We start from the raw sequence: 63,804 nt of genomic DNA, 5'->3' as shown, positions 1-63,804 counted from the left end.
CGGTTGTCGAAGTTCTTCAATTGGGAAGACGGTTCCATGCGCAAAAAGGGAGCGATATTCTTATCTTTTGTTTTTGTAATCCAAGTTGTAATTTGCATAGTTTGCGTAATTGACTTCTTGGGAGTGTTAGAATATATCGAAGATTAGAATATGTCAAGATATAATATGTCCAATATGGAAAGTCCCATGTTTTATAAGTGTGGACATCCATATCTAGTAGTTTATTATTATGTTTTAGGTTAGTATAAGTATGTAACTGCGGGTAGAGAACAATCTCTAACCGGACTCTCTCAACCTCTTTAACCCTAATAAATCTCTAGTCTTCTTTAGTCTTTTTCTTGGTGTCTTTAATATATCAATATCACAACTCTCCTAGCATCACCACTAACACAGAATTTAACAAGATTTGAATTTTAACGTGTAATACGGAAATATATTCCTATAACTCGTCCAAACAAATACACACTAGCAATCCCAAAACAGAGAAGAACGTTGTTATAGTTGGCTAAAAAGTCCGTTATGGCATTATGGCTGAGCAAAAAAATTCGGATGGCTGAGCCTATACGGCTATACCAAAGTTCAAATCAAATTATACGCATAAACTTGATAAAAGGGTTAAGCCAGATTCTCTACTTGGATAAGATTGTTTGCATTGACATGTCTCGACTCTCGATGTGAGTGAACAATTATGAATTAGTAGGTCAGTTAAGTAGGTCCGATTAGTAGGTCCATATATAATTATTACTCTACGCATAATGAAAGTTGTTTTGACATTACTTACAGACTTCCAAATCGCCAAAGCAGAATTGCTGATAGACGACAAATCAAGGAGCAAACCACTGATATTTGTCGCCCAAACTTTTAACCTATTAATAGGACATTGAACTTTCGTGCCCACAATTTAGCCCTTACAGACAAATGACAATTCGACAAACATTCCCTCGATAGTCGATACACTTTATCTTTGGGATGCACTCACTCTGTCTCGGCAAAGTCCATAGTTGATTTACCAAGGCCTTTTCTAGGAGGCCCAGTAGATTTTCCTACGCTAAATTTCACGAAATTTCTTCTATGATGTCATCTTGAAAATCTGCAGTCGTAAAAATTTCGAATGAGAAGATGTTTAGGACTTCAATCAATCAGTTCAATGTACTGGTGGGATCGTGGGAAGGCTATATGCTTATAGGCTAGTGGGAAAGTGGAATAATAGGGTAGTAGCCACATGTTTTGATTCATCGAAAACAAAAGATAAGGAACGTGTCCTGGTCTAAGTACAGTTTTCTCAAGAAAAGGGGCATGTAAAGACTCAACGCGTGGCCAAGTTTCGATGGCCAGAAGGAGACAACCAGCACGTGTCGTGGTCTTTGTAAAGCATCCACCATGCTCAGTCCTTATTACTGTTATTAGACTCTGTCTTGCCTACCTGCCTCACTCACAAGGTCAAAACCAAATTGTGTCATTCGCCTTTTTTTAACTAGTACGATTGTACGGAAAACTTGATATTCACACTCAATCAATTTTTTCCAATTTTTCTATGCTATCAGCATTGGGCCAAGGAACCACTCATGAGGCTCTCTATCTTTCATTGACCTTGGGCCAGCAAGAAATGTGGTATTTCCCGATCACATCAGACCTCCATTACTCCATTATTACTCATGTATAGTGTCTGATTGATAACTTATTCTGGAATCTGGATCTGTTTAAATTGAAGGCCAATTCTTCTCCTCCCATGCCAGGCCTCATATATTTTCACCGCGCACTCGAAATGAAAATTTTAGAAGAACAGTTTCCTGGTAATTGTGAAGTGCGAAGGTACTTCGATAGATATAGGGTGTTGGATTTAAAGTAAAAACCACAGGCGAGCGATTTTGCATTCTGACGTTTTTCCACTGCAGCTTGCAAAAATATGTGATAGCAAATTAGCAACACGAGTGTTGATTTTCTTTGATAATGTGAAAAACTGAAAAAGGATCATCGAGAGAGTCTTCGCTCAGTTGATCCATCTACATAAATCCAAGCTCACGTTAGGGTCTACATAAATCCAAGCTCATATTAGGGCTTGTAGAATCTAGCCGAGGAGACATCGGTTGCATTAGAGCAAGGCCCAAAACTAATCAAGGCTTCCATATTCACACTTAATAATAAAGTCCAATTGCTTCAAAGTTCGAATTTCAAACACACTCTCACACCCGCAAAAGCTAGGTGTGGGCCGTGTGGCTAACAAACATCCATATGCTTCGCTGCAGACTGAACTCCCCCTCTTCTTAGTGTATCCTTCATGATTCATGCAACAGGTTTCTTCGCTTTTACCAAAAATTGCCTATAAAAACATTTGTTTCATTTCTTTATAAATGCTTTTGCTAGAATCAACCACAATTGATCGATAAAAAACAAGTGAGATACCATACTTGTGTCAGTCACCAATCCCATAAAATGAGAAATAAATAGAACACGAGGATGAAAATTGGAGATTGCAGTGGCAGCAATCATTCACAATAGAGAATTCTTAGACTTAGTATCAGCTCTACCATTACCAGTTCTGAGAGGAAAAAAAAAATGTTGACTCATCTTCCTCTAGTAGCAGTAGGCCAGTAGAAAAAATTTCATTAGATATGCTATCCACAATTCCACACCAAGTTGTGTATTCACTGTACTATATATGACAACACATTGCATTCAGCTCCAGAGGATGCACTTCATGGGTTCACTGACTAGTGTTTAAAAACGACCACAAGTCCACACCGTGCAGTCACTTATTTTGAATTATAGGGCGACCAATCTAGCATGAGCTATGTGAAACTATGGTCTATTGGTGCTTTGCCTCTTTTTGAAGGACTTAGTACGTAAAATTTAAGCCAACACCCGACCACTTTGATCTTCTATGCCTTGGGGAAGCAGTGTGGCACAGAACAACCATAAAATGAACACATAAATCTCAAGTAGTGGGCTGGCTTTGAGTAGCTCAGAGTAACATTTTGGAAGGAGCTCTCCTTAGCAATATTCTGCCATGCACTTTGAGCGAAAGCATTTCCCTTTTTCCTCCAAGTAGCCTAATTCGCACACTTGAAAACAGGGTTGGAGCCAGGAATCGGAGTTTGAGGGGGCGACTGGTGAGAGTTTGTTAGGGGCAAGTACTACATTCTTTTGAATTTTTTTTAGGGGACGTAGTGTTGTAGTTTCACAAAATTTTGTACTGATTGTCAATTTGTCATAAACCTTGGGGGACGACCACAGAACCCCACCCCCGCCCCCGCCCCCAAACATCTAAAGCAGACTGCTTACACACCCCTACCCCCACCCCAAAACATCTAAAGCAGACTGCTGACATGCATGCTGACATGTATTGAATTGTCAAGGAAAGCAACAGTGTGCAACATGTGTTTATTTTCCCATTATCTTACGCGATTTTTCAAAGCCAACATCTAAGCTAAAAGGTGAACTTCCTTCCACGTCGCATATTCTGAATGGTCCCAGAAAATTTTGTTAATATCCAATACAATAATATAGTTGGATAATTTGAGGTGTTCATGGAGTTCCGGCCTTCCAGACTTCCGTCTTCCACTAATATTTTGGGGCATATAAAACTCCAGCGAGGATCTTTTGTGAGAACCTCTCCACAGTCCATAACTTCATATCCGATGTTTTTATATCCACTCTGTGGGGCAACCCATCCAAACCAGTTTGGTTCTGCTGCTCAAATGTCATATCAATTATCAAGCCCAACTCAAGTTCATGCCATTGAAAAAGGTATACATTTCCTTTGATACACCATCAAGGGAGCAACTGTCAGATAAAAGTCTAAACAGATAACGAATTATGCTTAATTTAAATCCTATTGTTCGAGAGAAATTTTTATGGACCTGATCAGTCATTGAGCAAGTGGCAGAAAATACACTAACATAATCTTGTATTAAGAAATAATAATTAGACATGAGCACGAGTGCACGACTAGAGGCCATGGAGGGAATGCACACAAACAATCTATTCGAGTATATTTCGACACGTATGCGAAACAATATTCTTAGGATCAGGGAAAAAAGTATCTTATTTTAAAAGTTAACCTCCACTAAAGTCAGAATCACCTTAATAAAATGAGAAAACATGTTATACATTAATTTTCCAACAGACAGTAGCACATACTATCTTTATATTATATCAGTCATGGTAGGCAATGACAACTTGCAAGAACATGATCCCTACAAGAAAATTATAATCAAACAACTGGATGAGAATAGATTACTCAATGCTTGATCTGATGATTCCCCTGGGGAGGAAATAAGATATTTTGTGTCTACTGTCTACAGGGTGTCCCATCTCTGATTAATGGCCATCGTCATAATGGTGGTCTTGCCAGCCCAACTGCCTAAATCATGTATGATTCCCCACGCATTATGTGGCTGTGACTCCATGGCAATCACCCACTCGGTCACTCAGTAGTTAGTTGCATTACACGGGTGACAGGTCGGGTGAAGATAGGAGCATCAACCTGAAGCTTGTGTTGATCCCTACGCTCCAATTTTATCAATATTAAGTGGCTATAGTTTTGTTTACTACGTCCCCTAACATAGTTGTAACTTGGTTTTTCTGTAGGATAAATGTGGAGAAATGTGTTGACACTTGACAGAACAAGTGGCTGCTTCTCACGCTGCAAAAAGATTGCCAGAGTAGAATTCTGTCTAGAAACCTAGGATAATCAAGGTTTTAAGAGATCCTTTTGTTTATATTGCAGAAGAACTCAATAAAACCCATCTGCCAACATCGGTCAAAATTTAACTTTACAGATGAATGTAAAGGAAAATGTAGCATGCGACGTCTTAATTCTTAATCAAGAAAGACAAATGTGCATTCGGATACAGTAGAAAGTCAACTGTACTTCTAGTACTTGTGAGTCTAAACATAAACATATGGCTGTTACAAGGAAAATTCCATTCAATTAAATAAATACAACAGATGGATCTTAGAATAGTCTCAATTGGACGTGTTAAAAAACGAATCAAGAAGATGCACTTCATCTTCCACTTCCAATTAAATAATAAATCAAGAAAACACCTGCCAATTTTAACTTTGATGACAATTATAATAAAGTTTTTTTACTATCACAGAGATATGATTATGTTGGCTTTTGGTATTGAAATCAGGTTGAGGTAGATGAAGAATGTAGCTCAGTAATGAATACCAGAAAAGAGGAAATAAACTTTCAATGCCTTTACTACCACAACCCCTTTCCATTAACATTTGCATGATAGATATATTTGAAGAGGAAAATCTCTTCATATATGAAATTCAAGACATACAGAGTAACGAAGCAAAAGCCAATATCTTCCATGAGAAAATATACAGCACAATAGCGATGAGATATTGACAATTTCCATCTGGTGACTAATAAATCATATCTAGATTGTACAAACTCTTCCAGGACATTCAAAGCACAACAGAAACCAATAAACGCATGTGGTCCTAAACGAAGAACAGAACAGTAGATATTAACACAGAGTCACCGTTATGATTCTATACAACACTTAAAATTTACCTCTGCTTCCACAGCACTCAGAATGAGTTCATCTCGAGACAATAAGTTCGTCTTTTAATTAACAGCTTCACCGCAGTACCATACGGCTCCTCAAACGCACTCGATATCCAAGACCCATCAGAAACCTCCTTCTTACCCAATGTCTGCTCACAAGGTCGTATGGCAACCAATGTAGCACCAATCAAAACAACCCCATTAGGTAGTTCTAAATGTGGGGCATACCAAAGTCTCATATTGAGTGCAGGAACAAGGGTTCTCTTGGACGCAGTGGAAGCAGACAAGGGTTTCACCCTCAACTCCTCTAATTGTGCTCTATTCATACATAAAACTCCTTGCCCATCCGCATCGGTTAATATCAAATTATCCAATGTATGATGTTCAGCTATAATTGGTTGTAGCAAATAATGCCTAGCTGAAGCAGCAATCAAAGAACTAATAGTCCACACTACCCTCAACTTCAAACCTCCACTAGTATAAAACGAATCCGGTATACTTCCATTATCATCTCCATTACTAGCATTACAAAACCCCCCATCCCCACCACCATTATCTCCAACCGAGGGCGCCACTGCCACTTTCCCCGGTTGAATAACCGAGGATGCACCAAGAATCACACAATTATCAAGTGTAGATCCAAAATCAGCTCTCCATTTCAACAAAACCCCATCCTCAATCCCCAACTCTCCACTAGGTAACTCGATTCGAAGACTTTTAATCTCATTAAAATGTTTCAATACTTGCGTAGGCGAATGATGTGTCACACCATTAGCCTTTTCATCATCCTCATTTCCCAACAACGCAAATGAAGAAACAGACTTCTTCGGGCCAAGAAATTGAGTTATAACTTGAATGGGTTTCACAATGCCACTAAAAACAAAACGAATAAGATTAGCAAAAACCCCGGCGGCACGTGATTTATCTGTCACGACGGCAGTCGACGTGTCGTCGTCTGAAATTACACAATCGACCCTAACGACTACGTTGTCGACTTGTGGGACTAGTCCGTGGAAGCGACGTGAAACTACACAGCAGCGACCTAAAGCTTTGATGTCGTCTATTTTGTTGAATACTATTAGTAATATTGAGTCAGGTAACCGGTCGAAATGGTCTATTATTGAGTATTGGTATGATGAGTCTAGATCGTATGGATAGATTTTGCTTGACAGATCTGGGAGTAGAGAAGTAGACATGGTTCAGATCTATTGGATAGAAATCCTAATGAGCTAGCTAGAAGAAGAGGAAGGTCTGAGTTTGAGAAATGAGAGAGATAGAGAGAAGATAAAAAGGGAAGGTGGTCTGGTGGTATAGAGACCAAAAATAATTTTTTATAATAAATATATTGAGCATAGAATAAGGATCAAGATGAAATGGGGACCAATGGCAAATTGAGACTATTCCTTTTTGGAAAGGGTAGCTGCCTGCATTAGCTGAAAAGTTGAAATGATTGTGTTCTTTCTTCCTGAGAAGGATGGTCCCCAAATAGTGTAAATATCACCAATTATATTGGCAATAATAAATATAACAGGTGTGATAATTATGAGACGTTTCTTAGATCACCTAATTTTTAAGGATAGTAAGTCTTTTTCGAAGAATTGAGCTACTAAAATCCTTAATAAGATGTTGAAAGCAAAAACAGTAACACACCCTTGAGTCCTTGACTGCCATTTTTTTTTTTTGCTTCTGTTGAATTCTTTCGTTTCTACTGTTTTTGGTAGCTGTCTTGGATTCATTACAAGGCCAGTCTCACATCAAGTTCTTACAATTGTGTTTATTTGCTTCATTTCTCTGCCATTATACATCACAACATTTGTTTTTGCAGGTTAGAACAATAAACGCTGGCAAAAGAGGTTACTTAAAAAGAAAATGTTAAAGCCTGTCCACGTTCTCTTAGTTAACTTGACATAATCTTATGTGATTATGAACCTGTAAGTCATTGAAGGCCTGGAAAAGTGGAAAACAGCACCATCTGCGGGGATCTAGGGGATAGCTTAGGGAAATTACACTATCACTTTCTTACTCCCGAATTCCCAATGGGTTTGTTTGAGACTAGAGACATTTTGGAAGCTACTAAGAAAATCAATAAAGAAAGTACTGAAACAAATACACTCGTTCTAGGTCGTACTCTAGATGTGAAATGTGACATAGAAATACATAACTCATAGTTCAAGTAATTCACAGTGACAACATATCCACCTCTGACGAATATCAGTCCCCCCCTAAAAACATCTTGCTTATGCTGTAGGCACTTGCTGCAGCAACCCATTTATTTGCCTATGGATACGGAGCATATGGAAAGCACAACCAAACCGCCTATGTTCCTGAAGCTTGCTACAAAGAACCAGATAATACAGGGAAGTGGGAGCAAAGAACACTTCAACAATACGTTCCTCAAGTAAAAGAACAGTGTTCCCATGTTTCCAAGGAAATGTGACCCTTATACTTGATCACTCCACAGTCGAGAACTTGAGAAACTCCAACCTAAAGTGTTCTCAGATCTTGAGCTAGTAGAGCACTATAAGTTCGTGAATGCATTGAGTTTTAATATTTATAAACATAGAGATAATTGCTGGTTCTTCTGCCGTTTGAGTTGCCAATAAAATTTTCAGTAGGAAACAGGTATCTTCTCCCAGAGGTCACCTTCTATTAACTTTGACTTATAAGGGTTACAAATATCATAGTTATACTTTAGGCAACAATTGTAGTTGAGAACATTGAACCCCTTTTACATTATCATCCATGGGAATATCCACTATAAGCCTTGGTCTTAATCTTACAAAAGAGATAACAGATACAACAATCTAGATTAGAATCAATACCTGTTACTAAAAGGTGTCCCAGATACAATCAGGTAAGGAACTGTCCTCACAACCGTGTCGACTGGAATAGCGAAGTTGACACCAGAAGAAAGTCCTGACCCTGTGCAATGAGCAAATGTAACCATTTTAGACATTTTAAAATTTACATTATAATTCTTCCTGAGCTAGGTGACATCTTTAAGTGCTCTCTTAGCTTGTTCATATATGCTCTAAGTTGTAACAATCCCAAGTCAACCGCATGCTACAACCACAAATTTGAAGAGTAACTTCAGAACAGCATGGCGTCTCAGAGTACAATCTTTAGAATGGTTTTAGTAGCTATTAAAACTTATGTACAAAGTAGGAAATGGGTAGGGAAGCTTTAGAAGTTGAGAGTTGAAGTAAAAGATGAGAAAATAAAAGAATTGAAAATGAAATCATTTAATCGTCTGACCCATCATAATCATAACACATTGAAAACACGAGTGGCCATTCCACAACAGCAGACATTTTGAATAAGATTTACTGATTTATTTCTGCCGTGCTTCTAAGCTTTACAGAGAAAAAAAAGTAGAGAGAACATCTTTCACTTTTCGGAGTAAAGTGTCTGCTAATGCCAGTAGCATAGCTGTATTAATCAGTCAAGGGCCCGCATAACCATAACACTTTGACTATGGAGGAAGTGACATTTCAGAAATAACAGACATTTGTGGTCAGATTTAACGATGTATTTTCCAATGTAGCTAAGTTCCTAAGCCATACAGAAAAACAAAATAGTGGAGAGAATATTCTTCACCTTTCCGAGTAAATGTGGCTGTGCTCACTCCGATAACATGCCCATATGAATCAATCAATGGCCCACCTGAATTTCCTGTTACAAATGACGATTTATCAAGATGAGTTGTAAATAACTTACCCCGTATACAAATAGTGAATAAATGTATTATGAAGGTTGAGTATGAACGAAGGACCAAAAAGAAATGTATCAAGCCATTCTAGGTTCTTTAGCTCTCTTTAATATCTTCTTCTATAATAAGTCATAAAATGGAGTTCAGCAGATATCTACATGCTGGCTTTAACAGCAATAAAGGAGTTATTTTGTTGTCAGATATCTTTCTTCACATTTGCTAGATTAGCTGAAGGTTGGTGATGCATGGAGTAAGTAAAAGGTGAAGAGAAACGTAAATTTACCAGCATTAATAGCAGCGTCTGTTTGTATAGCTCCTCGGATGGCGCTCCCGTTTGGAGAGGGTATCTCCCTGCCTAATCCACTAACAACCTGCGGTTTTCATGAAATTTTATAGGGAGAAGCAAGTAAGAAAAAGTCATTTTTGCGTGCATACATGTTAGAAATGTTCCAATTATAATTATTTTGGCAGATATCTTAACTTAACTAGCATATTACTGGTCGTGGTTTGACAAGGAAACTCTTGATGAGGCCTGTCGTTAGAGTTTTTTTTTTCTTCTCTTGATCGACCATTTCACTTTCCTGGTTATCACACCCTCATGTTTTAGGCTTTACCCTGTTTCCCTGTAGGCCTCGCTTACTTCATACGTCATGTTCTGATGAACAACATATAAGAGTTCGCCAATTCCACGAAAAAATAAAAAAAGAGTATATGAGTTTCCACTTCACCTAACATCTAAAAAAGGATGGATGTTCAACCAGTAAAAGGTTGAAGTGCCTGAATGGTAGGTAGTTGATCGCATATTAACTAAGTTCCATATTAAGAAGAGTCTTAGTTACAATTTTTGTCTCTAGAGCTATAAAACAATTGCCATAGACATATACCAGAATACACACCAAGGATTTTAAAAAAGAAAAAAATTACCCCTGTTGTTAAAGTGTTCTCGTATCCGTAAGGATTTCCAATGGCAAAGCAACTCTGGCCCACATGCAAATCACGAGATGTACCGAGCATGACTGGCTTTAGTTCACTCCCTTCAACATCAACCTGCATCGTAAAGCCAAAGTATGTGTACTGATAATAGATTCCTGTTGGAAAATCTCTTACATACTTCCATAACAATATACACAAAGTTAGCATATAGGTATAACTGTATAAGTATGAACATTACAAGTTATCTGATACCAAATTATAATTTTTTTTTAAAGTCAGTTGTTACGATGAAAAATTAGATATATTTTTCCCTTTTGCATCTTCAGTAGGCCTTGCTGCTTTCTTTCTTCAAATCATTTATCTTTTCATTCTTTCAGAAATTAACGTCCTAAGGGATCAGCAATTCAGATAATCAGATTTCTAACAAAACAAAAATTTGAAGATCCTAGCTTCAAGAAAAAAAGATAATGGATGATGACAGATATCTTATGTTCGAAAAGATGGATGTTTATATTGTAATATTAGTCCTATTGGGCCTATACTTGGGCCCAACCTATGTACACTGTAACTCTGTTATTATAAATAGAAGATGGGTCTTACTTTGAGACCTAACTTTTACTGTCTCTCTAACTTTTACTCTATGGAGCCTGATGTCTATGAGATGTTTACCTTTTATGAGACTGTTGATGGTTTGTGGGCTGCTCTCTCCGAAATGTATGCTACTACAAAAATTAGGTTCGAATTTATGAGCTCTACCGTGAGTTGGGTCGGGAAACACACGGGGGCTCTTTCGGGTCTTTAGCTTACTTTGGGTACTTGAAGAATGCCACTGGGAGGAGCTTTCTACTTACACTTCCCTATCGGTATTATCGGTATGACACCTACTATTATGGCCGCTCTTGAGCGTGAGGAGAAACAGAGTTCATCGGTTCCTTATTGGTCTTCACTCGATTTTGAAGCCATTCGAAACTCAGTTTCAATAATCGCACCTCTTCCATCTCTTGGTGAAGGCGATGCCATTATTGAGAAACATGAAGCGTCGTGTTCGGATTACTTCTTCTCCGGTGGTTTCGATGCACCGTCACCGATCGACGGATGGCGTTTGTTGCTACTACTTTTCGACCCCGTGGGTCTTCGTTGGCTTTCGTTCTCTTCGTTCCATCCGGGAACACTCGTGGGACGCTTTTGCGATCATTGCAAGGCAGTGGCCACCTTATTGATAGTTGCTATCGGTTGCATCCGAGCTTCGTCCCCAAGAGGGGTCGAGGGGCTTAGGAGGCAAGACAAACCTCGTATTGGCAGGCTATTGCCGATATTTACGGTAGTCATCATTCGTGGGGAGTTTCGAGGATTCCGGGACTTTTACCCAAAGCAGATTGATCGCCTTTATGCATGCTATGTCTCTACGTGGGGGACATCTAGTACTTACGCCATGATCACGCCCGCAGGTACATTAGCTGCGTTCCATATTCGTTCCCCGCCTCCATCCGGTTGGGTCCTTGATTAGGGGCAAATGATCATACGACCGTGAGTCTAGATTATTATTGTCACGATAGCACACCCTTTTCACATCATGTCTTTTTTCATGGATGGCTCATACACCACTATTACCCGTAGCGGTACTTGTTCGATTATCCCCGCTATCTCTTTAGAGTCGGTCTTACATGTTCCTCACTTAGCACTTAAACTTTATCCATTAGTCGTCTTGCTAAAGATTATCAACGCTTGTTGTTTTCTTACCCCATTCTTGTTATCTTGAAACCCGAAAGTATGAAGCAGATTTTTGGGGCTATGAGCATGCGGGACTATACTACTTTGGAGATCCCCTTGTAAGCACTGCTCCACGAAGATCGAGTTTGCATGCTAGTGTGTTGCCGCGTGTCGGGCCGTTATTTGTTTTTCAAGTCTTTGAAAAGTTGGCATGCTTTCGGTTGGGCCATGTCAACTTCAAGTATCTATGTACTTTATTTCTGAATTAATAAAAGCATGCAAAAATACTCTTTTTCATTGTGATACTTGTTCTTTGTCTAAACATAATGCGTGAAATTTTATATTCCTCGCCTTTCTAGATCTCCTTGTATGTTTGATGTGATTCATAACGGATGTTTGGGGCCCTTCTCCTCGTGACTACCCTCTCTCGGCCATAGTACTACGTGACCTTTATAGATGACCATACTCGGTGTACTTGGATCTATTTAGCGCAAGAAATCTGAAGTTCTCCCTATTTTCAGTTTCTCTCCAACTCATTAAAACAGGGTTCAATATCGTGGTTCAAGCGGACAATACGGTCCGATAATCGAAGGAGTATGTTTCCAACGAATTTGTCGCCCGCTCTTAACCAATCGGGGTATCCTTCAAAGAATCGACTCGATCTTATACACCCGAAAGCAAAATGGTGTGCATTGAACGAAAAAATCGAGTCTTATGGATGTAGTTCGGTGTTTGTTGCAAGGTATGCATGTTCCTAAAATCCCCATCGGCATTATCGGTTCTTCTTAGAGGTTGTCTACCTTCAAAACCGCGACACTTATAAGGGTTAGAAGTTCTTAATGGTAAGGCCCCCCGCAGTTCATAGAACATTGTTCGTTTTCCCATTATTCCGGGTGTTTATCCACGTGGTTTGCTATGTTCATGATAAAAGGCCTACGATGAACCAAATTGGATGATAAATCCATTCGGTGTGTCTTTCTAGGGTATTCCCTATGTCCAAGGGGTATCGTTGTTATCATCCACCTAGTCGTCGCCTCTATCATACCTTGGATGTCACATTTGTCGAAAGCATAGTGCATATTTTCGTCCTTATACATCCATTTTAGAATCTTTGTCTTCCCATAGGAGGCGCTCTCCTGAGTTTGTTTATCCTATTCTGTCTTTAATACTCTTTGGTGGTCCTCCTACTAAACCTTTACAGTGTATACTCGCCGCGACTTTCCTCATGCTCAGAACATGCTCATATAATCTCCTCGTAACATTCCTTCACCTTCTAGTGATCTTTAATTGCGGATTGCTCCTACCGTTGACTCCCTATGATTGCTCCTGTTGATTCTTCGTTGTTGAGCCCCTCGATTTCCTTCCAGATGTGCATCCCCGGACAAATATATTTTTTTCCCACTAACCATCCTATATAGCAGCTTTGTCTCTTTATCGGGGTGTATCCGCTTTCCTATCGACATATCGACTTCGGTTTCCTCTATTCGGATATCCGACATTTTGATTTTTCGAGGCTCTGTCGGATCCATTTGGGTAGCCGCTTATCGCAGCGGTGAGATGACCCTCGAAAGCAGTAATCGGACTTGGGAAATGGTTGCTTTACCTCCCAAGACTTTGACTGTTGGATGCAAATGGGTTTTAGAATGAAGTACTTGGCGGATGGTCATTGAACGATATAAGGCCCAATTTGGTTGCTAAAGGATTCTCACTGGACGTGACTTTGGTGCGACCTTTGCTCCTTTAGAGCCAAGTTAAAATCTGTTCGACTTCTTATTTCCCTATGGGTCAGCCTCTTATGATTGGCCTCTTCATCAGTTGGATGTGAAGAATGCCTTCCTTCACGGAGATCCGGCCGGAGACGAAATGGAACCAGCTTTCGCGGGGTGAGGGGAGTATGCTAGGAAAGTTTGTATCGTAAGTCCTTATATGGGCTTAAGCAAATACCAAAGATTCATAAAATGGAGGTCAGCAGAGGCTACAAGATGGATTTACCAGTGCCATCTTTCGGACCATACATTGTTTGTTCTAGCGGAACTCGGGGGCCGACTTATCCGCTTGTATATGTGGACGACATTATTATTACAGAGACGATGATCGCATTGTACAAATTAAGGAATCCCCTCGGGAAGTCTTTTGAGGTTAAAACTTGGGTCCCAGACGTTACTTTCTTGGCATTGAGATTGCACGTAGTCCAAGCGGAATCTCTTTATCTCAACGAAAGTATGTTCTAGATCTTCCGACCGATAAGGGATCTTTGGGTTGTCGACCCGTTTCTACTCCTATGGTGCCTAACGGTACCCGGTTAGGTGCGCAGACGATGGACCATTATTGTCGATCCATCGCCTTTATCACTTTGTTGGACGCCTTATTTATCTAGTTAATACTAGACCGGACATTGCCTATGCCGCGAAAGCAGAGAGTTAGTCAGTTCATGCATGCTCCACGTCAATCTCATATGGATGCAAAGATGGAGCATATTCTCAAGTACATCCAAAGTCTTGCCTTCGGCTTAGGTCTCTTCTATGCACCGGTGTTCACGGTGGTCCCCTAGAATGCTAACTAACCGATTCGATTATGGAGGTTCTATCGTTACCGTTCCACTCTTTCTATGTGCTTTTTCGTGGGAATCACCTTATCTCATGGAAAAGCCAAAAGCAATCTGTTGTCTCTAGATCATCTGAAGGTCGGTAGTATCGCGCCCCGGCTTTGGGCACTTGTGAGATTATGTGGTTGCGATCTATTTTGGGAGAGCTTGGTTTCCAAAGGATCATCCGTGATTTCAACGCTGGACAATCAAAGCCGCCATCCATTTAACTTCAGATTCATCCCTACATGAACCTGGACTAAAGCACATGTAGATTGATGTGCATTTTCTGCGGAGAAAGTTCGGGATTGTCTCCCCGCCCTTTGTTAGGATAAGGCACTGATAATTATCGATACTCTTACCAAACCAAATTTTTTTGGGACTCGCCGATCTTCGCTCTTCCATTGGATAAGGGGGTCGATATTGGATATCTTCTGCGCACCGAACTTGGGGAGTATTGTAATATTAGTCCTATTGGGCCTATCCTTGGGCCCAACCTATGTACACCGTAACTCAAGTTATTATAAATAGAAGATGGGTCTTACTTTGAGACCTAACTTTTATCATCTCTGTTTTCTATGTTTAGAACCCAATTAGAATTTCAAATATTTCTTTCTTAAACTTAATGAAGAGTCTACTGAATATGTAGTTTATCAATAGCAGCAAGTAAACACGGTATACTAGTAACTTAGTAAAAGTAGAGTACGCACGCACACTTGTTTGGGGAACTTCCTACAAGGTATACAGACTCATGAGGTGGAAACCTTGAAACTATCACCAACTGTAAGTCTGTAACAAGCTAGCCTCAATACAGTTCTGCATAGTAGTACACAATAGATGCTAGTCTTTTAAAAACTATGTTACATGGACACACCATATTTCAAAAATAATCTGTGTCGGATACGTATCCACGTGTCCGTATCGGACACACACGGACACATATTGTGTGTGCTATACCTTAGTTTTTTATATTTCGCCGTGTTAGACACTCCGTATCCGTGTCGGATATGGGCACACATGTCCATGTCAATGTAACTTAGTTTAAAAACAATGAATACCTTCAGTACAGCAAGATCGTATGCTGGATCAAAACCAACAAGCTTGCCTTCCTTGGAAAAGCGGTTGCCACTAGTATCTACAAAATATACCTGCAAAAGGAACAAGGAATTCCGCTTGTTGTATATCAGTACATTAATAAGAAGGCCAGTGCATTAAATCAATCTAAAACATCGCTGTTTAGTAATCAATCACATTCAAAAACGAGAGAAAAGAAAGACCACTACAAGAATTAAAAAGGAAACCTTACAACGCTGAAGTCCACTTGCATTTGTAGCCAATTTTTCTATGACATGATAATTAGTGACCTGTGAGGCAAATGCAAAATGTCAATGACAAAAAGCTGCCAAAGAATAAAAAATACTTCATATATTGCCAGATAAACCCATACTGCCAATGCCAGATTATTGTTTTTGTTTAATTGCTCGGAAATAAAGCTATACAGAATGGTGATAATGCCCCACTTTAGCTTAATTGATACGTCTTGTTCCAGTAAGGTCTGGTGATGATCTACTGATGTATGAACAATTATCTTATTCTTTATTTTTCAGTACTATATGGACCATTTCTGGCCGAGCTTAAGACTTAAGAACATGGCTTCTTTAAAAACATTTTAACCTCTAAACACTTTCACTCTCTAAAAGAGAGCAAGGCCATCAATTTGTGTCAGTCCATGGTGACAACGGTACTGAGAGATTCTTTTAAATTCAGACAGCCATACTGTTCATGAGTGCTAATTTTAGTTAACTACCTGACTGTTTAATTTCCACTGTAATATGAATAGTTCATATTAGCAAAAGAAAATTTCAAAACAGCCACCATCAACATATGAAAGATAAAATGCAAGGCTATTACCTACTAGATGTGGGCAATGCTACTAAACCATGTAAATCATGAAAAACCAATGGTGTTTGGGCGAGGTTAAGTTTATTCTAACCCAGATGCGTGGTATAACACCATGAAAATAATTGCCATGAGTCTCAGGGCAGACATTGGCATCAATATACTTTGTGGAAATAAAAGTAGTATCCAAGTAATAATATACACTACAATGAAAATTAGATGGGAAATACGTACGATGTGGCCAGTCTTATCCCAAATGAAGCCAGAACCTGTACCTTCAACTTTGGCATTTTCATCATCCAGTAGCATGACTTCATTACTGTTATTAGAATTCTTCTCTAGTTCTATGTCCTTAATAAGAACCACTGAAGGCGAAGTTTCCTACAATAATAAAAAATAAGATTGCACTGCTACAAAATCTAGTGCAGAGGGGAGAGAGAGAGGAACCTGAAACAAGTGAACCATTCGTTCTTCTTGCTGCTGAAACTCATCATCAGTATCATAATCATCAAGTGCTCTTGCTAATGGAAGTGAGTGTGTGAGTGAGAAATCCAGAAATGTAGCTAATATAGAAGAAGCAAGTAATATAGAGTTTCTTCTTGTTGTAGATAAACAACAACAACTACTCTTGTTAGTTGAAGAAGAAGAAGAAGTGTGGGAAGTTGGAGGAGGTGCTAATGAAGCCTGGAGAGAACCCAATGGCAAGGCCACCATACTGCTTGTAGTTGTACCCAAAAATATTCTTGTCCTTTTTGTTTATTTGTTAAAATTCATCAGTTTCGATATCCTGATAACCCACCCGAACCAAACCGATAAAAAAATAGTTTGGGTTTTGCCATTTTAGTAATTTTGTTTGCCCCACCAACCCGAAACCAAACTAAACCGATAAGATACTGGTTTGGTTTCGATTTGTTCTCTACCCAACCGATAAGATGACATTTTAATATTAGATAATTGCAAGGCAGTGGAGGGTGGAAAGAGAGAGGGAGAGATGGGTTTGTAGTGGGGAGAGAGAGAGTTGGATTTGGTTGAGAATAAAAGATGGAAAGGGAAAAGGAGAGAGAACGAGGGAAATTGAGAGTGCGTGGAGAGGGAGAGTGAGAGGGACGAAGATAATAGAAGATATGAGGACAGACATATAGAAACCAACCAAATACTTTTTTTGTCGGTGTACCCCCTTTTTGCCAAGAAGGTTCGCTCCGCTCACTTGACTAGATAACTGCAAGCAGTGGGGCGTGAGCTGAGAGTGGAGAAGAGAGATGGATTTGTGGCGGGGTGGGGGAGAGAGAGAGTTGGGTTTGGTTCAGTAAGGGGTCGTTTGTTTTTCTGAGCCTATGAATCTTTGAATCTTTGAATCTTTGAATGGCTCATTCTCCGAATGCTAAATCTTGATTCTTTGAATTCTAAAAACATGTTTGTTTTTCGTTAGAATAACTCGGCTCTGATATTTGAATATAAATCATTAGGACAATTTTACTCATGCTATCTATTTTAAACACTAACTTGATTTCTTGTTAAACAAAATATATATTATATTTGAGGAGAAGAGATGGATTATCGAAAAAAATAAATGATAAATAAATTTATTTAAAATATGTTTTCACAAATATATTTTAACCGTTTATTTTCATATTTTGTTTATTTTCAGAATATATATATGTAATTCTATTTTTAACAAAGTGGATATCATTCACCCAAAAAAATGAAAAAACCCGTGACGCCAACATCAAATTTTGAAGAACTTATTTTGAAGCCATAAAAGTCAAGGTAGGAAAGTAGATGGGTTCTTAAGATTGGGTTCTTAAGAAAGGGCAAGAAGGGACTTTCTTGTTTCAAGTATTAGAATTCAAAGATTGAGGAAAAATTTTGGTCTTTGAATCTTTGAATGCTAAAAAGAGTGGTGAATGCTTAAACTACTTAAAAAAAACAAACAAGTTTTGAGCCTCTGAATGCTTAAAACTTAAGTTTAAGAGGCTTTGAATGCTGAATTCAAAAAAAACAAACAACCCCTAAGTGAAGAAGAATAGAGTGGTGAGGGTTGTTGCCAGTTTAATTGGAAACTTAAACCAAGAATTCACTCCCGATCACTAAATGAGGGAGAGCGAGAGTGGGAGTGAGCATAAAGTGAAAAGAGAGAGAGAAAGAGAGTGAAGGTACCCCACCTCTCCCAAAAATGTTCACTTTGTTCACTTGAATATTTATGATTAACTTTGTATATATTTATCAATCGTGTGATTGAAATTAATTGATTTAATTTAGAATTTATCAATCTGTTCCCTTTTGCTGCGATATGAGGGTGTCGACGTAGGGAAATTTTAAGTACCCTATTTACTCACGAGAAATCAGGAGGAGAGAGGGATTACGGAGAAAAAAACTGCGATAGATGTCTCCTACTTAGAACGAAACCCGCCTAAAAAATCCACGACTGCTCCCAAAATCAAAAACTCGCGATTGCTCCCAAAAAAAAAAAAAAAAAAAAAAATCCACGACAAAAATTATTATAAAATTTGACACTTTGGATCTCAGACAAAAAACCAAGCTACTCGATAAATATGAGTCCCATCATCATTATTTGAGATGTTCATGATGCATCTGCTGGCTACTCGAGGTTGCATGGAGCAAAAAAAATTGAAATTGAGAACAATACATTTCACGCTTAATTCACTTTCTTAGAGCGTAATGAAATTTAAAAAACTCCAGTACTTCACAGAGAATAGATAACATACACTGCAAATAAAGGATTCCCTTGGCAAATAAGCATCGTTCCAGTTGAGTACAAGGTCTTAATGATGCTCGAATTGACTACCAATATCAAATTGTTTATGGATTTTCGAAAATCCAATTCACCGAATAGGGTATTAGTCTCTAAACTCTAAAGCTCGGAACTATAACTCCCTCTGATATTTTGTGTACTATTTATATTTATTTCTTGCCTCTTGAAAAAGTTTGTTTGCTATTTAGTATTTAGTATTAATTACTTTCAAAATCTACCTTTAATTATTTATTAAGTTTATGGAATTATTTCATGCATTCATGTTGTTTTATACCATATATTTTCTGTGCTAGCTTTTGTTGTAGTGCTTAGCAAAGGCTGCCTATTTGTGGAAATGGCCGAAGAATTTAAGCCGCTTTGGAGCATAGGTAGCATTATACCCTCTCTTATGTTTAGATTTTGTATTCGTTTAGTTGCTTATGTAATGACTATGGATGAATTGCATTGAGAAATTCCGCATCAATGATGTAGCTATAAGAACTGATAAGTAAACAAAGTTTTTCATTAAGTTGGGAGCCATTTCCCAAATCTCACTCTCACCCTTCCATCGTCATAATGACCAGCAAAGACCCGAATCTCGATGCCATCTTTGACAAAAAAAACGAAACCTTTCATGATCCGCAGGTGATTAAGCTACAAGTAGATTTAAAAAATTGAAGGAGCATAGACTGGCCTAGGCAACAACCAATATCACTAATGTGTCCGTTGTCATCCCTCAATCTGTAAAATTTTCATCAAATTGAGGTGTTTCCTTCTTCACTTATTTGCTTAGAAGGTTTAGAAAGAGTGAAGTAAAGGAGTGAAGAATTGCTTAATGGCCATGAATCGTTATGCATCTATGCTAATTTGGAACTAAGGTTAGTTAATTGTTTGATTTATTGAATATATTTTCCCACCATCAGCTACTAAAGAGAACAGACAAACTTTATTTCAATATAACTTCATTTTGGATTCCTATGTTTGTGCAGTGGACAATCTTCACCGCCTCTAGAGATAGGTCGAGTAAGAACCAAACTTATGTGGATTTGAGTAGTTTTAAGCAACCAATTTATGTGTAAGCAGATTTATGGTATACATAAGTGATGTCAATTGCAGTTTGTAGAATGATTAATTAACTTTTCTTATTATGTGGTTATTAACTACGAAGTGTTTTGCTAGATGCATTCTTCGCGGGTGTATAATGAGGGTTTTGGGTATCTCATTGACTGTGTGTGTGGGCACTCAAGAACTTTAACTGAGTATTCATTGTGTGGTTATGATTATTGATAACTTCGATATCTCATCTGAGTGTAAGAGTCTGATATATAGACAGGTTTATAGCAAGGCTTTGGCTATTGGATTTACCCATTTTATTGTGATTTTAGCGGTTATATATGAGGTACAAAATCATGTTGTTATAATGCCTTGAAGTCACTGGCGTGACTCTGTACAAACCCAGTAAGAAAAATCTATCATCTTGGTCACATTTGTATTGATAAGGCAATTTGTCGTCTTATGCAACTGATATGGTTCATTGATCATAAAGTTTATCAGCTTAATAGCTTTAATTTATTAATTTTTTTCTTAAGTGAAGTGCCAAATATGATACTTTTTAAGCAATCATTTTCTAATATTTTGGTGTTTTTAACAATTAGAAAAGCATAAAGAAGAACTTGAAGTACTGCTTATCATACAGTTCCAGGCTTGAGACAAGTTAAATGGTTTATATATCATTCTCAACGAATATTATAGTTGTGATATTTTCTCTTTTGACTCCTCGATATATAATTAGGTGAATTAGCTAATTAGGCATTTGTGAATGTGTCTGCATGTAAAATTCATGCAATTTATTTTAGGTTGAGCAATTGGTGAGAAGATTTTCTTGATCGTGCACGATAGTTACATGCACAACCATTGATTTTGCCAACAGTTTGGCCACTGTGGTGTAATTAAACACATGATAAGAACACCATACAATTGCTATTTTAATGAAGCTTGGATAAGAACTTCAAGGGTTTAAATGTTAGTCAAGGAATCCTTCACACATTATACTTATGCTTCACTTATACCTGTACACTTTTGTTTTCATCATAGGTTGATGAGCGTTCTGTTCTGAAGCATTTCGATTGGCATCATGCAATGAGAGAGGCATCTTTTGAATACCAGGATCTGATGAAATTAGGGAAGAGAGTCATTTCTTTTGTTGATGATCAAAAACTCCCCTGTGAAGTCGCTATGAAGAAAATGTACTCATTACAAGAAATGTATGGTTCTTTCGCTAGGGATCATATCAACTTCATTTAAGTCTTATTTTGTAACCTACCAAAGACTATTGTTCACTATACATTGGCTCATTGTTTTAGGGTGGAACAAAGTGTGTGGGCATTCCTACGAACACGAGACATGCCCATGTCACGATATAGAGAGTTTGGAATTCCAATTGATTGGTTGCAAGACTCGGGTGTAGTTGGCAAGGTACCATTATCACTTTAAATTGTATGTGTTATATGGGTTTTTGGACCATGCATGTGTGAGAGCCATTCATCATTAATGTTTGGAACTGATAGCAATTGCTTTCAAATGCAGATCAAGCTCTCATCAGTACAGTTGGAGAGGAAATACATGATACATGAGATACGGTATGTTTGATGTTTCATAGTTCTTAATACGTAACTTCAAGTGTATTCATCCTTGCTTACTTTCAATGACTGGTAAAATATGAACAGACATTTACTAAATTTTTTATGAGTTCTAGGAAGCTACCATCCAGATAATAGTCAACTTTAAATAACCTAAAGAAAGATAAGAATTCAAATCCGAAGATTAATAGCTATTAAGAGTCAAGATTAGGTATTAATTATGAATTGTAAGAAGTTTTAGTCTCATAATGCATGATGTCAACATTGCCTCAATAGATGTAATGTATTTTCCCATCTATTTGCTCCCCTTTTATGCCTCATTCCAGATATACATGCATTGAAGAGAATGTTGAAGAAAATGTTTGTCCAATACAGGTATTGGAAGCAGGGAAAATCCAATGTGAACTACATGGTGGCAAATTTCAATAAATGTGGATATCCTAATTTGTGCTTATTGATACCATACCAAGACATTGTCTATCACGGCTGTTAGTGACATAGTCTGCGAATGCAAAGGTAACACATTCTTACTGTTTGAATTTTATATGAATATCATTAGTTTTCCATGTCCACTGTTATGCTACTCTCTAACTTAGTATTCAATCTAGCTCCAGTGATTCATCTTAATCATTTATTTTCTTTTTTCAATTTTATTTTTCTCTTACTATTTGCTAATACTTAGCAAAATATTTGGACAACCAGTAGCCTACATACTCCAGGTATCCATGTACTATAGTATATGGATTGTATTGTGCTTATCACATGTGAAGGATAGAAATGATAGTTCATTGCCTGACAATGGAGATAAGCTCATTTTGATAGTCGGCAGTCACACTAAGAATGGTGATCAATTTGTAGTACAATATCGACACTAACTTGATATCCATTTGATCAGCTAGGTAATGTCGCCATGTCTGCCACTAGAAATATATCTCACCAGTCTAGACACACCTTTAGAAATACAATGTCCAGCCTACAAGATTGTCTACTTTAGATCCCAACTACACATACAATGCATAACCCTTAAGTCCGGCCACTAAAAACAAAAAGCAAGCCTGGCATATGTAGGACCCTTGGTTAACACAGAGACAATTGGAAAAGTAAGGAGAAGATGAAGTGAAAATGGAAGAACCTATAACTATCCCATTAGTTCCTGCTAAATTGTTACAACAATATCACAAGAGAGTAAAAGATGAATATCGTTAAATATATTTGTCCACATAATGAGGGAATCGTTTCAATTTCTTTTGATAATTTCCATAATCGTACTTAACTCAGATATGGCTTTGCGACTACGAGTGAGTATCATACCTATAATTACAAGTTTTTCTTTTTTTCCCCATTCTTCGGAAACGCGTGATATGATTGATAATAACTGCTATATATATAGAGCTTTATATTATTCCCAGAGTTTGGTAAACATTTTCTCATATTATGAGACGGCAACCTGAGAATGGAAGCAGGTAATGTATTTGGTTGTGGTGACTTAAGACTAAATGATAAACAAAGACAATATGATGTACATATGTTGGCATCATGGTTTCTCATATGTTCTTCACAAACAATGTTTTAGACTAATCGATAGTGAAGAACATATGAGAAGCCATCTATAGGGAGCGAATGGGTAGATTTGTTTAGACTGTACGTAATTAGGTTGTAGTAGCAATAGCACTGGCAAGTGCGGGATCACCTGTCTTTGTACCCTATAAGGAAAGGCCAGAACCCACACAAGTATGATCCTTCTCCTCCCATGTATTCCTGTCCCCTCCCCTTTTATCCTGTCCCCTCCCATTCATCCCATGTTGTTGTGTGGATGAATATGGTAGATACTGTTTTGCATGGGGATTTGCGGACTTGAACATGCTAACTGCTATGTTGATCACAATAACTGCTATACACACGAGTATTTTGTCTGCAAACTTGAAGCTAAGAGTTATGAGATGTATCTAATGTCACATTGTTATTGTTTTCAAACTTTCAAAGGCAGTTTTCCCATTTCCTTTTCATGTGTCATAATGCCTTCTTTAGCTTGCTAACATTTTCCCTTTTTTTCCCTCATTATTGCTTCAGACAAAGCAAGGACAATCGTTTGGAGTAAAAGCATCGAGGAGCGCACTCCTGTTGTACCAGACTAAGTATATAGTGACGATGAAGTCAATGGGATAAGCAGTTTTTGATGAAAAGGTGTGTTCTGCCAGTCAATCCATTATTGTTTTTGTACTTATTTTGTATATATAATTGCTTGCATTATTGATTAATTTTAGAAATATTGATTTATTAAAAAAAAATGTTTTGTTCATAACACCGACATTGTTTGATTATGTGATTCAATTCTACTTCGATCAAAGTCGTAGGCTACTTTGTGACAACAATGAAACAAGTGGAGTTCACACACTTTAACGGCTGGAAAGTGAATTATTGTCAGCTGTGATGAGATATGAGAAATACACTTTCATAGGCCTTTTAACTTTGGAGAAAACTTGACGAATTGAAGAAGAAAGCGTATAAACCCCTAGGGCTGTGAGTTCTACTTGGTAGGAATATAGGAGCGCCTACTATTATATATTAAATCTTTATTGCGATCTTGGTTAATTATTGGTGTTCATTTGATACATCTAGAACAAGTTAGAATATATATATATTCCCACACAAAGAGTGGGACAAAGGAGACAATCCATGGAGAGTAAAGACAAGAACACGTAATCGTCAGTCCGGGGAACGGGTGTTCCTGAGAATGAGGCCTCAGGATGTTTCTGAGTTTGAGAATGAAGGTTCACAAGGCTGGGAACCACGGAGAAAAGGTGGTCGGGAGAGTAAAAAACAAGTGGGGCATAGTTGTCATACGGAACATCAACTATATCACTTCAAAGAAAAGAATAATTCATGGAGTGAGTCAGAATCAGCATCTGACCGTGAAACTGATGATGAGTTTCAAGATGAGATGAAGCTTAGGAACTCTAAAACTTCTGAAATTGGAGGAAAAGATACAAGCTCTACCAATATATATAGCCCTTTTGGGAAGGACGTCGGAGTTTATGGAGAAGAAGCTGATGGTGAATCCTGGCAAGCATTTCAGAAATTCTTACTGAGAAATGATGACAAAGATGTGCATAATAGTGATCAAAATATGCTTTCTATGGAAAATGAGGCTCAAGTGAAACAACCGAAAAATAAAACAGGACCAGATCCTATAATTCCCCATAGACTAGAATTGAGGGAACTTCATGATGGGAGAATGATCGATCTAGATATAAACAGTCACAAGGCTACCCGAATGTTCGCTACATCAAGTGAGAAATTGGTGGCCTCTGGAAGAGACTTCAGTGGAGAATTTAGTAACAACCGAGCAAATGTACATGAAAAAGAGTTGGAAGGTGGAAGGGGAGGACATAAGAGGCTAACTAAAGATGATTTTATGGTCCATAGGCGAGAAAACCAATTTGGTCTTATGAATTCACAATCAGACCCATTGGATGGAAATGAGCTTGGTCATTCTTCTGATAATTGGGATAGGAGGCCACCACATGCTGTGATTGATGAATCATTTGTAGTTCATTTTAGATTAGGCTTACAAGATCAAACTAGAACTGACAACCGAACCCCTATTAATATGGATGCTGAGTTTCCATCAGGGCAGCTGGACACAGAAGACCCATCCAGTAGAGTCCAAAGTCATATCAGCTATGAACCAGAAGATATGAGCTTGATTCGAGCGTGTGGAACAGAGTGGGAGTCAATTGGTTATGACCTTGCAATAGACTATGATATGCAGGTACAAGCTGATGATGTTGGTAGTGTACACAGAACATAACCCAATATGATACAGTGAGGGATGTTAAGGAAGGGCAAAAGGAGTTATTCAAGGATAAGAAGTCAAAAGGTCAAGATAGTCTGGAGAAGAGGAAGATAGAGACCGCGACTAGGAAAGGGAAGCCCTCTAAGTTGGGTCCTTCAATAGAAGCACAAGCACGAGCAATCAATCTAAGGGCCTTCAAAGCTGATCTTCAGAAAATGAAAAAAGAAAATGTATAGCTCCTTTTTTTTTTTTTTAGCCAATATATATTGCCTATATTGGAAAAAGAAAACATTTGAGAAATGAACGATTTTGAGCTTGGCTAGAATATATTATTCTTTAGCATTTAAGTGTGTTGTGTTCATATTGTCTTGACTTATATAAACTTAACTATTTAATTTCAAGAAGAAGAAGAGTTGAAATGGCTGGAAGCAGAACACAACTTGCGTGAACCCAAAGCTGAGTTTAATCCTGGCAACCCCAGCCCAACCCAGCCTAGACATTGTGTTGGTCGGGTTACAAGAGTTTAGTAGGGTTAAGAGGCATGAATATGTTTCTGCGCCACTTAAAAATATTTGGACACTCTCGATATAAATTTGCAAAGGGATTTCAATTTACAATCTTGAGGAAATGGGGTTGGTGTTGAAGCTTGGTTTACTGTGTTCACATCCCATGCCCATAGCTAGGCGAACATCACGGCCGAGGTAGTGCAGTATTTGGATGAGAGATACTCATATGTCAATGTGCCTCTACCGACTTATCTTCTCTTCTCTTGCAAATGTTGGCGATCCTACACATGCATGGTAATCTTGAAGGTTTTGATGAATTTGTCAATTCATACTAATCTTTTCTAGAGAGATCTTTGTCGATTCAGAGAGTTGGTACTCTCACCGGTCGATTAATTGATCACTATACAACTTCAAAAAAGGATAGTATTGATCACTATACAACTTAGTCTAATGTTAGTTGTGCCCCAATGTGAATATTTTTCTGTTGTTAACTACTTAACTCTCAATAAAAAATTGTTGTACTAAATAGGGAAACACTTAGTGAGTTCTCTACTTTTTTTTTTTTGTTTTTAATTGATTGTTTATTTTTGTATGTGGTTGAACGTAACTCCTTGATACCTCTATCCACCAATTAATGAAGTTACTCCAAGTTTTTAATTCCGTAGATCCTTTTCTAACCGAAAATAGAAGATAGAATAACCACCATTCCACCATTCGCCGATCAATATTATAACTGTGAGCTATATTGTTGGAGGGAGATAGGAACCAAAGACAGTTTCAAAATGTGTCCTAGCTTTAAAGAGAGAGGCAAAAAAGAATTGCAGGAAGAGGCTCGGATCACAACATCCCTCTCAGATGAAACCAAGGTTGCCAACAAAGCTTTCTCCAAACTCACATAAAGCATCAAAGTTCAGTGACTCAGATCCTGAATCATTGTCGCCTATACAAAAGTTACCCATCAGAACTGCTTATGTGGATCTAACGAATCCGAGAAAGTCAGTAAGCCCAGCAGACTTAGACTTAGTAACAGTGGTCACTTAGTTGTAAACAAATTAAGCCGCTCAGTGTCATCACTACTTGAGCTAAAGAAAGAAAAAGATGTGACTACACCTGAACCAAAGGTACCAACCGCACAAACTAGAAGACTGTCAGAACCCTAAGGCTGTGAGTTCTACTTGGTCGGAATATAGGAGTGCCTACTATTATATATTAAATCTTTATTGTGATCTTGGTTATTGGTGTTCATTGGACACATATAGAACAAGTTAGAATATATATATATATATATATACAATGACTTTCATACAACAGTTCATACAACAGATCTTGACCGCACATCATACAAAATCTAATGGTTTTTAGATAGAGTGAGTTGGCATTAATTTTGGCGATAAAGTTGTGCTAAAAAACGGCTCAAGCCAAGCCAAAAAAAAACCCCACGTATTCCACTCTATTTTTTTCACCTTCTCGTATCTTTTAGATCAAACAACAAGAAAAAAAATCTTAACAAACTAGATTTTTCTCCCCTCCACGACCGATACGACGTTCAATGACAAAAAGGTTTGCTTTTCTCGAAACACTTCCTCTAATTGAAAGAGAGTAACTTGGTTAAAATTTTGTTTTGATTGGTTTTTTGGGTATCTACGTACTCATTTTGTTTTTAATTATTTATGTAAATCTTGTCAAAAGTTGGTCACTTTCTTCTTAGTCATGAATTCAATTTAATAATGCACTTATATCATTGTTTTAGGTGCTGTGAAAAATGGAAGAGTCACATGTGGATGAGTTTGAGGTTACCGGGCACTATGTTGGAGTCGAAGAAAATGGGAAATCCAATGATGTCATAGAGACACCCTATGTTGGGATGACTTTTGGTTCAAGTGATGAAGCTAAACAGTATTAAGAGAGGTATGCTATAAGCAAAGGTTTTTCTACCATTACAAGATCCTCTAACAAAGGTTGGAGACATTGTGACAGAGTGACAAATGTCTCTTTTGCCTGCTTACATTTTGGGTCTCACAAGAAAAAAATAAATGAAGATGTGGACAGACCGCGTTTGAATACGTCAACCCAGAGAGGGGAATGCAAAGCTCAAATGTATGTTAAACTTAGTCGAACTACAATGAAGTGGGAGGTTGGCCAATTTTGTGATGAACACAATCACACTTTTGTCTCGCCCTCAAAAAGAATGTTCCTCAAATCAAACCGAAACATGCCTGATGCAGTGAAGGGAATGGTGGAACGTTTTCGTGATGCAAACCTACAAATAAACAAAATCAAAGATATTTTTGGAGGTGATGTGACTGGTTTTAATGACCGTAGGTGTTGGAACCATCTTCGTGACATAAGGCAAAAACTTGATGTTGGGGATGCTCAGTGGGTCTTTAACCATTTTCAAAGAAGACAAGTTGAGAATCCTCAGTTTTATTCTGCGATACAATGTGATACAAAAGGGAGAGCAGTAAATTTTTTTTGGGTTGATGCTAGGTCGCGTATGTCATATGAACAGTTTGGAGATGTAGTCTCGTTTGATACCACTTACAAGACTAACAAGTATAATATGCAGTTTGCACCATTCACTGGTGTGAATCACCACTTTCAAACAATCCAATTTGGATGTGGATTGTTAGAGGATGAGACGGAAGAAAGTTTTATATGGCTATTTCAGACTTGGAAAAATGCAATGGGGGGAAAAGATCCAGTTTCGTTTATTACTGACTTAGATCTAGCTATGAGAGCTGCAGTTCCTAAAGTTTTCCCTACTACACGCCATAGGCTATGCTATTGGCATATAAAAAAGAAGTTTGGTGAAAAGTTAGGCCACTTATACTATAAAAAGTTAAGTTTCAAAAGAGCGGTCAAAGAATGTCTATGCTTTACTATCAGAATTGGGGATTTCAAGAGAAGGTGGGACACATTGATAGAAAAGTACAAGTTAAGTGAAAATTCTTGGCTCACCGGGCTATATGAAGATCGTGAGGCATGGGTACCTGTGTACAATCGAACTACATTCTTTCTTTGGTTTGAACACTATTGGGTCATAGTGAAGGAGTTAATGGTTTCTTTAAAGATCATATCAATCGTCGACCAATTTAATGGATTTTGTTCGAAAGTATGAACAAGCCTTGGAGACTATGGAAGTAAATGAGAGAAATGAGGATTTTGAGTCTGAACATAAGAATCGCATTATCACTGGGAGAAGCTTCATTTTAAAACATGGTGCAAATATATATACAAGAAAAATGTTTGAAAAGTTTAGGACTCGGTTCTTTAATCTTTGAGTTATACAAAGTCGACATGGTATCGGTGAGTTAATGACATATGATGTGAAATTCATCCGTAGCAAGACCAATGAAGAAGGTGAGCATTGGATTGTGAAGTGGAATCAACAGATGTGTGAAGGAGTTTGTGAGTGCCATCTTTATGAGTTTGTTGGAATACCCTGTGCCCATATACTTACGGTGTTATCCAAACTTGATGTCTATGAAATTCCAAAATATTTCATTAATGAAAGATGGTTGAAAGGGGCTAACCGATTTAAGAGGGGTGACAAGGAAGGGTCTCTTTGCCAAGAACAAGTTGATGCTATGAACCTTAGTTACTTGTGCCAAGAAGCCACTAAATGGGCGTGTGTTTCCTCCCAAACTCCGGGAAGCTACAAAGTGTTCTTGGATGGTTTGAGAGAACTTGGTAAAAAAAATTCAGAAATCATTCCTGATGAAGTTGTTGAGGAAGATGTTTCGAGCGAATCAACTGCTCCATGTGATTCAGGGGATGACTGTTCTTCACTTCAACCGATTTTAGATCCTAATGCATCACAAACTAAAGGTAGAAATAAAGACGATGGTGCAAGAGGAAAACATGGTAGATATGTGCATCCTATGGAAGCAACAGGAAGTAAGAAGAAAAGAAAGTGTCGCTCTTGTAACTTGTACGCTGACCATGATAGCCGCAATTGTTCTCAAAATCCCAATTCAAAAAAGGCAAAGTCGTTGGCGACGAATGAGACAAGTTGAAAGAGCACAAAGGTTGCTGTTTTTGTGAGTTTAACAAAGAAAATCATGTGTTTTTATTGTTTTTGTCTTAGAATTTACTTGCAGAAATGAAGGTTAGTTTCACTGAGGATTTATTGTAGTTTTGGATGGTGATTGCCAATGCCTTGATTGTAACCTCAAGATGCAGTTTTTTTTTTTTTTTTTTTTTTTTTGTTGAAATGAAGTAGCATATTGTTTGGAACAATTTGGTTTGAACTTATTTTTTGTTTCGTTAATTATATGGTTTGAAAGTGGGTGCCACAAGCAAAGAGCTTTATGCAAATTAATGGGGTTTGTACTTACATATTGTATTAAAGCAGGATGAGATGTAGAAGATACAACAAAGAGATGGTGATGTATACAAACAATAGAGATGTATTACAAATCTGTTGAGCTAAAGAAGAAACCATGTGGTAAGCATTTGAAACCTCAAACTGTCAGTCAGGGCGTGAAGAGCAGCTTTGGAAGCTAAGCATTGTAAACACCCGCCCAGGGACCAGGTGCCAAAGCTCCAACACTTCCAATATTTACGACCTTTCCCTTTTTCCTAGCGGCCATGTGAGGCACCGCAGCCTGAGTTAACCTCATTGGACCTATAAAACAAAATGGGTAAATAAAAATGAAGGACTGCACAACATCTGCAACAAGTTATACATTACAAACAACATTAAGGTTCAGTGACAGCTTTGTTTTGCATCATACAGTCTAAGCAACTTTGAGATTGACCACATCCATATGGTTTCTCGAACTATATCTTCTCTTGATGTGATTCATATCTCTACTAGCTACAAAATTCCATTTAATCTCTTAACATGCTCTGAATGCCCTTTTAGAAACCTCTTGCACCAACCCACTCCTTTTGATGTTGCAATTACACATTAGTTTACATGTGTCTATTATTTTGATCGAATTTGTTTGTAACCTACAGAGGTTCCTAGTTACTCAAGGAACATTAATTAAAAAAAGAAACCATTTACAATTTAAGAGGGTCAGCACAAGGGTATAAGTGGCTTGGTCAGATTGCCCCTTTTGACATGGAATATCACTTCCTAGAGAAGATTCCAAGAATGGAATCAGAGTGTGTGAGGTCCCTTATTAGATGGCAAGTCTACAGACCAATTTTTAATTTCAACCCTCTAAGTGTAGTATCAAATTGCCCGCCAACAACAATGTGGTATCACATTGCCAAAGTGCCAAACAAACAAACGAACACACCCATTATATAATGGTATTGCATCATTTACAAATCTGTAAAAAAACATTTCATTGACATTTTGTCTAATATGTTCAGCACAAACACATATCTCCACAATCTCACCCCAAAATACAAAATTTTATAAAAAAGTATTTCAGATTTACAATCTTTACAACCCATTAACATAAATAAATAGCCGCAAGATTTCAGCTAATCAACCCTTAAACCAAAATTTACAAGTTTTAATTCTTGAGAATTGAAGCAAAGGCCTTATTTCTTTTTGCGTAATAGAGGTAACGAACGAGAGTACATGCTGAATTCCTTTTTCTCCCTTGAAATGCCAAACACCTAGCAGTCACAATTCCTGGTAGAGAGAAGAGATAGAACTGGAACGATGATTTGTTTCTTGTTTTTTGTTACTTTATGTATAAAGAGAAAGAGAAGGGGAGCAATTTCAAAAGAGAGAAGAAAAGGATGAGCACGTGGCTTTATCCCATTCTTGTCATTGAACGTCGTATCGGTCGTGGAGGGGAGAAAAATCTAGTTGGTTAAGATTTTTTTTTCTTGCTGTTCGATCTAAAAGAGACGAGAAGGTGAGAAAAATAGAATGGAATACGTGGGGGTTTTTTTTTTTTGACTTGGCTTGAGCCGTTTTTTTGCACAACTTTATCGCCAAAATTAATGCCAACTCACTCTATCTAAAAACCATTAGATTTTGTATGATGTGCGGTCAAGATTTGTTGTATGAACTGTTGTATGAAAGTCATTGTATACGGAACCCACCCCATATATATATATATATATATTGTTTAATGAAACATGAAAAATGCAAATTTGATGAATACGAGTTTGTGAAGTTAATTATTTTCCTACTTATTTTCTTGAATTGTATTTAGGATAAAGGAGGTGTTTATGCTAGATAAAGGATTGAGATCTAGAGGACATGCCAACATTGATCTCACAACATTTCTCAATGGATTGAAGCACATGGCTATAAGAATTTCTTTAGAGGATAGTGGTGTGATCTTAGATTTTAGAGACCATTGATGGTACTTAATGATTTGACATTAGAAGACTGACCGTCGTGAATGTGGACGTGTTGCTATTGTCATTAAGCAGCTCTTGATTCTTTGATATAGTGAAAGCCAATATTAATGTTATTTCAAGCTAGCATGCATACTATTCGTTGCAATGAGTTAAAAAAATTGTAAATATCGTTGAAACAGTTGCTATTTTAACGACATATTTACACTTTGTGGAACTAATAAACTATAAAAGTAATAGGGGAAAGAGACTTACTCTTTTACTTTATAGTACATATGTTTTTCACTCTCTTAGTTGATTTGTGAGTATTTTTTTTTTCGATAAACACAACTCTAAATTGATTCGTGAGTAACAATATCTACTAAAGGGATCGGAACTCAGCATAATGAGAAGACACTTAAAGAAAAGCTAAAATTATTTACATTTACATTAAAAATTATTTACAATATTCATGGCAGTTGTCTACAGGGTTGCACCTGCAGGTTAGAGGTTTCAATGGATGTAAGGTGTACTATAATATAAATATAGATTTCGTGCCCGTTCACTTAAACTTACACCTTACATCCATTGAAAGGTGTAAGCTTACACCAAACATCAGAAGCTTTTGGTTCACCTCTACATGTCCAATGGCATGGTAGCATTGCTTCCCATATTAAAGGTAAAGAGCCATACAAAATTATGTCTCTATTGTATATAATATCCTAAAGTTTTGCTTATAGGAACCCTTAATGTTATTCCTCTTATAGTAGAGCTAGACTTTGTAACATTCAGCAATTACTTCATCATTGGTTAGCATGTCTTTTTTTTTTACAAAAAATGGGTTGAGAGGTGATGAGTGGTCTACTGAATATGCCATTTGCTAGACTTTCTTTCTTGATGTAATCAATCAAATAGGAAGAACATATTTTGATTTTTTATACTATGACATATATATATATGACAACCTTTCATATGTAACTGATTACTTTAGTCTCAAAATAATGAAGAGATCTTGAAATGATGTACCCACATTGCAATTAACTGCACAAAAGCAGTGTCATATATTGTGGAGTTCAGTTCAACATATTGCAGTGCATATTTAATGTAAAATTTTCTAGCAAGTCCAGTACCAGAAGGAGTTAAAAGCATATATGGAGGCATGGAGGCATTACCCAGTGATGAGAACTTGAGATTTTCGTTTGTTCATTGCAATGTGGGTAAGACGGGAAGGGTATGACTTGGTTGAGCATGGAAATGTGTATCACACCTCATTCAGAAAAATCAATGGCTTTAAATATTTTAATATGGGTAACTATTAGGTAGCTATCCTCACCTCCACCCCCTCTTTTATGTTTATATATAGTGTTGCAGTTTGACATACAAACCAATAAATGTTATAAATTGGAACCTCAATAAATTGACACACTTGGGACCAGACAAGAGCTATTAGTTAAGCGGGGTCATCGATAAGCTGATATTAACTTATGAAAACATAAATTTTTCAAAAATTGTGTGTTATCTTTGCATTGTACGTGTCTAAGAAAAAGGAAGTTGTGCCTTAGATAGATATTTATGTATTGCTTCTACGTCCTGCAAAGAAAATTATTACACATACAAACATGATATTTATGAGTCCTCATCAACAACTATCATGTGTTTGGTTCCTCTACTTATTTTGATGACTTATCATGATGGTTGTTTTGAAGTGAATTTCAAAACATGCTTAGTTAATTTTTGCAGAGTTGGTAACGACTGTACTGTATGACATACGTATAGCTTAAGGGGGTGTAAAGAAATAGTTGAATTTATACAACAACAAGCTTTGTTGGAGAAGTCGTACAAAGTGAAGGCAACAAAGAGACAGAGTTATTAATGTAAGTTTTTAAAACTTCCAACAAGTGGTATAAATGGAAACATGTGCTATTCTTTTTACATGCAAGTATGCAACTAAAAAACTATGGTCTCTGATTCGTTATCAAATTTAAACTATATGGCCCGACCCAAACACCCAAACAAATTTTATAGTCCGATACAAATTAATAACAGATTGAGCTTTTGCTTTTATAAACGGTTGGGTACTTAATCAATTAAATCATTAACTATTCAATGTGCAACATTTAAGTGAGATGAAGAACATCTACTAGCATAACTGTACTTATAGAGAAGACCAATACGATGTGGAAAAAAATCCTAAAATAATAACAACATAAAAACATCTTTAACAAATTGCATACTATAAGAGTAGCAAGGTTAAGTGATTGTATTTGAAATGACACGGGCATGCATGCTCAAATACAAGTACCATATGATCGATATGATAACTTAAATTGTCTTCCTCGAGTATCCTTGAACGATTTTTATGACTCAAAGTTTGTATACATCTACAAAGAAATATATATTCCTCAGACCCAGCTGAAAACCAAATGGCATTAAGAAGATGAAATATTTTCATTACCGACTTACGAGTTGTTCAGTTAATGAATTTTATTATTATTATTATAATTCATTAATAAATTTAACATAAATACGGATTTTGGATTTTTTTTTCTTCGTTTCAAGTAGTTGTGTAGAGTGTATGATCATTGTTTTTTTTGGCCTTATAGATTTCTCCCCTGTAATGTCGGTGCAATTCCCATTTTATTGTAGTTAGTATTTAATTTGAGACTTAGATTTGATTAGAACTTGACTGCTTAAATTTGTTGCATAACTTGCAGTTGTAGACATATTTTTGGTTCAATATACTTTCGAAATAATAAATTCCGGGTTTGAATTTTCTTTTCATATTTCTTCTCCAACATTTTATTCTATTGATGTGGAGTTTTGTTGCACCATAGCATTTGGCTAAGTTCAAGACAAGGAGAATATGAGTAGATCAGTGAGAGCACTCTCTTGGTTTATACTGAGCTTAATTATTTAGTAGTTACTATTATATTGCTTATCATTAAACTGTTGTAATGTAGATTCAAGAGTTTCTTCTCTTAAAGCATAAATGTTTTGCATAATTCTTTATTGCTTATCATTTTTCTTACTGTTTAAAGTCTAGAACGAAATCTGGCAAATAATTGGCGTTGGGAACTTTGATCAATTAATTTACCGTATGAATTTTAATATAGTTTGGAAGTAAGATTTTTAATACATAATAATAAAATGAAAAAAAAAAATTATATAAAAACAGTTCCTATTCGTTAAACGGGTCCAAAAATCTAGTTGATGTTAGAATTTTCAACCCAGTTTCGGATTGCAATATATCTTATCAGGTTCGGTTCGGTTTCGAATGAAATATAATATTATTAGTTCGGTTTGGTTTCGGATTCGCAATTTTTGTATTAGTTCAAGTTCGGATTTTCTAAAACCCGACTCAAACTGCTCTAATTGTGGGACCTACACACTTTTAACGTGTCCACTGGATCACATAGCTCGGTTGGACGGGTTAGATTTGAGTGGTCAGGTCAGAGGTCATTGAAGCCCACAAAAAGCCCGAGCGGTTGGGTTCATGTGGCAAGCCTAAAAAAAAGAGCAGGCCCAACAAGAGACTAAAAAAAGGTCCGTTGAAAACAAACACCCAAGTCTTACTTTCATACACAGCAACTGCGCCACTCTCATCTCCTTCCTCAATACCAGGTTGGTTTACTTCCTGTTGCTGTTCTTTGCATGTTTCCTTAATGTTTTTGTTATATATATGAAAATGGTTTCGATAACCTTTGCAGTATGTGATTTTTTAATAGCAGGTTTCTGAACTTATTGCATTTTAATATGTTTAGTTTTTTTTTTTTTTTTGTTTCTTATTAGGTGGAACGTAAGTTGGAGAAATGGGGAAACTTGGGAAGAAAGCGAGAAAGTTTGCAAAGAAGAATTTACAGTCTGTTCATAAAAGAAACCGCAAAATGAACTCTATGATAAAAAAGAAGCATCCTACTTCAAGTAAGTTTTTCCGACATTTCATACTTGTTGGTTACTTGCACCATGATACTTTGCGTTGATTTGGTTGTTTACATCCAACATGAGTTTAATTACTGTGTCTAATCTTATAGGAAATAAAGGGGATGCTGCTAAAGAACCAGCTAAAGATGCCACAGTCCAATCTAGTGGAAGGTAAAAAAAGATGATTGGAAGACATTCTCATGACATGAAGAGAAGTCTTTTTTCTTTCTTTATTTTTTTTTTTATCAAATGTGCACACACAAACGGGAAACATCACTGCCGTTGAATACATTCACTTTTCATTTGAATGTTTGGCATGATTTACATGATATCAGAATCTTTAAAGCTTTCCCTAGAAACATTAATGTCGTACGTAAAATCAGGGATAAGTATGTGTTAATTCGCTTTTACTTGTCATATTTAGGGACACTCCAGATATAGTGGTTGGAGATTACTCTCTTGATCCAATATTTAGTGGAGATGAAAGTGACTCAACAGAAAATATATCTGACAGTGATGGGTTTCTTTCAGAGCCAGAGGTATGTGAACTTAATTTATTTTCAAACCATTTTGTGCTTTTTGGTAAATTTATCTTTTTTTTTTACTTAGTTGACCATTGATGAAATTTGGTAATGGGCTTCAACAGGATTCTAATTGTGCATACACTAATGAAAATGAGAGTGACAACAATTCAGGTGAGAAATTATTCAACATCATCCATTTTACTTATACTCCCTTAAACAAGTATTCTGTAAATACTGTCCATGCAAAGGCGATGAGTTGGCTGTAGCATGTCGTGGAATGTTTATTTTCAATCTGCGTACACTGGTATTGTATTTTGTCATTTTGGACATGAGAAGTTATAAAATTCCCTGCAGAAAATGGAGGTAGTGCTTTATCAGGGCAGAACAAGGAAATTAATCAGGAACTTTCAAAACAAAAGAGAAAATTGGACCGCCTTAAGGAGAAGGTAATTCTTATAGAAAATACAAATTCGGTAGGGAATGTCTCGGTAATGGAAGTCCCAGGTTTCAACGGTTCGCTTTTCTTTTCTAAAAGAATTAAAGCAAATAGCCTATGATGCTCAGATATAGATGTAAATGTAGACAGTTTTATTGTAAATAATGATATAATTCTTCGTTTGGCAAATTCTAGTACATGTGGATGTATCTTATTTGATTTGTTGAATCTGTTCCTATTAAGGTTGCATATACTGATATACTTCCCCAACTTTCATTAGGCCATCTATTATTTAGGTTTCTTGAAAGTTTATCTATATATTTTAATGTTGTTGATGGAGAAACAAAAGAAAACTGCACTTACTTTGGAATACGACCAATAGTACAATTTGAAGGGTGTAAAACAAGTAATATATAATCTCCTATGTTACATTTGCACGCCATATTTCAAAAATAATTTCTGTCGGATACGTATCCACGTGTCCGTGTCGGACACACACGAACACATATTGTGTGTGATATACCTTAATTTTGTATATTTTGCTGTGCCAGACACTTTGTATCTGTGTCAATGTATCCTTTTTTCTTTTTATCGGTAAAATGTGATGTGTTTATATATAATCATAAGTCAACTTTGTAGGATGAGATATCCCACTCAGATACAACAAAGGGAGAGACATACAATAAAACTACAACTACTAGAGAAACCTAAAGCGAAGGGATGCAATCATGCATGGCCAAGCAAGGAACCCCATTATTAGTATGCACTAGTAATTCCTCAGTAATGTTGTTTCAATGTATGTACTGTCAGTTTGTTACTCAATGTTTGTGAATCCTCCACACATGTGAAAGGTCACTGATGTCCTGCACTATATGGTATCTTATGTATATGCCCATTTGGGTCTGTTTTATAAATCCTTAATCCTGAAGTGCATGCAAAGAAAATGGTTTGTGATAATTAAATAGGTTGAGAACGACTATTAGATCATAATGAGACCAACAATAAACTCTTTTTTATTTTTTACCAATATGATATGCTTATATATTTCGGAGAATCACATACAATTACTTGTTCTCATACTTTATTGGATAGATATTATCCAATTGATTTGTATTAGGAACTGTCAACCAAGGAATCAATTAGACAAATCTTCTGATTGCATTAAGTTGTTTTATAATTTTTAGAATTTGGAAGAATGCGAAGGATTGAAAAGTTAAGCTTTTGTCATTTTGCGTAATGAGATTCTTCCTTCTTTCAGCTTCTGCTATACAGAACTTGAGTAATATTTCATCTGTTTATTTACTAAAGTGACTTCCATTAAATTATTTTCAGGACCCAGAGTTTTCAAAGTTTGTGGAAAGACAGAACATTGAGCAACTTACACGTGATGAGGCTGTAAGTTTGCTTATTCAGTATCCCACCATGTAGTTTTTATCATATGGGGCCAGATCTTTTAGGACTAATGGGTTACTTGCTGGATGTATTTTGTTAGATTAACTTCAAACAGGTTCTTCCAAACCTTAGCAGAAACTTCTAGCTATTACTGAAAGTGGTTGCTTGTAGCGTACACATGAAAACCTATATATAACAATTACTTCTGTGTGTGTGACGAACCATATTATCGGTGCAAACTTGAGTGAGAAGATACTAAATAACATCAAATATTTTCTTATGCGTTGGGATTTTTTGGTCCTCAAATTTTATGTGGTCTTGCTTATCCGCATCAGGTTTTTTTTTTTAAATTATTTAAAAAAACTAATAATAATCTTGGGAAGTGCAACCAAACCACCACCATACATTGAACCAAAGACGTTTCTAATCCATGACTCTAATTTTATGTGGTTACTCCACTTTTCTGTACCATGTACTCTTATCTACACTTCTAGTGTACTACTTACCCGGGGGAAAGAAACTAAAATGGCACTTATATTATTCTTTTTTTGTCTCTTATGCACAGCATTCTGATGGGGAAGATGATACGAGTGATGGGGAAGTTGATACAAGTGATCAGGACATGGTTGATTCAAACAAAGGCGGCTCAATTTTTTTGAAGAACAATGTCCTGTCAAATTCTGTGATAGAGTCTTGGAGTGAGCAGGTCATGGCACAGCAGAACTTTTCTGTACTTCCGAACCTACTTAATGCCTACCGGGCTGCTTGTCACTATGGATCTGAAGATGGTTTTGATGCAAATTCATGCCAGAGAGTAAAACATAGCGGGGCTCTTTGTAAAATAACTATGTTTATGCTTCAAGAGTCTGATGGAATATTTCGAAGAATGTTAGGAATTGGTAGCTCCAGCTGCAAGATAGAGAGTATATTGGGATTAAAGAATACTGAAAAGTGGAAAACAGTGAAGCCTTTGATTAAATCTTATCTGAGGAGTACATTGTTTCTTCTGGACCAAGTTACTGACTCTGAGATACTCGTCTTCTCCTTGACCCAACTCAGAGCTTCTATTGTACTTTTTGCAGCTTTCCCATCTTTACTACGGAGACTCATCAAGGCAAGTCTGTGTTTATAAGCGAGTTTCTTTATTAATGGGTATCTGTGCTTGTGTCCCTTTTTTGTTTAGTGTTTTTGAGTACATTAGGAAAGATTAATTACAGAAGATAGTTAGCAAATCTGTATTTTCACTAGCAAAAGACGTCAATATATCATATGTACAGGATTTATCTACAACACCTAATGGAAATGTTTATTCCCCCACATTGTCGTCTTTGTATTAACCAAAATGCAGAGTGATGTGTTTATCAAATGGGCAAAGATATTTCGACTGTGTAATGTGAAAACCTCTCAACACCCAAACTTCCAAAATTTTGTTAGAACATGACAGTGTAATGGCTATCTGCATACGCTCTGAAATAGATGCATTCCTGATATAATTGCAATCAATGAGTACTTCTATTCGATTTATATTGGACTATAATTTAGCAGATTAGTGTACTATACTTAAAATATGCTTTAGAAATCTTGTGAAGAAGGCAACAGGTGGAGCATGTTTAAATAATATAAAACTTACTTATTGGGTGCCAAATAAGGTGCCTTTTTGCAGGATATGTGTTTAACTAAGAACATGTGTTTGAAAATTGTACAGCAGGTATAGTGTTAGTTGCTTTTTCCTTTTTAATATCGCAAGATTTGGTGTAGGTTGCAGTTCATCTGTGGGCAACTGGAGGAGGGGCTGTCTCATCATCTGCATTTCTCCTTGTACGGACTATTTCTCTTGTGGTTTCAAAATGCCGTGATACCTGCTTGGTAAAAGCATATAAAGCTTTTCTCGCGCATTGCAAGATTGTGGAATCCGGTAATCTTAAACATCTACAGTTTCTTGTGGACTCTCTCGTGGAGTTGTATTCTCTAGATGTACCGAATTCATTTATCAAGGCCCAGGTGTCTATCCAGCAGTTGGCCATGATATTACTGCGAGGTGTTAAAACAAAGAAAAAGGTAACCGATCAAAAAATTCAGCAAATATCATTTGAAGAAGTTCATCTTTGAAAGGTTAAAGATAAAATTCATCTTTATAGTTAAATAGGTATACTTACTGTAACGTGATGGCTCATGATCTGTTCTAAGTTGATTTTCTGTGGTGCAGGAAATACTTAAGAAGATTTACAATTGGCAGTACACAAATTGCATCGATCTCTGGGTCAGATTTATCTCTGCTAACATTAGGGATCATGATCTTCAGGCTTTGCTTTACTTAATTATTCAAGTCATCAATGGAGTAGCTCATCTTTTTCCTGGGCCAAGATACTTGCCTTTGAGACTAAAGTGTATTCAAATGCTAAATCGGCTCTCCAGTTCTAGTGGTGTTTTCATTCCGATCACCTCCTTTGTGCTTGACTCTCTAGAGTATATAGGAAATAGCAAGCCCGATGCAACACTTGGAAAGGATTTTGACGTTTCATCAGTACTAAAGGTTTGGAAATAAGTACCTGACCAACTGCTTAATTATTTGCTTTAATATTATTTATGCATCCTACCCTTTAATGGTTCTGTATTTGGTTTATTACTCATCTCATGAGCTCTCTTTTGTTTTGCTATCTTTTAGTTTATTCAAGCATCTTAGCAGTTTATATCGATTCCTGCATTCTATTATCTATATTCATGCTATTGCTTACATTGGCTTGTACAGAACACACTCTTGTAGTACGTAGCATCAGTTTGGTAATGAAGTCCTTCCCTTGATTTAGCAGTTACCCCTTGATCTCGATCTGATTACTAGTTACTTTACTAGACATATCCATGTCTTAAACGCCTTGTTCAAACCAAGACTCAAGTGTGTGACTTAGACAGCTCCCCTGTCACAAATAATTTGACTTAGAATTGATTATTATCTAGTTTTCTAATTGCACTGTCATTGATTAATACATAAATATTTGTGGAGATCAAATCAGCTATGATTGGCTATCTTGTTTGCGTCATGATCTCCTCCAATTTCAACTGTCTTCATCTTGTTTTTTCAAAGCCAAGTAAATCTGTTTATTATACATACTTTCTTGGCTTATAAATGAAATCTTCTGGTTTTTGTATGTGCTTCAATGAAAAGAAAGTTGTGCCTGTACATTTCTTCAGCCAATTTAAACGTGTGATTTACATTTTTCCAGCATTTGGTAGTCTGGAGATTTTATATTTCGAATTTACTCATATTAGTACTGCTTTCAGCAAGTGTTAATCATAACGATTTCTATTTTTTTTATAGGTTCCAAAACAGTGGTTAAAGCTTAAATACTTCCAAGAAGAGCTTCTTCTATCAGTAATTGAGCTTCTCTCTATTCACTTCTCCCAGTGGAGCTTTCATATATCCTTTCCTGAGGTGGCAACTATTCCTCTCATCCGCCTAAGACAATTCCAGGAGAAAGTAACTGCTGAAAGCCTTCGACGTCCTGTCAAACGCTTTATTGATCAGGTTTGTTTTTGCTCTCTGGGTTTGTGATTTGATTTGTATATCAACACACTAATCTCCTTCAATGTCCCAAAATCAGATCATCTAAAAAATCCAAAAGAATTCAATGTTATATATTTTAGTATTATTTAATATAATTTACTTTTATATTATTATTATTATTATTACTTTCTTTTTCTTTTTCTTTTGGTTACAAACCCTGTTTGGCTTTTAAGAATTCAGCTGGGCCATAGGCAGTTCTTCGTTCAAGGGGGAATTCGGTTCATGAGTTTTTGTTTTTGTTAATATTACTATTTATATTAATAATGTCATTGATAATAGGGGAGGGATAGAGCCACTCCCGAGCCACTCCATTGACTTACAAATTGAATTAAGACCTGATTTTTTGTGGATATGGTGTTCTCACAATAGATAGCATGCCTACAAAATTTCATCCTATTTGGGTATGTCTAACCTTGCGAAAACTAGTGTTCAATTTTGAACATTTATCTAACGGTCCAGAATTTTCCGATATCATAATAATATTTGATTAGGTTAAACATATTTGAATGAGCCGAAATTTTGTGGGCATGTTATTCATGGTGGGGATATCATATCTACAAAATATCAGCCCTTAATTCAATTAGTAGGATGAGATATGATTTTATATGTTTTGGGAGTGGCTATAATGGGAGTGACTCTATCCCTCCCCTTGATAATAACAATAATGTTCCTATTCTTGTTAGTAATAATTATTATTTATTTTATCAATAAAGTATATATTTTATTCAATGTCCAAAATAAATTATACAAATGATTTAGAGACCAAGTGCGTCACAAATTGTGCTGCAAGCTCCTTCTGAATATGAATATATGTATACATGTATATGTATATTTACTGTTTTTTTTTCTTCTTGTAAGGTCTCACCCTTAGTGCCTTCACTGGGGAGTTTTTGTCTGTACGAGAAATCCTCTTGGATCCTCGTTATTGTAATGATCAAATGGATTTTTTTTTTATGTACTTGTTGGGGTTGTGGAAGTCCGAGTAAAAATCAAAATAGTGAAATATTGAATGACTAGACGGGCCAGAAGCAGGTGGATACATTCTTCCCTATATCATCTAAAATTGGCTGTGGCTAATTCTTTTTTACTTTTACAGGTTCAGCAGAATATTGAGTTTGTGGAAAAGAAAAGAGACGAGGCCGCATTTTCACCAAAAGATCTAGAATCTGTTGAATCATTTGTTCAGGTTGGCTTTCATTTCCTTTGGATATCTGTCTAAGGCTCATTCTGGTTGGCGTATTAATTTGGTTTTTTATACCACAGCTCAAAGCATGTGGTGGCAATTCTCCTTTCGTTCAATATTATGAAAGCGTTGTTAGGAAATCACTCAACCAAGGCGCCCTAAAGAAGACAAGGCAAGCCTCTCAAAGAATATTGAATTTACCATCTTTCATATCCCCGAAAACTCAAAAGGATCCTTTCTTTATATCTTAGAAAAACCAGGACTGTCTTGCTTTGTAAACTATTCAAATATAGAGTAGGGGAGGCTATAGGGTTAATGTTAAAACTATCCTCTACCTCTCACCTTATAGATAATAGTTTTTTTTTTTTTCCTCTTCTCTAATCTCAGCAAACGTATGAAATACAGCACACAGAAACGGAAGGAATCAGCCCAACAGAAAATCAATGATGAAAGGACTGGTGTGGTTATTAGTACTGGGAGAGGTTCAGAGAAAGCAAAGAAAGATTCATCCACTGATGGAAGTAAAAGGAAGAAGCAAAGAACTTGAACTCCCAGTTATGCATGCACGTAATCTCTCTGGAAATCCAGGATGATGAAATTTTTGCAATCCAGAATCTTACAGTAGGATCTGAAACCACATTATATATTTGAATGTATTTGTAACCACATTATTGTTTCAGAGTTCTTATACATCTTCCAACAAAATTTTCTGGTTAGTACTGAGGGCTCGGATAGTGCTGTTGGCTGTTGCAAGCAAACTGGAACGTTTTCTAGTATATCTCAATTGTGTGTTAGGGTTTGTAGTATATCGATTTACATGAAACTATGAAAGTATTTATCTGGGACTTAAATGTAACTGGATGGAAAGAGTAGGAAATGTTTTGAGGGCATTGAAAAAAACAAAAAATTGAAAATAGTTGAAGTTGGCTCAAAGCAAGATAGCGCTGAGATTTTGCTTTTCTTTAATGAAAACTGTCGATTTCTGGGCTTCTATTTGGCCCGAACTCCGGAAGCAATCATTCGGGTGTATTAGGTGAACCAAATACGAGGAAGGATAAGATGCATTTAGTCCTCGCTTGTCTATATCAAAGACAAGGATAAGATGCATTTAGACTTCCGGTGTTTAAATGTCTAATACCTAAGTTGCATGTTTTCCAGATGGTCCATGTCATTCATTTCTAGAACCGCCGTGAAAGCGGTGAGGTGTGAGATGATAGGCCTATTTGATGGGTTTTTTTTCCGTCCTAGATTGGAATGAAAACACCGTTGCTAGTTGTGATAATATCAAATTTCAGACAATCTGCTCGAGTAAATCAGTTATTTTCATTTTCTTCTTCTTCAGTCCTCTGATGGCAAAGAATGTATCCCAGAAACGTCACAAAACCACGAGATGCCCACCTCCTGATCACATAGAATGTATTCGAAAGCCTGCGAACTTGTGGAAGATGTGTGAGGGTGCAAGGATCGACTCCCTCCACAAATCTGGTTTAAGCTATTTTCCAGAAACCCAACAATACTCTCGTATCGGTATTGTTGAAGTCATTTCTAAAACTTGTGAGGTGATAGAGGATAGAAGATGAGTAAATTTATCACATATATTTTTGGTAACACAAGATAACCAAACTGAAACAGCAGATTTTGGAACCAAAGAAATGCAAAACTCATATAAGTCATTGAACATTAACTCATACATATCGAGTTACCAACCATGAAATAAGGAATACTGAAAGACAATACTAACAAAGCCCATATCAAGGCTTAACAAAACAGTTAAGAAACCAACGCAAGCACCACACTCAAATAAATCCAAAATACAAAACAATGTCCCCCGCTCACAGTAAACAAACACGAACAATGTGTAAAACAACACACCTCATGCAGCCACCTCTTCTTCCTCGTCCTCGTACTCGTCTTCATATTCCTCATTAGCAGTAGCATCCTGGTATTGCTGATATTCAGCAACCAAATCATTCATGTTGCTCTCTGCCTCAGTAAACTCCATCTCATCCATGCCCTCACCAGTATACCAATGCAAGAAAGCCTTTCGCCTAAACATAGCTGTGAACTGCTCGCTAACCCGCCGGAACATCTCCTGAATCGAGGTTGAGTTCCCGATGAATGTAGATGACATTTTCAGACCCTTGGGTGGGATGTCACAGACACTGGACTTGACATTATTTGGTATCCACTCAACAAAGTACGAGGAGTTCTTGTTCTGGACATTGATCATCTGTTCATCAACCTCTTTAGTGCTCATCTTACCACGGAACATAGCCGAGGCTGTGAGGTAGCGACCATGACGGGGATCAGCAGCACACATCATGTTCTTGGAGTCCCACATTTGTTGGGTTAGCTCAGGCACAGTGAGAGCTCGGTATTGTTGTGAGCCTCTGGAAGTTAAAGGTGCAAAACCAACCATAAAGAAGTGGAGTCTGGGAAAAGGAATCAGGTTCACAGCAAGCTTCCGAAGATCAGAGTTCAGTTGTCCAGGGAAGCGAAGGCAGCATGTAACTCCGCTCATGGTAGCAGAAATGAGGTGATTGAGGTCACCAACTGAAATATTAATGTAAAAAACACAATACAAGTAAGATACTGGAACAAATTTCTAAATTCTGATGATCACCAAAGGCCAACGGTTTAAATATAACATTAACAGTTTACTATCATGAGGTGTTTGTGAGATGGTAAGTCATCATTCATCTCATTTACAAGGCTAATTCATACATTTTCCACTTATTCGTGCAAGCATTATCCTTATCTTATTATCACAAGGGCAATGGTTAAGGTCCTAAACTCATCTCATTCACTACAATAAGTCATGGCAATCTACAATAATTATTTATAAAACAATGTTTGCATACAGGTACACTTGTTGTTTTCCAGTAACAAGAAAAATAACGTAAGTAAAAGATATAGAAGCTTACAAGTGGGAGTGGAGAGCTTAAGAGTCCGGAAGCAAATATCATAAAGAGCCTCATTATCAAGAACCATACATTCATCAGCATTCTCAACAAGCTGATGAACAGAAAGAGTAGCATTGTAAGGCTCCACAACAGTATCAGACACTTTGGGAGACGGAAATACCGAAAACGTCAACATCATTCTATCTGGATACTCTTCCCTAATCTTTGATATCAAAAGTGTACCCATACCAGATCCAGTTCCTCCACCCAATGAATGACATACTTGAAATCCTATCATCACAATATAATAAACAATTAAAAAAATATACAACATAAAAATAAAAAATAATAATAAACATATTGTGATTATACCTTGCAAGCAATCACAGTTTTCAGCTTCTTTCCTAACAACATCAAGAACAGAATCAATTAACTCAGCACCTTCAGTATAATGACCTTTAGCCCAATTATTACCAGCACCAGATTGACCAAAAACAAAATTATCAGGTCTAAAAATCTGACCAAATGGACCAGATCTAAGACTATCCATAGTCCCAGGTTCTAAATCCATTAATACAGCACGTGGTACATAACGACCACCACTTGCTTCATTATAATAAACGTTTATTCTTTCTAATTGTAATTCTGAATCTCCAACGTAACTTCCAGTCCCATCTATTCCGTGTTCGTCACATATTACTTCCCAGAATTTTGCTCCTATTTGATTCCCACATTGCCCTCCTTGAATGTGAAGGATTTCTCTCATTTTTTTTTTTTTTTTTTTGACTTTTGAGAGGAGGGATGGAATGATTGGAATGAAACGGAAGTGTAGTGGTTAGAGTGGTCCTTGGGAGTTTGAGGTGTAGTTAGGTTAATGGGCTTTGGGCCCCTTTCTAGCGGACTTTTATTTGTAAACCGGCATTGAAGTATTTCCAATAGGGACGAAATTCATTGTTTTTTTTGTTTTTTTCTTTGATTGGTAAGTTTTTTATTAAATGAGATCAGTAACTCTTTGATGTTGGCGGGGTTCGAGTTTCAGACTTATGGTATTATCACCTAAAAGTTTTACCGACTTTGTGTGCCTGTATTAGCATTATATATCATTACTTTCAACGAAGGTTCTTCTATAGTTCCATCCCATTAAAAATTTCAAATCTTTAGATTATTTTCTATATTGACAAAATTTTCTTTTTATTACAAAAAGGAATAGAACAATTTCAACTCGAAAACCCGACGTTTTGTCCCTTAAGCCCTGTCAAAGAATATTCCTTCTAAGGATCAATAGTTGCAATGACAGGAAAAAAAATGCAACAAGCGCCCGATGCATAAAGTTAACGCAATCTGTACATTCAATACGCAGTACCAAAGAACACAACATTGAGGATTTGAGGGTAGATAACATGTTTACGAAAAGTCTAAAGGTTATCTATGCTACGTCGCCTAATTCCTATGCCATTTTGCTTGAGATTTGAAGTATTTCTCCACAAGTCCACATTGATAACATCTTTTCAGGATTATGGTTGTAGCCACTCTTTGAGAGGCATGCTATCAATATCGGATTAATCGGCCGATTAATCGCCGATTGCTAGTAAACCGATTAGTTTTTACCGATTTTTTTATTTTTTCTCACCGAACCGATTTAATCATTGAATTGACTGATTTTTCGCTAAATCGAGAAAAAAAATTATTGAAAATATCGGTTCTCATAAAAAAAAATACGTAAAATTAACGAATTAGATTCTTAAACCTATTAATAATAATAGAACCCAATCAATACACAAAGCTAAGAGTTTACTTATTTTTCCCTCCTTAACGAAAGTTAAATATACAAATTATTGTATTATATCTCTAATAAATATTATCGTTTCTCAATCCTCTTATTTTTTTTAAATATTTAACGTAATTTTTGTGTTTGACATATCTGTAGTACTCCAAAATTGAGCTAGCTAGAAGTGATTATGAGAATTTGATATTTTTTGTTGTATCTCGGATCACTGTTTAGAAATATTTGGTATGATTATACTAATATATATTTTGAAAACATTAAATATATACATCCGATATAACCGATTAAATCACCGATTAACTGATTAATCGCATATCGCTTCTCGACCGATTAATTTCGAAAACCGATTTTAACTGTTTAGGTTGAGAGCTTTGGCTGCAACATCTTCCTCGTCGCTACTAATTCCCATAAAAATATATAGAGCTAATACAATGGCTTCCCCAAGCACGACGCCAATCCAGAAGTCTCCATTGACCAAAGTAACCATTATTACAAAATTGACAACTACAACTGAGACAATGTTGAAGAATAAAATTACCAACGAGAGTTGTCGTAACAGTTTTACTTTCTCGAAGCTCAGTGCAGCCTTTCCTTCAACCTCCCCCGCACGAAGCAGATGACGAGTAGTCAATACGAAAATCATTTGCTCAAGGTGAAGGCCAAAAAATTGGACCGCATTGAAAACACATTGAAATTAAATCCAGTGGCCAAAGAGACACGAAACATTGCAAGGCAAGCTGATCCACCAAGAAAGGTAGATAATGTTGGCAACAATGTTAATATAGATCCCAATCGTCAGAAATATCTTCTCCCAAAGTCTCATTTTGCGTTTCGCAAGAAAGGACCAACCGATACTTATAAGACAAACCAAGGTAAAGATATCGACTCCGCAGAATGAACCCGCTGTATAAGCCAAGAAAATACCAAGAAAACTGTGGGCATTACCAATGTACTTGGTGTAACATAGATTTGCCAACTCGATTCCAAAACTCAAAATCTTGAACACCAGACAGAACTGTATAACATAATGGATTTGAGTAACCGTTGAATTTTTTCGATGTAATAGTGAAGCCCGAAACAATTGAACAGCAAAGAAAAAATAAGTGAAAATATAGATGAAATAAAGCCAAAAAAGATAGTTCTTCTTTGCTGGTAAGTAGTTCCGCTGCCTGCTTTTGAGGCCGATATTAAATGTCGCAGAATGAATATCCATCGAGAACTGCAGTTCTGGTAAACAGTTTTGGAAGTATAGATCAAGTAAAACATAAGGGTCGATCTTGTAGAAATAAATATTCAAGCTCTTGTTCTTGATTCCGCCTACATCGGATACATCATTAAGGGCATATCAAAAGTGTATACAATATTGGCAAAATCAGAATGGAGGAAGTAGACTGAGAAGTGATTTGTCCTATTCATCTTACCGTAGAACCTATTGTTTCTTGGGGTAAAGAAGCCAACTTCTGAAAGATTGAAGGTCTTGTTAGGTTGTGCTGAAGATAAAGAGATGTGAGAAAGTTTGAGTTCAAGACGGCCTGTTTTCGTGAACTTGAAGACATCGATTAAGTCCAAGGATCGATTTTGGGATCTAAGCTCGGCACGGATATCAGCTGAAGCAGTGATAGAGAAGAACACTAGCAGTGAAACAACCCATGACAGCATAATTGTGAGAGAAGCTTTCTTGAATGGCATCGTTTATGGGGGAGGAGGAGAAAAGATTAGCAAGTATGTACCTCAGTGCATGATTATAAAGAGAATAAAGCTAAATCATGGGGACACTAAGAGCATTCCCAATGCAGGTGAAAATGGGGGGTTTGTGAAAATAGTCACTTCCATTTTGTGGAAAACTAGGGTATGCCCGTGCCTACGGCCCGCGAGGCGTGGATGTGCCTACAGCGCTACCTCAACGCTCCACGTGCCTTACGGTTAGTCTACAATCTGGGTTCCTGACGGTCAATCTACAATCTGGGTTCTTTCGTAGCATGCTCTTGATCATACGTTTCCTGCAAAGTGAGCGTGATTCCCTCTTAATTGTAAATTTTCTAAAAAATACATTTAAGATACAAAGTCTGAAGACATGTTTCTGACAACGACTGTCAATTACCCTCATTTTATTCTGACGTTCATTTTCCGAAGCATCCACAGCAAACATTCCCCATCTATATATGGCAACATATCCCTATAATCTGTAGAAACTCTAGGGGAAAGATTCAATTGCATCTATGAGTCCAGTGGTGACTGGTAAGAGAATAAGTTGCATTCTGCTATCAGCCATTCAATTGCATCTATGAGCCCAGTGGTGACTGGTGAGAGAATAAGTTGCATTCTGCTATACATGGCTTCGGTAAAACATGAGCAATAAAAGGAAAAAGTTGCTCCATGAGAAAGCACATACTTTAACGACACTGAGAAATAAAATACCAAATGAGTATACACTCAATATTAAAGCTAAAGACTTAGGTTTTAAACTCAAGTTGAGCCCATAAAGAAAGATTTTTTTGGATCTAGCCCCTCTAAAGACCATAAATTCGCATCTTCTTTTCGTTAAATCCTTGCGTAAACCTTAAACAAGTCTAACAACTCAACTACGATCATAGTAGTGGGACATAGATCTAATGAAGCAAAAGACAAAGTAATTATTCCACATAGTTACTCCACCGAGGTAGGCACACAGCTGTTGAATAGAAATTAGTTTGTAGGGCCAATGTCTTTGAGAGTTGAGATCCGCTTTTACGCCATCGAAGACACATACCACCACCGAGATCTTTTCCTTCAAAGATGCGTTTAAAACAACTCAAAAGTTGCACCCTCTCCGTGACTGCTGTTAAGCTAGAGTTACGTCATTCGTTACAAGCAACCGACATGGGGACTCGCCTATTACTCGAATAAACCATTTTCATCGGAACCAATACCAATTAACAAAAAGAACAGATCTAAACATTTATATTTACTAGTACTCGGATATATAAAATTTAATTCTCGGTACCTCTTCTAGATTGAAGTAGATTGAAGTCGGCCTCAAATCAATCAAGGTTGCTAGAGGATCAACCTTTAGAGCAGGTAACGAAAAACCGGTAGTTGAAGCTTCGACTTTTCAAATCAAAGCAAGAGAAATTAGAAGGAACCTTGAAAGTAAAGAACTATCCTCCACAAATTCTCTACCCGTAGCGGATGTCCTCCCAAATCTGAAAATGGGTGAATGTTGGTAAGACTTAAGAAGACTATAGGCGTAAGAATTTCTAAACATGTGGCTCGCCAAACAATCATCATTATTTTGATTACAAGGAAACTTGAAAAATACCTTATTTGTTTTCAATTCAACAAACTCTGTTTTATCAAGGGCGGAAGCTCTCCAATGTATTTGGATTGTAAAGGGACACCGGGACATGACATCGATTTACATTGCCGTGGACTATTGGTGCTTCTAATGATGATTGTTCACCTAACTCGTGCAATAAATTTAAGTTTAAACTTCAAACCGATCAACATCGGCAAATGTATCAACTTCAAAGTATCTCAAAAACTCGAATCGTCCATTTTAATTAGATTGATTGATAGTATGAGATCTTACTTAATTCCAGAAAGAAATGAACATTGAAGAACCTTTAGCAACACTGGTTTGAAAGGCAGTAAAGCTAGATCAGTATCGACTTCTTGTTGCAAGTTGCATATCAAAATTTAACAGTGTTGACAATTGAAGTCATAGGATTTTATAATGTATAAAGAAAATAACTACATCTAAAAGGAAAACGGAAAAGCTTCTACAGAACTTCATTAGACCAGGGCCACGACATTGAGAATTTGGGAAAGACAACACATACCATCTTGAAACGATAGCACACATGCGATGACGATATTATATATTAAACTCCAAGATAGATTCTCATAGCTGACAAATGGGGAATCCCAAATGCAAACAGAGCGCAAACAAATCCAGCCATCGCAATGAAATACGGGAGCTTTAAGGCATGATCATCTGAGTACAGTACATACACAGCCTGCATTTCACAAGAATAAGGAAACCCTACTGTCATCCACAAACAACCATATGCGTATTCATTGATTTGCTTAGATAGGTTTTATGTGGAAATTAAAATATGACAGAGATAGAAACTATGAAAACACAAATTTACTGAGACAAACACTTCAGGAGCAACTGAAAGTAATGGCTGTATTAGAAAGAAAAGCATCTTCTGAATTGGGAAATCGATCATCCCTTTTTGGGACTTCTTGTTCGTTTCCATTGCTTATACCCTTTATGTTACCTTTGCTTGGTTCTCCAGTATCCTTTGACTTTAGTAACAGCATGCATCCAAAGGCCGAAACAGTTTAAGAATGTCTACTTAAATATATTGCATCTAAATATTGATAGCTATGAATATCAACCTTGAATAATATAAGGTAAGTACCTTTGGGAGAAAAACACAACGTTTTAGCTGGAAATTGAGGAAACAGGCGGTGTTTTGCACTTAATGCAACGGGTAGCATCAACTCGTGAACCACAGGATTAACAGAAATACCGATTGTCTCCACATAGTTCTTCCACACCGAGGTAATCATCTAAACTCTCATGTAAGTTTTTCAAACCTTTGATGTTTAACTCAAGTTCATAAAAGTCTTCCAACTTTGAGGAGGCTTCGACTCTTGTCCACACTTTGAACACCTATGGAAGGGTAAGAAAGGCAACTAATCATTATTTGATTTACAACAACATCCTGGGAGAGAGAGCTACAAATGATAGTCAACCCCGGATATCATTATTACGTGAGTGCAAGCATATAAAAAAAAATCTTACAAAATTTTAAAAAGTATAAGGATGCAAAAGCGAGTGTGTTTACAATACACCATAACTAAAATAAAACCACCATAATCAAAAAGACCATCACTCCGGGAAAAAAAAGCAAGCCAAGAACGGCAATAATTCATAAGAAGTTGTATCTAGGTTTGGTGTCTAACTGAAACTTTTTTTGACCAACATATAATTTTTGAACCCTTTACTTCAAATTTGCATGTAAATAGCAAAAGCAAAGACTAATGCTTAAATTTCCGATTGCTGAAAAATTATAAAACATTTGCACTTTTCAACGGATGACCATCATAGATCATTAATTCTAGTTGGACAGAGAAAATGTTTCGAGGGAAGAGTACCAAAAATGTACTTTCGGATATATCTCGCGACGAGTAGATGATTTAAATAGTTAACTACCCTTGAGTTTGTATTCATCAAGAAAATGGCAATAACCTTCCTCGCTATAAGTTATAATAATTGATTTATTGATGGTGCTTCTGAAGTATAAATTATGGCAGAACCTAAAGCTTCATAACTGGCTTTGCATCAGAATGTATCGGCATTTGCATGAGTATTACTTTTCTTATTTCCCAATATGGTGCAGGTTATGCTAGGTCAATGAAAATTTTCACAGCATCATAGCACGCACAACCGTGTTCCCCAATAGGTAACCTTATCTAGAATATATATCCCATTGTGGTTCTTAGGGGAATGCAGGATGCCGCCATTAATACAGTTAAAGAAAATAAACACAATTCAATGTTCACCATGAGTCAGACACAACAGAACCAACTTACCGGGTCACATAACTTGAAGGTGCAAGCAGTCTTTTACTCTTTTCAAGTTGATCTTCCCTGCAAGCATCTTCAGTTGTTGATTAAACTTAACTGAAAGTGGACCCTGTCATACAATCAGAAAATGAGTGAGTGGGAGAGATGCGGGATGTGGGAGAGATGAGGGATGTGGGAGAGCAGTAAAAAAAGAATGATCATATGGACCCATATATTGCGGATAGAAGCAGCGTATCAGCTGAGATTCTTCTTTTCTGCCAGGTCATAAATTGGTGAAAAAGAATTAGAGCGGTCGGATTGGGCCCTTCGGGCCCCACACAGTTGTGTTTTATTAGATAGAGATGAGTGCCCAATGCACAATGAATAACTAGTGACTATTTTGCCAAGTTGAAACCAAAGTGAAACCTTCAACCGAGATAGTGGCTGACTTGATATTTTCGGACCGGATGTTGGATTCCTTCTTGTGTGTTTTTTTTTAAAAAAAAATTGTTTTTTTTTCAACATTCTGTCACTCATGTATTTTTTATTTTTTCCGTTTTTTTTAAACTTCAGACAAAAAACAGATGAGATGTTACATTCCGTCTCAATCAAAAAGCCTCCAGATAGAATCCAACATCTCGTCTGAGATTTTTTTTTCACCTTTGCATTGCACAACTTCACCTTGCTTTTTACCAAAACGGTGAAAAGAGAGGGAATAACTACTTACGTGGAAGTGATAAGAGGGGGAATAAATCCACTTGCATTGGGAATGCTCTTTTTTCTATTCCGACTTTGATCAGTTATTTGCTTTCATTTAGGGAGTTGGTTTAGGAAGTCAGGGAAACAAATTTGGGAAAGTTAAGTAAAACCATTTCATAGTAAACGGGAAATTCTTTCCAGGATTTTTTTTTTTTTGTTTTCTCACCCCTTTGGTACATAAATATTCTCGGCAGAGATAAAATACTGTTTTGAAGAAACAAAATCGAAAGGAACTACTAATCAAACAAATTCCTAGCGGAAAACGTGTTGGTATCGAACGAGGGTAAGAACTTTAAAATTTCTGGTGTGCATATCAGTCGATTAAACACAACAACAACGTAATTTTCTAAGAGAATTTCCCAGCAATCAAGTAGGACCTTAGTTTAATTTTTACTGGCACCATGAAATACATAACTGAGACGTCCATCGTGAGAATGATAGTTTAGAGACGCCTTCTCTGTTTCTACTCGAAGAAAATCTTCAAAACATAAAAATAACTTTTATAAGCATTAGAAAGTAAGAAGAAATCGCACAATTTGACTAGACCTGGGCATATATTCGTGTCTGTTCACATAACATGTGTAGAAAGATCAAATTTACATACAGAAGACTGATATCCCATTCACACCTGATTTTTATTTACTCCAGCACCAGCTAAGACTGTGCGATTGAGATTATGCCTCGCAACTGAGGCGTACGCCTCCTTACTCCTCACACAGTGGAGCGTGCGCTTCCTATGCATATACACATTACTCAACGCTTCTAGGGAGGCGCGCCTCAAACGCTTTTTAAAACATTGACTAGCGTCAACTGACTACTTCAAAATGAAAAAAAGGAGTATTGATCTTCAACAGTTTGCAGTGGGATATATTCATATATGTAGGGATAATGTCTCTTTGCTGAAGATGTGATTCCAATATGTTGTAAATAATTTGAGAACAAGTTTAGGCTCAGTTTGGCAGTAACAACTTATGCTGTACTAGGTGGTACTTAGCCAAATTTAGAGTATCCAATTCTCGTGGTTCATGTCCCAGAGATGATCAATAACACAAGTTGTTTGGTTCTTGCCTACTCTTCTTAAAAGTTATTGCACCCCAAGTCAGAAACACACAAAATAATCATGAAAAACTTCAAATAGAAAACCCAATACAGTGCAATCTTAAAACAGATTGTTAATCAAACTCCCAAATTAATATACCAAAACAACCACATATATATTTCTATTTTCTTGAAAGAAATTTACAAAGAAATATTACATAAACTTCTTTAGTAGCAACAATTTGGAAATCGCAAAAATCAAGTGGGTTTCATTTTGTATCTTCAAAATTGGAGAAATCAAGAGATGATGTGAGTAGAGAGATGTTCAAATTTGATAAAATGGAGATTTTTTGTGATGAAAACGGTGGGTTTTGCTTTGAGATATTGCACTTTTCATTTTTGTTTAAGTAAGAGAAGCAAGGTGTGGAGAGAAGATGGTGGTGGTGGTGGTGGGGGGGAATAAATTGTTGAAGTGGTGAAGAAGAAGAGAGTAGGGCTGTTTTCTCGTTTTTTTTTTTTTTTTTTTTTTTTTGTCGGTCCTTTTCTTATTTATTATGATGTAGATTGAAATCCAACCTTTTCCAATGGATACCGTTATTCATACTTTTGTGGTTGGGCCAACCAACTAGTAGCTTAAGGTCTACAGGCTTGGGCTCAAAAAATAGGAACCAAACATAAAAATCGGGATAGTGCACCCTAACCCATGAATGGGTTGGGCAATACAGGCTACCAAACAGGGCCTTAACGATTTAACAAAAACTTATAATCTATCTCTATGGGGTCAGACCAAGAAGTGGATTTGGATTTTGGAGTTCTCCTTGAAGTTTTCTTGCATCACAATATTCTGGACTTACTTTAGTTCCTTCAGTGACGGAGGAGGCCTATCAGTAATCAGTGAGTGGTGTTGCAAGAGAAAAAGAGGGAGAAGGGGGGTGAGGAGGAAATGTGGTGTTGTTATTTCCAGTAATTGAAGATATGCGAACTTGTGTCAAATTCATAGCTATATTGCTTTAAAAGGCGTTTGAGGCGTAAGACGTACCTGAAATGCCGTAAGGGCATCTCCAATGGGGGGTGTAAACCGTATAGAGTGGAAATTTTACACTTCAAATATAAAAAAACTCTCTCCAATGGGAGTGCTATACCGTAGGTAATAGTGTATTAGCTAATAGAGAGGGTGGGGAATTCCCCCTCTCGCTATTAGTTAATAAAAAGTCCGGACGTCACTTAAAATAACGTCTGTTTAACTTAAAAACTCGGATGTCACTTCAACACACGTTTGAAGCTTTATTTTTCTGTTTGCGACGGTCTAAGTCCGTCGCTCAGTGATATATTAAACTTAAACACACGTTGTTTTGAATGAAGTTTGAAAGTGGACCACTATTTGTTTTAAATCCGTTATTTTACATTATTTTAAATGGGCTGTGACAGTTTAAGTCCGTTGCTATCTATTTTTACACATTTGCCTCCACCTACCATTGGAATAGCCACAAATAGTAAATATACACTTTATGTATTTGGGATTTCTCTAGAGTGTATAATCTTAATGGAGTCTATGTGAAGGTGGATTTTTCCACTCTCCATTGGATATGCCCTAAAGGCGTTGAATAAGGTGTTTATGCCCTGGAAGCATATGCTTCAGTGTCTGAGGCGTTCTTGAAGGGTACGCAGGCGTATTGATTGCTAAAAATTTAGACCATAACTATTTTCTTTTATTTTTTATGTGATTTTTAGTGTAAGTTGACTGTTGACATCAACTTTAAATAGTATTGATGTACCAAATAAACCCATCCTTAACATTTTGGGGCCATAAGCATTTATAAGAGTTAATATTTATCTTTTTGCAAGAATGCCTAACGACAAATGAATTTTGAAAAAGTTTTTCAGAGGCATGGATTAAATAGTCAGTATCACCAATTATTTATTTCTGGTTCGCAAAAACTCACTATCGTGATGGCCACACGGGGTCATTCCTAAAGGTGTGAATCTGATCACGTGCCATTGAAGGAAAGAAGTAAAGAACACATCTCCTGAAGAATGAGTACATTTTAGCAGGTGTTAACTAGCAAAGTCGGTAAAACTTTTGGGTGATGATACCAGAAGTCTGGGGTTCGAATCCCGCCAGCATCAAAGAGTTACTGATCTCATTTAAAACAGACTTACCAAACAAAAATAAATAAATGAGTACATCTTAATCAAAACAGGGTACACTTTAGAAGAGTTCAAAATGTGTGTGATTAATGTGAAGGTTATGATTTCCGCGTCATCAGCTTGGCCAAAGCAACTTGCCTTGCGGTCTCGCCACAAACTAAGATGTGAACCGAAATGTTCCAAGCAAGTAAGCAACCCAAGTGCTTTGGTCTCTCTTGTTGACAAGGCACATGCATCATGCTTTGGCTATGTAATAATTGGTCCAGTTAATTATTTCGAAACATTATCATTCCTTCCCCCACTCTCAAGTGCAGTAATACCCAGTGAGATTGTGGAAGAAAGGAGAAACACATTCTCAATGTGCTTTGCGCCTTGTAAAAGTATCAGACAATGAGCCGCGCTAAATAATACAAGTATAACTGGAGTTCTAGATTTTCTGGACACTGATTTAAGGTTTCATAGTTACATGTGAATTTTGTTCCATTTTGATGCTGAGGAAGAATATGGTGTTCCTTAGCCTGATTTTCATCAATTGAATAGCCTTAAAGATGTAATGTTCAGAGATAAATCACATATTCCAGCTTTTATAAACTTTACTGTAGGTTGTCAAACTGGTCTATTATTGAATCAGGAAACAGAACAAGTATATATGTCCTTGTAGCTGGTCCAATTACAATCTCTTCAATATAGTCTCTTCTCAAGGTTCAATTACAAACCAAGAATATACGGCATTCTATTGGTGGAAGCCGAGCAAGCATCCCCAGCAACAAAAGGCTACATGCCTTAGGCAGGACACTTGAATCCTGGAGGTAAAGCTTTTCCACAGTCAATCAGAACCTCTTGAGCAATGGGTATGATGATGTTTATGTTAAGAAGCTTAGATTTGATAATAGTACAAAGACAAACGGCAGCGTCTAAGCCACCAAGCTCTTGGAGCACTGGACAGCAGGTATCCTTCGCACTACGACCTTTTCTTATGTGCACTAGCCCACCCAACAAATCCACACATGCACCAAGGTTCACTGTGTCAATGGGACATGCTCCTTGATAGAATAGTTGTATGAACACAAAGAACTAAAAGTAGAAGCGAAGAAGTAAGATGAATGAAGAAACAAGGACAAGAAGAATGGCGGAAATAACCAAGGCGCGGATTAGCCGTCCTTAAGGAAAGATTTCGCCCCTTCCAATGGTGCGAAAGGCAACGATGGCGTCTTCCTCACCGAGGATTCAATGGTTAACGATGGCGACTTTGCACTAGAAACGGACTACCCTAGAGCAAAGAATATAACTCTCTCTCGGCTGGAAGAAGAAGAAGAAGAAGAAAAATTTGGTTTGAGTTTTTACGTTTCTCCGAGTTGAGTTTCGATCAAGTCTATTTTCTCTATGGACTCACGGTCCTATTTATAGAGGTTAGGAGAAAGAGAGACCAACTCCTAATAGAACACCTAAAACTTTCTTTGCTTTCAAGAAAAAGGCAAAACAAGTTTAAAGGCTATTATCGGGTCAAACCACTACCCACAACAAGAAGCCCAAGCGGGGCCCGAACCCTACCCGATGTGGTGGATAACCAATGTGGGACTATCTACTATGCACTAAAGTGGAGAGAACACATATGGTTCATCTCCTCCACTTTGCACACTCACAAGTATTTCGAAATACACTTAGAGATTCCAACAATCCCCCACTATTTCAAAATACTAATAGTCCCCCACTATTTTGGAATAGGATATTACAAAAGAAATGGGTTAACGAAATGCCAGAGAGAATCGAAAAAACAATGCATAAGATACTGGTGCTTTTCGGGCTTGAACCAGTCATAGGGTAACATGTCTTATAATACGTGAAAGTGGTGGATTAAAAAATCTTTGAACCAACATTCCCTTGTAGTAAAATAGAGGACATGCACCCACATTGCTCTTTCATTATATGCCGTTTTCGATTGTTGCGCTTTTTGGCCACTAGCATACACTACGTGTTATGTGAATGCTCTAGAGTATTTGCCCGAATACTTATAAGAACCGACCCGGGTTCTACATTCACGTGGGTGGATATCCATCAAGTGTACATAGCGCCTAGAATACACTATCTCATAAAAATAATGGACTATGGATTCCATTAAGAGTAAAATAACTCGGCCTTTTCTCATTGCTATTCAAGTTATACAAAGTATACAATAATGCTATCTAGTCATAGGGTGGGACGCCTCAAAGAAAGACAATAGCATACCAGAAGCGACGAGGTGACTTGTTTTTCCCTTTGAACCTACTTCATGGGATCTCCAATCACATAGGTGGGGTTTCGTTGTCGCCTCTATCTAAGGCAAAAGTCCCATCCCTCGACGATATAACCACTTGCCTCCAAAGAAGTGGGTGCGGTTAGACATGTGGCCAAACTAAGTCCAACCTAACATAATCTCTAGCAGCCTACTTGATTAAGTTATATCTCAACTTACATGTATTCTTTTCCCATTGCACATAAGTTAACATGTCTTAGCTATTGCAATGAGAGACGATTACAAAAGCATATACACATCGAGGTTGTTTAGAGCCAATGGGAAGATTTGCCAAGAGGTTGCTAACCCACTCAAAGATCATCACATGCCTTTTCTAAGGCGATTTAGCTTGGATGATATCCAAGACACTCAATTTCCACCAAAGGTAAACACATAAACATTCTTTGGATCCGGTTTATAACATATTACCCTTCTAACAATGATGGAAATCTACTAAATATCATCCATAATCAATGGCTCTGCTTATAGTACTTGGATAATCGACAATATACATCAAAGTTCCTTATAAGGACACAATGGGTTATCATTTCAAGATGCCATTAATGTAGGCAATGTCATGTCTCACATACATTATCCATCAAGTACAATTGGCTACCAATGATATTGACTTATTTAGTATGAGAAAACACAATGAGATTATTTTTTTCAAGATGGATATTTGCCACAAAAAGGTGTTAACACATGCTTACTATCATAATATCCATACTTTTCAATGAAAAATATTTCTACTAAGTGCTATAACAATATAATGAGACCAATATGAGTTTTAATTCCTATATTCACCTACCATTCAATTCTCAGAGTGCCCGAAATTCCCCTATACCATCCGCCGGGTGCGGTTTAAGGTACGATGTTGTCTTCAACCATATTCAAACGTCAACATCTTGACAACTGAATATAGCGATTCTGAGAAATGAGTTTAACAACATAATAAACTATCATTTTCAATGACGGTTTATGATGTGTTTTAAATAGAATTTCTCTCGTCTCATACACATTCTCAATGCTAGCACTCATGATATTAAATCATCTAAACAAAGAGAGATTAACACATATGTCTTGCTTTGCTCTAAAGAAAGTACACATTTTTTTTATCAACAACGGTGCTTTGACATCCATATGACACTAATATGTTGTTGAATTGCTCATGCCATTTATAGAGGCGCTTTGAATCAACTCATACAAAGATTTAACTAAATTGTATACCTTCAAATTTCATCACCTGGTACTACTTAGTATTGTAGTTCAAGACAACCACTAACTAGAGTCTTTAGAATTCGTAGAAGAAATTCTAGTTATATGAGCAAGGTTTCAAAATAGTATAAATCTTGTCTCTCGATTGAAACCCCTTGGCTATTATTATTAGCATTGTATTTTTGCAATACAACTATCACGTTTTTTTAGTTTTCTTTTGAAGATCCAATTCAACCTATAGATCCCCAATAAATCAAGAGTCCGGTTTAGAAGAGTTGTATCCTTCAAAAAGGACACTTCTCATAAACCGGACAATTTCCTTATAGGTTAATGAATCTTCCTCAAGAAACATATAAACATCATCACCGTGAATGGTGGAAATACTCATTGATAGTCTTCCCAAATTTCTGCAGAAATAATGGGATTATCTTATGTAGTTCATTATGCCAATTTCTCAGAAAGCACAACCTCAAATAAAATTAGCATATAAGACATTCAATAATAGTGTGGTATCTACAAAATTGTTATCACTCATGACAACTGAAAACAAACATCACTATTATGAGTTTCACCAATGAATATCTACTAGATAATTCTAGGTCTCAAAAAGACTTCTTTTAGATTCATTCACAATAGCCTTGGCAAGACACCCCCCACATTTTGAAGCATTTTTGGATAGGCCCAAGACCTTTCCATACTTTGTAGTTCAGTGTCTTTCCAATTATCTTGTGAGATGAACTATGGTAAAACAGTGTTATGCATATGGGTCACCACCCCCCACAGTTCAATAGTTACTCAACCTAATCAAACTTTCATGCAAAACACATTATACCGCTACGAACACTAAAAGAAACAACAACAATAAAATGCACTCTTATGACAAGAATATATTTTACTCAAGTCTATGATTCTAGATCATATAAACATAGTCATATTATGTTCATGTTATCTATATGAAAGGAAATCTACAAAAGATTCTAATGAATCTTAAAGAATAGAAGAATCAGATGAAAAGGGTTTTACCCGAGATAATATCATTATCATCATTCTTTTCATCATTCAACATTCCAACTATCATAGGGAGACAATCCACGCACTTGTACATCACCTTAGCTATTTATCCATAGTCATAGGAGGATAATGCCTAATAAGACAATCCACAAGCGTTACATCTCTTTGTCTAAAATAGTCACTGGAGGATATTGTCTAAGAAGACAATCCATAACCTTACATCTCCTTGACTAAATTAGGTTTAGGAGGATATAATTGTTTCCCATATTGTTTCCTCTCGTAGACAACGATACTCATTACTTAATAATATATGACATGGTTAAACTTCATGTCAATGTTAAATAATGCATTCATGCCAAACATGGTAAATATCATATCATAGGTTCGGGGAAAAGTAAACTTTAACTGCTGTACCCCTCACAACAAAAAAAGTATCACGATATTTAAGCAAATCTAGCCACTGAATATGCAAAACAACTGAGGACTTCACCTCCTCTTTTTACATGAGCTCAAGCAAGATAGGATACCCTATTAACAAGACCTCAAGTACTACCACAACATCTAATGGCTCAACCCATTAATGTCTTCAACTAGAAAAATTTACCAATAAACTATTATCAAGTTTAAAGTAAATCCATCCACGATGATTAATATCCAAAACTAGCATGCTACACAACTTTAACATATGCTATATTAGATATAAGCTACAAGTTACTTCATCTAACATGTATTTTCACAACAGTACAATTATACCCATCGTCTAACAACACGTTCACTCAATAAAGGTAAGCAATTATGCATTGAATACATTATAATTACTATCCAAGATTTGAGTGTGGTTGATATTAGCTATCTTAAGGTCACTCTTAGACCATCTACATACATCTACATATGTACAAAGAAAATAATATCAAACTACTTCTAGTCAAACCAATTAATATCTTAGTGATAAACACGTATAATTTGTTAACTAGGTTATTAAAGAAGTTTAAGCTTAGGGATTTTCCTCCTAAGAAAAACTAGCATGCAACTCAAGGCAAGAATATCATCATATAATCAAACCAAAAGAATTGCAATGAGTGAAAGAATACGATACCTAACCGATTGAAAAATCGGATTACCATATTTTCCTCCTTCTAGAAATAACAGTTCAAAAGAACTGTAATTCTGAACCAGCTCAGGACGAATTGGGTATCAAGCCTTATACCACTGGAAAGCTTTTTGAATCAGCTATCCAACACAAGAAGCGGATTGCAAAACCGAGCTCTGAGCTGAAAGTTATAGCAGTTTCCGTGAACGAGTGACGAGCAGTCAAAAAAGACGAACTTTGACGTTTTTCTTGATAGAAATCTCATATTTGACTCCCACAAACGTAGGAGAAAAGTCTACAACCATATAGGATTTGATAAACCACAAAAGATCAATAAATATTCAATCTTTAATTGGTTTCCCTATCAAAAACGAAATTATTAGAAAATTTCTAAAGTCATAACCCAATAACACAAACAATAACTCAAAGTAAAAGACTTATCTTTTGATTGTCGTATTAAAGCACTCTCTTTTGTTCTACTACAAAACTCTTTCCTTAAGATTGTTAGAATAGTTGTATGAACACAAAGAAACCAAAGTAGAAACGTAAGGAACAAGAGCAATGAAGAAACAAGGATAGCAAGAATCGGAAATAACCAAAGCGCTGGATTAGATTAGTCCTTAAGGAAAGATTTCGCCCCCTTCCAATGGTGCGTAAAGGCAACAGTGCATGCCTTTCCTCACAGGATTCAATGGTTAACAAGA

The 63,804-nt window shown here is 36.8% G+C and overlaps 5 protein-coding genes, 1 long non-coding RNA gene and 3 pseudogenes across 10 annotated transcripts; 5 read left to right on the top strand and 4 right to left on the bottom strand.

Annotated features, from left to right (window-relative positions):
* Window positions 1-5,185: 5,185 nt before the first annotated feature.
* On the bottom strand, window positions 5,186-7,064 carry LOC147519106 (F-box protein At5g46170 pseudogene; annotated as a pseudogene). Its single transcript, XR_015212003.1, has one exon. The product of XR_015212003.1 is annotated as an F-box protein At5g46170 pseudogene (transcript).
* Window positions 7,065-7,585: 521 nt separating this feature from the next.
* DEG5 (DEGP protease 5) lies at window positions 7,586-17,215 on the bottom strand. Of its 3 annotated transcripts, none has more exons than XM_086590771.1 (8): window positions 16,807-17,214; window positions 16,594-16,740; window positions 15,762-15,824; window positions 15,519-15,608; window positions 10,158-10,280; window positions 9,517-9,604; window positions 9,122-9,196; window positions 7,586-8,446 (listed from the first exon to the last, which is right to left on the bottom strand). In XM_086590771.1, exons 1-8 carry the CDS (start codon window positions 17,071-17,073, stop codon window positions 8,340-8,342), a joined length of 960 nt encoding a protein of 319 aa, XP_086446897.1. In that variant the 5' UTR covers window positions 17,074-17,214; the 3' UTR covers window positions 7,586-8,339. The 3 variants fall into 3 exon arrangements, with proteins under 3 accessions (XP_086446897.1, XP_086446899.1, XP_086446898.1); XM_086590772.1 differs by lacking the exon at window positions 7,586-8,446 and adding an exon at window positions 8,451-8,587 and having other exon boundaries at window positions 16,807-17,215; XM_086590773.1 differs by lacking the exon at window positions 16,594-16,740 and having other exon boundaries at window positions 16,807-17,215.
* A 3,792-nt stretch (window positions 17,216-21,007) lies between these two features.
* On the top strand, window positions 21,008-23,901 carry LOC147519104 (protein CHUP1, chloroplastic-like). The gene is made up of 5 exons (XM_086594836.1): window positions 21,008-21,375; window positions 21,475-21,586; window positions 21,698-21,750; window positions 22,126-22,266; window positions 23,821-23,901. The coding sequence occupies exons 1-4, from the start codon at window positions 21,251-21,253 to the stop codon at window positions 22,241-22,243; spliced, it is 408 nt and encodes a 135-aa protein (XP_086450962.1). The 5' UTR covers window positions 21,008-21,250; the 3' UTR covers window positions 22,244-22,266; window positions 23,821-23,901.
* Window positions 23,902-24,515: 614 nt separating this feature from the next.
* Window positions 24,516-27,212, top strand: LOC147519103 (uncharacterized; annotated as a pseudogene).
* Window positions 27,213-28,264: 1,052 nt separating this feature from the next.
* Window positions 28,265-29,170, top strand: LOC147519102 (protein FAR1-RELATED SEQUENCE 5 pseudogene; annotated as a pseudogene).
* Window positions 29,171-29,366: 196 nt separating this feature from the next.
* On the top strand, window positions 29,367-30,068 carry LOC147519101 (protein FAR1-RELATED SEQUENCE 7-like). The gene has a single exon (XM_086594071.1). It carries the CDS (start codon window positions 29,367-29,369, stop codon window positions 30,066-30,068), a length of 702 nt encoding a protein of 233 aa, XP_086450197.1.
* Window positions 30,069-35,802: 5,734 nt separating this feature from the next.
* Window positions 35,803-44,173, top strand: LOC147519100 (protein REBELOTE-like). 2 transcript variants are annotated; one of them, XM_086590770.1, is made up of 14 exons: window positions 35,803-35,925; window positions 36,094-36,225; window positions 36,336-36,396; window positions 36,650-36,764; window positions 36,872-36,920; window positions 37,104-37,195; window positions 38,518-38,580; window positions 39,143-39,691; window positions 40,336-40,635; window positions 40,784-41,110; window positions 41,894-42,100; window positions 43,236-43,325; window positions 43,403-43,494; window positions 43,728-44,173. In XM_086590770.1, the coding sequence occupies exons 2-14, from the start codon at window positions 36,114-36,116 to the stop codon at window positions 43,867-43,869; spliced, it is 2,199 nt and encodes a 732-aa protein (XP_086446896.1). In that variant the 5' UTR covers window positions 35,803-35,925; window positions 36,094-36,113; the 3' UTR covers window positions 43,870-44,173. The 2 variants fall into 2 exon arrangements, with proteins under 2 accessions (XP_086446896.1, XP_086446894.1); XM_086590768.1 differs by having other exon boundaries at window positions 43,710-44,038.
* A 785-nt stretch (window positions 44,174-44,958) lies between these two features.
* LOC147519099 (tubulin beta-7 chain-like) lies at window positions 44,959-47,084 on the bottom strand. Its single transcript, XM_086590767.1, has 3 exons — window positions 46,598-47,084; window positions 46,247-46,516; window positions 44,959-45,875 (listed from the first exon to the last, which is right to left on the bottom strand). The coding sequence occupies exons 1-3, from the start codon at window positions 46,989-46,991 to the stop codon at window positions 45,196-45,198; spliced, it is 1,344 nt and encodes a 447-aa protein (XP_086446893.1). The 5' UTR covers window positions 46,992-47,084; the 3' UTR covers window positions 44,959-45,195.
* A 1,303-nt stretch (window positions 47,085-48,387) lies between these two features.
* Window positions 48,388-49,849, bottom strand: LOC147519098 (uncharacterized). The gene is made up of 2 exons (XR_015212002.1): window positions 49,433-49,849; window positions 48,388-49,328 (listed from the first exon to the last, which is right to left on the bottom strand). It is a non-coding gene; the product is annotated as an uncharacterized LOC147519098 (long non-coding RNA).
* Window positions 49,850-63,804: the final 13,955 nt, after the last annotated feature.

This window comes from Coptis chinensis, chromosome 2 (genome assembly GCF_015680905.1).
Source record: "Coptis chinensis isolate HL-2020 chromosome 2, ASM1568090v1, whole genome shotgun sequence".
Taxonomy (NCBI): Eukaryota; Viridiplantae; Streptophyta; class Magnoliopsida; order Ranunculales; family Ranunculaceae; genus Coptis; species Coptis chinensis.
The sequence above is the reverse complement of the archived record's forward strand: the minus strand, read 5'-3'. Positions and strand labels throughout refer to the sequence as shown.

Excerpts from the sequence above, each read along its gene's own strand:
- DEG5 (XM_086590771.1), bottom strand. The coding sequence starts at position 17,073 with ATGGTGGCCTTGCCATTGGGTTCTCTCCAGGCTTCATTAGCACCTCCT. Across the intron at positions 9,197-9,516 it reads AGACGCTGCTATTAATGCTG|GAAATTCAGGTGGGCCATTG; the intron begins GTAAATTTACGT and ends CATTTGTAACAG. Across the intron at positions 8,447-9,121 it reads AGCCACATTTACTCGGAAAG|GGTCAGGACTTTCTTCTGGT; the intron begins GTGAAGAATATT and ends CTCATTGCACAG.
- LOC147519104 (XM_086594836.1), top strand. The coding sequence starts at position 21,251 with ATGAGAGAGGCATCTTTTGAATACCAGGATCTGATGAAATTAGGGAAG. Across the intron at positions 21,587-21,697 it reads ACTCGGGTGTAGTTGGCAAG|ATCAAGCTCTCATCAGTACA; the intron begins GTACCATTATCA and ends TTTCAAATGCAG. Across the intron at positions 21,751-22,125 it reads TACATGATACATGAGATACG|GTATTGGAAGCAGGGAAAAT; the intron begins GTATGTTTGATG and ends TGTCCAATACAG.
- LOC147519101 (XM_086594071.1), top strand. The coding sequence starts at position 29,367 with ATGACATATGATGTGAAATTCATCCGTAGCAAGACCAATGAAGAAGGT.
- LOC147519100 (XM_086590768.1), top strand. The coding sequence starts at position 36,114 with ATGGGGAAACTTGGGAAGAAAGCGAGAAAGTTTGCAAAGAAGAATTTA. Across the intron at positions 36,765-36,871 it reads GGTTTCTTTCAGAGCCAGAG|GATTCTAATTGTGCATACAC; the intron begins GTATGTGAACTT and ends GGGCTTCAACAG. Across the intron at positions 41,111-41,893 it reads ACGTTTCATCAGTACTAAAG|GTTCCAAAACAGTGGTTAAA; the intron begins GTTTGGAAATAA and ends TTTTTTTTATAG.
- LOC147519099 (XM_086590767.1), bottom strand. The coding sequence starts at position 46,991 with ATGAGAGAAATCCTTCACATTCAAGGAGGGCAATGTGGGAATCAAATA. Across the intron at positions 46,517-46,597 it reads AAACTGTGATTGCTTGCAAG|GATTTCAAGTATGTCATTCA; the intron begins GTATAATCACAA and ends TTGTGATGATAG. Across the intron at positions 45,876-46,246 it reads TAAGCTCTCCACTCCCACTT|TTGGTGACCTCAATCACCTC; the intron begins GTAAGCTTCTAT and ends TTAATATTTCAG.